The following is a 70,394-nucleotide window of genomic DNA, read 5'->3' on the forward strand; positions in this document are numbered from 1 at the left end:
GCTCAGCTTGGCCGTTTCTGTCCATTTAGCAAGATCTGCTTGCAGGGTAGGCAGAAGTCTTGAGGTCCAGCTGATGGGGGACCACATTTATTATTGATAAAAGTAAACGAAAAATGGCTTGTGTCTGGGTAACACCTGGCCCAACAGGTTTACTGTTTACGTAGTGGATATTTGTGATTTACCTCTAGCTGCACGTGCTACCATTTCCTTGCGGATTACCCATTTCCGTCTAATTCACTCTCTCTTTTTTGATAAGGATGATTCCTTCTGTGTTGAATGAAATACAAATTATTAAAAGAAAACATTCCACTATATTAATGTATTTTAAAAGGGACCCTGAAAAAAACATATTCTGGCATGAATAATATTTTTTAAAAAGTAGACGAAAGTGATACGTCAGTGAAAATTATGCATACACTAGTATATATAGATACACATGTGTATTAATCACTCAGATACATGTTGTTACCATGGTGACTTATGAGGAGAGGAAATAGAGTTATGGAGAGAGTTATGGGAAAGAATATTACTTTTCACTCTCCCGTTTTGTACCTCCTAGATTTGACACCCTGTACATATACACACAAGGCTTCTCAGGTGGCTCAATGATAAAGAATCCGCCCGCCAATGCAGGAGACGCAGGATACATGGGTTTGATCCCTGGTTTGGGAAGATCCCCTGGAGAAGGAAATGGCAACCCACTCCAGTATTCTTGCCTGGAGAATCCCATGGACAGAGGAGCCTGGTGGGCTATAGTCCATGGGGTCGCAAAGAGCCAGACGCAACTGAGCACGCATGAAGGCCCGCACATATACACACAAACCCACTCAAAAGAAAACAATACTTTTATTTATTCTAAGAATATGTATGGGGGTGACAAAGGAAAGTGATTATTATTAGAGTTTGTTACTAAGTTTTTCTCTAGATTTCATATTTATCCCATAAACATATTTAAAATTTTTTATCAGGAAAAATAAACAAACAAAAAAAAAACATGTGCCCTTTTGTAACGAATACATCCATAGATGACACAGTTCCAGTTTACAGTTGAAAGTAGATTCACCTCCAGTTCTGGTTTCCAAGTTCAATTCCGCACAGAAAACCAGTGTCTTTAGGTAAATATTTATGTGAAAATAACAGTGTTCTTGTTTTTGTTTTCAGAACATGGGTATGGAGAGTCAACTTGGGAAATATGGTGATTTGACGTACATTTGAAAAGGGGTATACGTGTGTGGGGAGGTGGGGGTGAGACTCTAAATACTTAAAGGTAGTTCAGACCTGCAGCTTTGCACGCGTTGGGCAGCCCGGCCCTCACCACTGATACACCTCCATGCTCACCTCCCCAGGGGATCAACCTGGACCCCAGGACCAAGACCAGCTGAGCCAGTCGCCGGAGAACGGAGGGCGGGTGCAAGGGCTTCCCTGGAGGCTCAGCTGCTAGAGAATTCGCCTGCAGTACAGGAGACCCCGGTTTGATTCCTGGATCAGGAAGATCCCCTGGAGAAAGGATAGGCTACCCACTCCTGTATTCGTGGACTTCCCTGGTGGCTCAGCTGGTAAAGAATCTGCCTGCAATGCGGGAGACCTGGGTTCAATCCCTGAGTTGGGAAGGTTCCCTGGAGAAGGGAAAGGCTACCCACTGCAGTATTCTGGCCTGGAGAACTCCATGGACTGTATGTATCGTCCATGGGATCTCAAAGGGTCGGACACGACTGATCGACTTTCACTTGTGGCCATGAGAGGGTTTGCCTGGAAGGGAACCCAGAATAGGGAACAGCCCCCACTGTCTTCCTTCTGTTTTTTTTTTTTTTTTCCTTCCCCCTCTATAAACAAGTGATTAATGCCTTGCAAAAAAGCCCAGACACACCTTCCCTGCTGCAAGCGAGCCCCTGCCAGATTCCCCAGCCTTAATTCTGCTGTTAACACTCATCAGGGGGAGGGGTAAAGAGTAAATCCCCTCCTTCAAGAAGCAGACCTGGGGGCAATGTGGTTTGTTTAAAGTCTCCTGTGTGCTCTGATGGCGTGAGGACTTTGACATGAAAAATGAAAGCAGAAACAATGCACTTTTCCCTAAAGCAGCTTCCAGTTTGTAAACCTTCTCTGCTCAGGATTCTCCCAAACCGACCTTCCCTTCTCCCAGCGCTGGTGAAAAGTAGGGGGAGATGGGGGGTGGGGGGAGGGTCCCACGGATCGATCAACATTTTCAGAGAGCTTCACAGGCTCCTTTTTCATTTTGTTTGCAAGAGGCAAATTGAATTTCCTGACTGAATGCAGAAATAAATTCCTTACACCTGAAACGAACACAGCATTGTAAATCAACCGTATTCCAATAAAAATTTTTAAAAGGGAAAGAAAAGAAATTCCCGACAAAGTTGCCCACAGCCCCCGGATTAGGAATGGACTGACCACTGACTGCAGGAAGAAATTCTAGGCACATTTGTTTTCAAAGGTTATCTCTTTTAATTTCCAGTTGAGTGCAGTTCAGTGATATAACATATGTCAAATTCAGTCGAAGAGGTTTATCACTGAAAAGCGTGAAAATGTAGATAGTGGACGATGTCTGCTCAAACCTTAGCGTTTAGTGATGTGGTGTCCTCTTGAGAAATTTGGGAGTATTTCACATAATGAAGATGAAATGAAAGACACGAAATATCACTGTTGTGCAAACCCTTAAAGAAATGATGGATCCACGCCGAAAATGGTCTTCAGCAGCTGCTCACAAACCAAGAAGAAATACAAGCAATTTTGTGAGTCTTTTGGTAGAAGTACACACCACCAGGAGTGCCCTGGCTGTCCAGCGGTTAGGGCTCTGCACGTCCACGGAGGAGGGCACAGTTCAGTCCCTGGTCAGGGAGATCCTGCAAGCCACGCACCCTGGCCAAAAATAAATAAATAGTAAAAGCAGAAGTACATACTGTCATCCATGAAGCAGATTTGCCAAAAGATTCAACTCTGAAGCTCACCAAACATCTCTTTCTACCCACTGCTGCTAAGTAGCTTCAGTCGTGTCCGACTCTGTGCAACCCACTAGTCTATAGGAAATACAGGGGACAGAGAAATGTAAGAATGAGTCTATGGGTGGACAAACGGTAGGAGCCAGAATGAGTCCATTATTTCCATTTACAATTTTTTTCAGGGGAAAAAATGGGAAGTGGATGTAAGAGGTATAAAATCAAAATCAGTGTAGACCCAACTGGAACCCAACGGCAACCATCCAACTGCGATAAAATAAGGAGAATGGAGATGGTCGGGCAACACTGAGTACTAACAGGTTATTTCACAATAACCTGTCAGTGATTGCTTATGGGGTCCGTGTGTGATAACAGTCTTGTGGCCGTTTTTAAAATTTTTTTATTCTTGTGTTTTGGAGCTGCATACTGAAGTATTTAGAAATGAAATGATATACTGTCTGCATTTGCATTAAAACAATCCAGGGAGAGTATATCAATGAAACAAGACGGGCCATGAGTTGATCATTATTGAACTGGTGGTGGGTATTTGGGAATTCCTGCTGTAGTCTCTCTATTCTTTTATGTTGGAAAATTTTCATTAAAAATATTTGGATGCATGTGTATGGGATCTAGAAAGATACTGATGAATCTATTTGCAGGGCAGCAAAGGAGACACAGACAATAGGGAACAGACTTCTGGACACAGCGAGGGAAGGAGAAGGCGGGACACACTGAGAGAGTAGCATGGAAACATATACGTTACCGTATATAAAATAGATAGCCAGTGGAAATTTGCTATATGACACAGGAAGCTCAAACCCGGTGCTCTGTGACAAGCTAGCGAGGTGAGATGGGGTGGGAGATGCGAGGGAGGTTCCAGAGGTGGGGGATATGTGTATCCCTGTGACTGATTCACGTTGCTGTATGACAGAAACCAGCGCAATACTGTAAAGCAATTATCCTCCAATAAAAATTTTAAATATATATATATAAGTTTAGAGATCACTAACTCAGACCACAAAAACAGGTAGATATTTGACCCTCTACTCTGGACCAAATGGTGCCAAGGATCAGGTTGGTTGAGAAAGAGTGAAAAAATCTAATACTTATTGCTTATCAATTCTGTGCCAAGTATTAGGATAAATTATCTCTCCTGAGGGATCTTGTCTTTCTTGTTGATCAACTGCAGGTGATTGATCTATTTGGCTCCATTTTACAGATAAGTAAACTGAGGCCCAGACCGCCAAAGTGACTTGCCATATGATCCCAAGAAAAGAACAGGTGCTGATGAGCCAAGTCATGTAGCTATTGGGATTTTTTTTTTTTTCCTCTGTGACCTTGGACAATTACTTGTCTTGTCTGGGCCTCAGTTTCCCCAGTCTTAGAAAACAGAGCTGAGGACTCACAGGGTCAAGTTTACTCATTGGTCTTCTGCCACTCCTCCATGACCTTCCTGTTTCTTCCTTTCTTCTGTCTTCCCGGGAATGTGTCTGAGGCAGCCTGAGATAGAAGAAAGAGCAATTGAGTCCTGGGTTCAAATTCTAACTCTGCAATAGGCAGGCCTTCGTGAGTCACTTAACCTCTCTGAGCCTCACCTTCCCCAACAATAAAACAGGGATGAAAATAAGAAAGACCTAGAATGATGGAGATGACGGATAGAGGGTGCCCGGCTCAGAATCCAGGATACACCAGGTGTTCAGTTAAAGCTGGGTCTCCCACACCTGTCTTCTCTCTCATACTTCCTTTAAAATGAAGCCCCCAGGACTTTTCCTGGTGGTCCAGTGATTAGGACTCTGAACTTCCACTGCAGGGAGGCACAGATTTGATCCCTGTTCAAGGAACTAAGATCCCGCATGCCTCGTATTGCAGCCAAAAAAAGAAAAGTAAATAAAAAGTAAAATGTGGTTAATTCACGTTGATGTATGGCAGAAACCATCACAATATTGTAACTATCCTCCAATTAAGAATAAAATAAAATTTTAAAAAAGAAGTAAAATATAATAAGGACTTTCCCTGACAGTGGTTAAGACTCTGCACTTCCAATGCAGGGCCATGGGTTTGATCCCTGGTTGGAGAATTAAGATCTCATTTTCCACATGCTGCATGTCATGGATAATTTTTTTTTTTTTAATAAATAACTAAAATAAAAATGAAGCCCCCATCCCCCACTCACAACTCCTTTTTCTGATTTTTTGTTTGTTTTTCATTTGATTTCTCACTACCAGACATTTATTTTCCCTGTTTTTGTTTCTCATTATTTGCTGTCCTGTTAGAAGGTCCTCAGGGACAATTTTATGTGCTTGGCTGCTGCTATATCCTTAGCCTGAGACACATACATAGTGGACCCTTGGTAAATATTTGCTAACTGAAGGAATGAGTTGAATGAATGAATATTAGACCTGGTAATGAGACCTTCAGGTAACACAAGCCAAGAACAGAACACAGGTCTTGCGCAGAGTAGCTGGTCCATAAATGCTTTTGTTCTCCTTTTGCTGGGACCCCAGGATCTGCTGAGGTTACATTGTTCAGTGTTAAGCTACACTCAATTTACGTGAGGGTGTTTTGACGGTTTCCAGCATTCCGGTTTGTGGTTATCCCCTAACAGGCCTCCAAGTACTTGTCCGAGAAACTCTGAGTTCTTTAAACTGTATTTCGCCAAGGACGGTAACAAGTACCGTCCTGGGGCCATTTGCAACTTCCCTTCCCTGATCACAGAGGTTTGACTAAGTGCTTTGTCTAAAGGCAGAAAATGCACCAGTCCTGTGTCTTAACATTTATGAAGGGGTTACCCGATGTTAAGGTCAGACCTGTCCACAAATCCTTTGGGGCAAGGTAGCTGTGCGGGTATTACAGTGTTGGTGGAGGGGGAAAGGCAGCGATCCGTTAAGTAGGTAGGAAAGCAGACGTTTTGAAGGTTACAGAGTTGCCCAGAACATCACCCCAGAGGCGGAGCGTGGGTGTGTTACGATGGGGACACTGACAGTGGCCTCTTTGGGGAGAAAATTCCCCTCTCTGAGACAAACCGTCCCAAGCCAGACCTCTCTCTCGCCTCTGGGCCTATTGAGAAATATTCCTTGAAATGTTGTTGATAATGCCTTTCCTTTCTGCCCGAGCTTGTGGTATCTGGCGATTGCATCAGCTCTCAAAGCTGGCCTGTTTCCCATGAGAACCTCCTTCTGTCCCTCACAGAGACCAAGAGCCCAATTTATTCCCTCTGCACTTCAGGGGTTCTCCAATGAACTCTTCCAGGGGTATCCCTAGAGAGAATTCCAGGATCTGTGAACTTGGATGACTTACTGAAATTAGTATTTTCTTCCATTGTGAATCCAGGTGACCACCCCCAGGAGGACTCGCACTGGCTGTGATATGGTCCAATAGCAATCACAGGTATTTTCATAACCATATTACAGGCATGACTGAGACCCCCAAATATTCTTTTGCTCATCCTGATTTCAAATACACAGTATCAGGACCATGGCTAGATTGTCTGATTTAATGAATTTGGTACACATATATTACTATGTTTTTCTTTTTGGATGTACTGTGTCTTAGTTGGAGCACATGGGATCTTATGCAGTTTCTTTAATTGCAGCATGTGGGACTTCAGTTGCAGCATGCAAACTCTTGCTTTCGGCTTGTGGGATCTAATTCCCTGACCAGGGATCAAACCCAAACCCCCTGCACTGGAAGTGTGGAGTCTTAGCCACTGGACCGCCAGGGAAGTCCTGATACTTTTATATTTTTAATATTTCTTTTCTTCAAAATTGTTATCCCATCTCTTGTAAAAAAAAAAAAAAGAATTCTGAGGCAGTATCCATAGGCTTCACAAGATTGCCCAAGGAGTCCATGGCCCAGAAAGGTGGTGAAGCCGTTAGTGGTGATGGAGAAAACGAAGGGAGGGCTTGAACCATGATCCTGAGGCTCATGGAACGGCAGAATCAGAAACCCCAAATCAGAGCAGAAGACTGCTTTGGCTTTCGGTGCCATTAAAAAGTGCTAGGAGAGCGCACAGAGTGGTCATCTCCAAAATGTCAAAAGGGTACAAGGGAGGGTGCTGAAAGTGGCATTAAATGGGACTAAATGTCCCAGAAGAAGAGCCAGTCCCCTTTCAATTCCTTTGTTTTATTTTTTCAGCTGTGCCTTGTGGCACGCAAGATCCTAGTTCCCCTACCAGGGATCGAACCCGTGCCCCTTGAAGTCGAAGTGAAAATTCTTAGCCATTGGATCAGCAGGGAGGTCCCTCCCCACTGCCCCACTTCAGTTCTTTTTTGGACCTTCAGACTAAGTCCAGCCCCAAATGAGCACCCACCTACCTGTCTCGATCACCCTTCTAACAATTAGCCCTGCTCGGAGCCTTGTCATATTGTTTTCTTTCCACAACTCACCACTTTCATTCTACTCCTGGGAAGTGAGACTTGAGTTTGATTTACGGTACCCAGATAAAGGTTTCAATTTCGACAAGATAGGTGTTTCAAAAAAGTCAGCAGATGGAGATTTCCCTGGTGGTTGGGTGGTTTCAGACTCTAAGCTTTCACAGCAGAGGGTCTGGGATCAATCCTTGGTTGGGGAACTGAGATTTCTCCAGCCACACAGTATGGCCCCCCCCAAAAAAAGTGAGAAGATGCCTGAAATATATGTTAAGGAAATCATTGTGAAAGTGAGACCAGGATATATAAACATGAAGATGCTCTCACATCTCCCTCCTCCACCCCTCCCAGTTTTGCCAGTGAGGGACTCAAGGCTGGGTACTTGCCCAGTGCCTGCTACTTCTCAGGCAAAGTGCTGGACTTCCCCACCCCTCCGCCCAGCGCTGCCCGCCCCCCACCCCGATGGCCTGTGATCTGCCCCCCTCTCGGCCTCCTAGACCTCTTCAGGGCCAGGGCCAGCCAGAGAAAGTCGGGGACTGGACTCAAAGTTCCCAGCATGGGTGTCAAACATGTCTTCTGAGTGCCCTGGCTCCAGGGTCCACCGTCCTGAAGGGCCCGGCTGAGTGGGCCTTTCAGCGGCCTCTGAGAGGTGGCAACAAGTGTCACGGCTGAATGCCTGCTGCCCACTGCCCCCACTTCTGCAGACCAGGCCGAGCAGCACTGGGAGGACTGCAAGCGGGATTCCAGAGGCGTCTGGATATTATCAGTCAGTCGCTCAAACTGTCTGGCCGGTGGGCTGGGGTGGGGCTGGTGGCAGAGGGCAGAAACTGGCTGGAAGGTAGAGTCAGGAATCCCCACCCCACCCCCCTGCGCAGATTCCTGGGGCCAGACCCAGCTCCTTGTGGGGAAGCAGGGGGCTGGCCACGATGAGCTGGCTGCAAGCTCTGCACCCTGCCCCGCCCTCGTTAGACGGTAGCACCAAGGGATCAGAAAGTCAAATGATGATATGTGTCTGACAGAGGAAACTGAGAAAGCAGGGGAGGGGTGAGGGGGCTGGTGGGCAGGAGGGGAAGGGGCAGCACTTGAAGACAGCAACAGGGAAGATGGGCTGGGAGGGGCTGGGCAGAGCTTTACCCTCTGGTCCACTTGAAGACTCCTGCTTCAAAACTAACCCTGATGGCTTCCAGACAAGTCGGCACCAAGGGTCATTTCTGGAGGCTGTAAGTGTTGTCGATGGCAGCTGTAAGGACAGGTGTAAATCTGTCCAGGCATTCCTTGCCACTCCCCTCTCCCAGCTTTCTGCACCTGAAACAGGTCCCCTTTATAACTACAAGCCCACTCAGGAGGCCTAAGCACACACACACACAGTCACACACACCCAAGCAGTTAACACTTGGCCTGCCCTAGGGGTACAATTTTTTTTTTTAAGTGCTCCTTTAAAGCAAACTCTATAAGCTGTTTGTTAAAGCAAAACAAACAAGCCTTGCAAGGAGAGGAGGTGGAAGCACTGGGAGGAAGAGGAATAAAAAGGAAATCTTTTTATTTGCTACCTTTGAAAATACCTTTCTCAGCACACTGGGAGACCAGTGAGGAAGACCCATGGGGTGAGAGGGAAGATGAGCCCTACTTTATTTGATCAACTAGTTGGAGTGATGAGACGCAGAAGTAGGGAGACTTTGCCTTAAACCAGGCTTTTCTCCAGTATCTAACCCTTCTCCTTGTCTCTCACCGCTCCCCCCTCCCCCCACCTGGTTGAATGAAAGTCTGCTTTCCCAGGTGTCGCTGGGGACATTCTCCATCACCACTCCATCCATCCCTCTCCAGAGGGAGCAGCTAAGAAACTGCGTGCACAGCCCCTCTCCATCTCGCCCAATGCACTCTGGGAATCTGGAGGACTCCGGCAGAATGTTTCGTCTTCTTGGCCAACTTTGGACCCTACGGGCCCAACCTTCCTTGTGGGTTTGGGTGGCTGTGCACTGGGGGAGGAGAGAGGCTTCCAGGCAAATCCGATGGCCGAGAGAGAAATGCGGTGTCTTTTCCTGCATGGACAGAGGCTCTTAGCCACACACTCCCCCACCCCCACCCCAAAGGCCTTTAAGGGGGCCCCTGGAAACCCCTAGTGAATGATAATTTATCTCCTAAATTGCTGGTATCTGATGCTTCGAGGGGTTTTGAAAACCATATTCCCCTAGGGCTGGAGGCTACTTGGGGAATTGTTCGGTTGGAGGAGTTCAATCATGATTTAATGGAGGCATTTATACTGTACTAGATAATCTCCTGGCAAGTTAAATAACATGTCGGGAGGGCGGGCCGGGGGTGTGGCTGGGCTGCCGGAGGCCTCCCTGGGCTGTCATTTCCCTACCAGCTCGCTTCTGTCTCCTTTGGGACATTCCTTCCCAAGCTCCTTCCTTCTTTTGTCCCCTCTCTGCGCCTCTTAGTTGCTTCTCTGTCTCTTGAGTTTCTCTCTCTCTCTCTGCCTCTCCCAGTCTCTCCAGGTATGAAGTGTTTCTGTCCATCTCCGGGTGGGTGTCTGTCTCCCTCTGTTTTCTCCTTCCTCCCTGCTCCCCAAGCGTCCCTTCTCTCTCTTGCTCTCACTCACTTCTCCCCACACTCCCAGTCATCCTCCTTTTCCATCTTACCATCTCTCCTTTCTCATCTCTCTCTTCCCGACCACGCCATTCACTCTCAGGCTGAAAAGAAGCGGTCTCAGTATGTCCTAGAGGACCGAGGAAGGGGACTGTGGTCTCCTGCTGATGATCAGCAATCGGGCAGCTGCAGTCTGGGCCTGAGAGTAGAGTCAGCCACACACAGCTGTGCTGAGAGCCAGGAGGCATCAAGGAACCCTCGCAGGGGCCCAGCACCCCTTCCATCCCAGGTCACACATAGGCATCTCCTCATTTACAGAGCTCTCGGCCCTGGGGTCTCTGCCCAAGGATGCTCCAGGCACCCAACCATATTCTTTTATTTTCCACAAGTGCTTTTCCCTCAATAGATCCCAAGAGATAGATAGAGACACTTTTTTCTCCTGTCAGGAGATGGAGATGGTTGGGGCTGAAAAGGCATTGGAACCTGGTCTCCAAGCCCCTCTGGGGCCTGAACTCCCGTGCAAGGACAAGAAGGGAACACACTTTCTGGAGTCACTTGCAGTTCTGAGATCCTGGGATTCCAGAAAGTAGCCTGCAGTGGCATGAAGCCTAGAGTGGGAGGCTTGATCACTACAGGATCAACTTGGGTGAGGACAAGGAATGGGGCTTCAGGCTGAGATGTAAACAGAACTAGGTAAGAGGGACTTCCCTGGCAGTCCAGTGGTTAAGACTCCACACTCCCAAAGCAGGAAGCACGGATTGGACCCCTGATGGAGGAACTAAGGTTATGCATGCCATGTCGTGTAGCCAAAAAAAAAAAAATTTTTTTTAAAGAACTGGGTAAAGCAATGCTAATAGAGAAAGGGCCTAATATATGCTCGGTAGTGGTCTAAGAAAAGAAGAATATCTCTTAAAGATACTCTAGACATACATAGCATATATTTTTAGTGTATATGTGATATACTGGGCTTCCCTGGTGGCTCAGTAGTAAAGAATCTGCCTGCAACGCAGGAGACAGGGGTTCGATCCCTGGGTTGGGAAGATTCTGAGAAGGAGCGCATGGCAATGCACTCCAGTACCCTTGCAGGAAAAATCCCAAGGACAGAGGAGCCTGACAGGCTACACTCCATGGAGTGGCAAAGAGCCGGACAGGACTGAAGTGACTGAGCACACACCCACGTTATATGCTAAGTATGCACTGAGTCTATACATTTAGTAAATGCATATATACTAAGTAGATACTAAGTGTATCTATTTTATCAAAATAGCTATATGATATATAGAGACAGAGAGATTAGGGTGCCCAAACAGCTAATGCTTAATGAGCACTTACTATGTGCCAGGGGTTAGACTGAGTGATGTACACAAGAGGTCTCATTTACTCCTTGCCTTCGTCCTCCGCAGCAGGACCTATCGTCCCCATTTTTCAGAGGAGGCAACTGAGGCTCAGAAGAGTTAGGGGACTCTTCCAAAGTTCCAAGGCTCTAATAGGCCCCCTTTTAAAGCTCAGTAGGAGGTGTGTGCCAACACTTTGATGGAACGAGGCTTGACCGAGGCCGCCTATGTACCCAAGGCCACCAGTCATGACTGTGGAGCCGGCAACTGCAGGGAACCAGCCCTGCCCGCACCTGCTGGCTCGCCCTCGCCTTGAGGTAGCCAGCATCCCTACGCCGCCAACCGAGCTCCACCAGGCTGCTGGTGATACTTGAGGGAGACTGGGGTCGTGGAGGTGGGTAATAGTCCGCGGAGAGGAGGAACAGGGAAGGCGCGGCGGCCGTGATTCCAGGCTTAACTCCACTCCACACACAGAAACTGCGGTGCCCGCCACCACCCAATCCGCTGGCCATGCCTCCAGTCCCAGCCGTTTCGTCTCGCGCTTGTATGATCCGAAAGGGGCGGGGAAACTGAGGCCCAAAGCAGTGTGCGCCAAACGCGCGCGCCAAGCTCGCCAAGCCCCTGCGCGCGCGCCTGGCAGGGACTTGGCGAGCGGAAACCGCAGTCCCCGGCTTGCCTCGAGAGGCAGGAAGCAAAGCCAAGCGCGGCGCAGGCACCTCGGGGCCTTGAGCGAAGCCAAAGTCGGTCAATAGCAAGCAAAGGAAGAAAGAAAAAAACGCGGTTCGGGGCTCCTGTGTGGAACTGAGGCGTTCATCGAATCATCCGCTGGGGTCTCTCCTAGGACCGGGTGGATGCGGCTTGGGGAGGGCCTGGGGATGGGGGCCGGGCGGCAGAGACGCAAGGGCATGGAATTTAATCGAGTCTGCGAGTCTGCATCTGTGGCTCCGATCCTGGCGGTTCGCGGCAGATGGGTGTCAACCCCGCTCCAAGCCGCGAGATGTGAGCAACTACCTAGATATTTGGAAGAAAGTGGGAGAGATTCTGACCTCAGCCCTGTGCATTCGAAGGCAGGTCGAGGGGGAGAGAGAAAGACTGGTGGGTGGGAGACTAAAGTAGAGACTGAGCTCGAAAGACAAAGACAGACCGGAAAGAAATGCAGAATTGGAGAGAGATTCGGGCCTTAGCTCCAAGCTGGAGGAGGCAAGGTGATTCTAGCGAACCTCTTCCTGTACATAAATGTTCGGAGCCGAGGTCAGGCCAGCAGGACCTTTGAGGATCCCTGAGCTCTTTGCGTTCTCAAAGGGCAGCACCGAGTCAAGGCACCGAACGCGTGTTTGAGGGTGAAAGTCTCAGCCTTGCCTCCCCTTTGCTGTGTGACTCCAGGAGGATCAGTCCACATCTCTGAGCCCCCAGTTCCGTCCCTTTAGTTCAGGAGAGACCGCTGGTACATGGCACAAAAAGACCTTGAAATAACTGAGTTTAACGATTTGTGTCTCCCCTTCCTCCTCTCCAGCAGAGCTGCTTTGATGGAAAACACCCGGGATCTTGGCTGCCTGGGTTACCCAGAGTGACTGGAGGAGGAGTGGAGGAACAAAGTAAGGAAAACACACTGCTGGAGCTCAACAGCTGCTTATGTGTGGCAGGTGTGCCTCAATTCTAAGTCCTCATCGCCTGGGGACACGGGTCATGGGTTATAAAACCCTTTCAAAGCCCTGCATTATCTCAGAGGGTTCTCCTAACCAGAGCCGGGGACCTGGATCCTAGGTTGAAGGATGAAGACTGTGTACCTAGGAACACACAGCAGGCCTCAGGGCTCCAAAGCCAGGGCTCATTTCCACCCTGTGTCCCCTAAGTTCGGGTTTCTCCACATCCCAGGCACCATTCCCTGACCACCCAGCCCCAGATGTGCTAGGCGGAGGCAGGGGCTTTAGAGGAAGATGCCCCAAAACGGAGAGCTTGGAGCCAGACGCAGCAGGGAGACGGGATGGAAAACCGCGAGCAAAGTTCTGGGAGAAGGGGCTACGGCAAAGACGAAGGAAAAGGAGAGGCGGACGGAGGGAGTCAGGAAAAAGGAAACAGATGATGAAAGCGAGAGCCCGAGGGAGCGCGGGAGCCTGCTCTGGGGCGCGGGGTACAAGGCGCCGGGCGCGGGGCAGCCAGAGGCGCCCAAGCCTAGTTCCCCGCTGCGCCCCACCCGACCCAAAGGGGAGCGCCCCACCGACCGATTTGACTTGCACAAAACCCGCGCCCCAGGGGCCTTTGCCAGGCCGCTGGGGCTTGATTCATTTCTTGACTAATTAACTGGAAGCTACGTTGCCCCTTCTTTCAGGGCCCAATTAATTCGCCGCGGGCGGTGGGGCGGGGGCCGTGCGGCCGAGGCGCCCGCCTGGAGTCCCTTTGTGAAGGGCTGTCTGGCCCATATTGATTCTACATACACACACGTACCCCTCCTTCCTTCGTACAAAAAAAAAAAAAAAAAAAAATGTCTTGAAAGCTCTGGATTTCCGAGTTTAAGAAGATTTGTCAGACTCGAACATTCCCCCCCACCCACCACCACCACCACTGCATTTGTTTCCAGAAGGAAGAGACCTACGGATCAAAGCAATTTAGAGATGTGCTTGGGAAAGGGTTCCATGGAATGTGTGCTCCCTAAAGGGCAAAGAAAAAGATCGCCCTTGTGTACCTACTGTGTGTGTGTATGTGTGCACGCGAAGGCGGCACCTGTGACCTTGTTGAAAGCCAGATGAGGAGTTAGACCCTCCCTAGGGTGAATCTCAGCTCCAGGAGGGGCTCACCAGCTGTCCAAGCTCGGTCAAGTCTCTATCTCTCTGCATGCCTCAGTTTCTCATCTGGGAAACAGTGATCCATGAAAGACGCCCGCCTCCTCAGAGTGTTGTATTCGGTGAGCCAAAGTATGGGAAAGGTCTTAGAACATAATCATCCTCCAAGGGGATTTCACAGACATTCTCTTCAATAAACAGTATTTCGTAACAAACCCATTTCGCAGATGAGGAACCGAGGGCTAAGGACAGCCGACCCACTGGGAAAAGTTGGAGGGTGTCTGATTCCAAGGCTGGGAAGCTCCGGAACGAAATTTACCAGACTTTGCTGAGAGCGTGGCCGGCTGCCTGGGAGCAGAGATTCTCCCGACCCGCAGTTCCCAGAGACTCCCTCAGGTGAGGCTGGAGGCTTCTTCCTGCCCACCTACCCCCATCCTCCTTCCAGTGCGGTAACTTCAGCACGGGAGTAAGAAATCTGAAATCCCGAAAGCTTTTGGGTGGAACCCAGCACGCAGCCACTGGAGCGGTTTCTGAGAGGTCGTCCATGGAGGACTGCATCGATTGTATTGACCTCACGGTGGGTCAGCTTGTCTCCTCCATCGATCACCCCAACGAAGTCTAGGACGAAAATATAGACTGAAGGAAATCACAACCGTCTTTGTAAAGCTGGTGGAAAGTGACCTTACCGCTGCCAGGGCTCACCGGTGACCCAAGGCTGTCCCACCGCCAGGCAGCCAGTCAGGGGAATGAGCTTCTCAATCCACTCCCTTTTATTCGATCACTGATCCATTTTTTTGGTTTGTGCAATTTTTAAAACAAAGGAACCAAATAAGAACTAAGTTTATTCAATCAACCAACACTTGATGAACCCACCGCAGGTGCCCCGACCGCACAGGGCATTGGGGTACTAATGAGGAGAGGGGTTTGGACAGACTCCTAAAACCCTGGCAGGGAGGGGTCGTCGTAAAGTCTTCTTTACTGTCATTCTTTAGCCAGGCGACCTTGGACGAGACTCCCTAGCTTTCTGTCCCACAAATTCTGGTCTGTAAAAAGCAGCAGAGCTGCTCCGTCCTAGGCTAGGTGAACGCGCTAAACGGGGAAACGATGGATGGGAGGTTCGGAGGTTAGATCCCTCATCATAGTCCCAAGGTTGAAGGTGGGACAAGCAGAGCTGGGGTGGTCTTTGCAACCTCATCAGGGTATAAACTTCTGTCGTCCCCCCAAGCCAGCCCGAGGTGACTTGTCAGCACCGCTGGGGTTCCCAGGGCCCCCACACTCCCCAGGAGCAAAAATCATCCAGCCTTCTGCCTCCCTAGAGCACAGAAGAGCTGAGGCCAACTTTAGTTCAGCCTTCCTGCTTTAAGACCTTGAGTTCTCTCCCGACACTATCTCTCCTCGGCCTCAACTTTCCTGATCTTTAAAATGGGAATGATCTCTATTTTTTTTTTAAACCATAGTGACCAAAACTCAGGACCATAAGCATCAAGCTGGTGAAGACCCATGTTTTCACCCGTGTCTCCTGTGCTTGGCAGAGAAGTCTCAGTCAGTATTTTGTGGAATGACCAAGTGGATGTTTCTATCCATTACACCCAATTTCTCTTCCCACTACCATCTTTTCACTCTCATGTCAGGATCTGTTTGGGGGAACAGCTTACAAATTCGATGCTTTTTTTTAAAGTGCTCTTTGAAGTGATCACTTATTTTTCATATGCACAGAAAATCACCTTTAGTTTGACTTCTTTCCTTTCCTTCATTCATTTTCGTCCCTGTATTGAAAGATGATTTATTGAGCACCCCCCAAACAGAGCTAGAGACGTGAGGAGTCTTATCTCTCTAGGAGCTTTCAAGGTGGAGAACTGATATTAGACACTCTTACCCAGAGTGATTGGGCTTCCCTGGTGGCTCAGAGGGTGAAGAAGCTGCATGCAATGCAGGAGACCCACGTTCAATCCCTGGGTCGGGAAGATCCCCTGGAGAAGGGAATGGCAACCCATTCCAGTATTCTTGCCTGGAGAACTCCGTGAACAAAAGGGGGTCGAAAAGAGTCAGACACGACTGAGTGACTCACACACAAACACACACCCGGAGTGATTAACTTCTTTGGTTAAGGTGTTTTTTTTTTCTAGCTCTGTAAGTAACTTTTGACAAGATCGCAGCATCTAACGCAGTACCTGGTGCATAGTAAGTGCTTAGTAAGTTCGACATGAATTTATTCTTCTCCAAATTGTAGCCCGCAGTTCCTCCTTTGGCTGCGGAACAGCCAGCCTGAGGTCGTAAGTGCCTTTAGACAGACACTCCCAAATGAGGACTCAGGTCAGTCTGACAACGTGCCAGCCCCCAGGGAGCCTGAGATCGGAGTGCACCCCAGCCCTGAGATTCTCAATCCCAGATACAATTCCAGCCGGGAAGGCCTGCCACTCCAATTAGACAGAGCATACCTGGGTAGGGGGACAGGGGGTTGTGGCAGGGGGAGGGGGACCATTAGATTGGCCTTTGCAAAATGTGACACTGGACAATGAGGTTCTGCAAAGCCTGTACCCTTTGCAAATCTCCATACCTATCTAGCTGACCTCCTGTCCAGACCATTCCCCCGTCTACACACACACCTTTCTAGGTAAACAGGTGACACCCAAGAAATGAGGCACTAGTTTGCCCTGAGAACCATCTTTTCACACACCCCCATTCTTGCCCATACTCTCTTTGTCCAGCTTCCAGACCTGGTGGGACTCTGGGTGACCCTCTCCCACCCCCGACTCCAAAAACAGCTCCCGCCTCCTGGTGCATCAGGACTGTCACTGCTCTGGCTCAAAACCACGGTCCCAACCCCACGCATTGGCGGAAATTTGCTCAGGCCTTGCGGGGGCACAGGAGGACGAGTGCCTGCCAGCCTGTCTCCCCTCAGCGCCATCCAGCGGCGAGACGGCAAGGGCACCCTGGGCAGAGGTTCCTGGCGAGTCCCTCCAGCCGCAAGGATCGAGGTTTCTAAGCTGGAGTCGGTCCCTTCCTCCATCCACCCCCTCTCACTCCAAATTAGGACATGTCTATCTTCTACCCTCCTCACACACACCCCGATTGCTTAAGGCTGATTCAGGTTCACCCAGCGTTCAATAATCACCACCACCCCCACCACCCCCTCTTTATTTATGCCCAACATATGCACTGGACAGGGAAGTTCTTTCAAGGAGGGGAAAAAAAAAAAAAAAAGAAAGGAAAGAGGAGGCGAAAAATAGTGTTTGTTCCACCACTGCTTAGAAACTTTTCCTGTGCCGGCTCAGGGGTTTCACCCCAGGCTGAGTTGATGCTTTCTCTCTTTTTGTTGCGGACATGTTAAGTCCTGCCTTCCTAATTCTACACCTATGACCTTATACTGGCTGGAGTCAGGCGCCTTGATTCCCTGCCTTTGCATGCAACCTGGGCTGGAAAGCCTCCTACTTCTAGATCCTCGGGGGTGTCAGTCCCCAGGGAATAGGTCTCCAGAGTGGCAACTCAGCCACAGACTGAGTCCCACTTGCAGAGGGAGAAAAAACATCACTCTTTATACAGCTGGAATGTTATCGCTAATTTTTTGGAAAAGTGCCTGTGTACACACACATTACATATATTATTGAGCGGGTTAGTGCAAGACTGAAAACACTGAACAACAGTTGGGGTGGGGGACACATTCTCCAATTTCCCGGTAATTTGTAACAGACTATTGCTCCAAGAGAAAAGGAGTAACTGCGTAGCAGCAAAACAAATTTAACTCTGTCTATATTGATCAAATGGGAGTCTGCCTGTGAGGTGTGATTGCAAAGCATCTTTAAATCTGAGATTTCCTTTCCTATCTGGGGCTACTATCTGGGGCTACACATTTCCTATGTGGGGCTACCCACTATACACACTTGTACCCACACAGAACGTCCTAGAAGCACACACACACGTTCTATTATGTTTAAATAATGCAATGGAGTGTAGCCTTGAAGTTGGGCCCATACATCATTTAACTAGCTCTCCAATCGCTGTTGTTGTTTAGTCCCTAAGTCATGTCCAACTCTTTTGGACACCATGGACTCTACCCCACCAGGCTCCTCTGTTCATGGGATTTCCCAGGCAAGAGTACTGGAGTGGGTTGCCATTTCCTTCTCCAAATATTAGGAAGATCTAAACTGAAGCTCTAGGAGGCATCTGGCTCTGCTGTCTGAAAGACCACCTCTTCCCCAGATGCAGCTTGGGGCAGGCAGTATTCTGATATGCCAACTAAAGGCAATTTCCTTTTTTTTTTTTTTTTTCTTATCCTCTCTCACTCAAATTTCTACAACTAAAAAAAAAATCTGTAAAATAATCCAACTCTAATATCTTATATAAAAATCTGTTCCATTCCTTTAAAAAAAAGAAAGAATTCATAACCCACTCTCAAAAGGCCTTTCATTGACTCCAACAGTTCTCAATTCTAGACAGAGAAATGAAATAGAGGAGCCTGTCCTGGTTATCCACGGCATTAATACAGGGACATAAAAGTGAGTGCAACATCATATTTTAACTTGTCTAATAGAAAAATCCTAACTCTGCTACTCTCTCTCCCCCTCTCCCCTAAAAGAACTAGAGTCCAGCCATGGGTGGGTAGGGTGGAAGGGGGGTGGGTTTTGAAATGAAGTCGCTTGGAATGCCAAAAAAAGCAAGGCATTATTTACACCTGCAAACTTTGGATGGTTGTATTCTGCCCCAATTGGCTTAATTGTAAATCTTTTCCGCATGGCCCCAAGTTCTGGACGGAGCGTCTGGGTTTAATAATACGCAGGGGCACCCCAGCAGGACCGGACTGAAAAGACAGAATCCCCCGCCCCACCCCCCGCTCAGCTCAAAGGTAATTAGAACAGCCTCCCTTCCTTTCCCTCCCCAAATTTTGCTTGAGGTACCAGAAGACCAGACTCAGACATGCTGGGAACTCATATTTTACCCTCTGAAGACAAGAGAAGCTATTTCAAAAGCAGATATACCCTCCAAGTCAGAAGTGGAAGGTGGTGCCCCTCCCCCGGCCCGGACTCCCACCCGCATCTCCTGCGCGTTTGACTTGCAGAGGGGGAGAGGGGGAAAGAGAGGCGTCTACACTGGCAGCCAGAGATCCCTGGCAGCATAGGGCTGACCTGTTTATAGAACTTGCTGCTGAGAAAACATGTAAAAACACACCCCAGCGGTGGGAGAGGAGATGGCTCCCTCCACTCCACCCTCCCTTTGCGCGCAGAAAATCTCACCAGGCTCAGCCTGGTTCTCTCCGAGCCCGGTTTTTCTCCCAGGAGGCTCTCTCCCTTGCAATGGTTTTTCCACCCCTTTGAGAGACAGAGAGTGCTACGCGACTCTTTCCTTGTTACTGCCCCCTCCCAAGGTCATTACTATTCCCGCCCCCCCACCCCATTAATCCTTTTCTACGGGAGTGGGGCGGGAGTTAGGAATCCAGGCTGCAAAAAGACACATCGGACGTTGGGGGGCGGGGGGCGGGGGCGGTGCGCGGTGAGGGGTTCCTAACTGAATCCCCGCGATCTTAGTTTTGGGGAGAATTTGTGAGTTCCGCGGGGTAGGCAGGCCGCCCTCCCACCCGGGAAGCCGACTCGCCCCGCCCCGGCCGCCGCAGAGGAAAGTCAGGTAACCCGCGCGGGGAGCCAGTGCCTGGCAGGACCTTGTCGCCACCGAGGCCCGGGGCGGACCAGCCTCGTCCGGGACCCCTGTGCTTCCCCGCCTGCCGCTGCGGGTGTTGGGGGGCCCCAGATCGCAGCCCCGGGCCCCCTCCACCCGTAATCCAAGGCCGCGAGCGTCTTCAGGTACCGCGCTAGGCGAGGCCTGGAGCCGCAGCGAAGCACGTCCAGCTTCCGTATTTGGAACCGGGGTAAGGGGAAGGGGAAGGGGCGGCGGTAGGTGAAAACCCCCCGCTTGGGGGGAAGGGGAGGGGAAACCATCGCCCAAAAGCACCTTACAGGGGGAACCCTAGGTTGTCACTCTCTCCCCCTCCGTCCTGGGGCCCGAAGTTTTCCTTTCCCAAGCGCAAGGAGGACAGGGCGTCAGGAGGAAACGTGGGGGACAGGTTGGTTCCTAGATCGGGAAGGCCGCTCCTGTCTGCCCTCCCAAGCGCCCGCCAGAAGGATTTTTAGTATTTGGCTTGGAGATGAAACGTACCGAGGCCTGGGCGCCAGCAAAAGCAACTCTTAAGGAAAGCTCTCTCATAATTCCAAACATTCCCTCTTTCTATGTCTGTGTGTGTCCCTGCTCCCTTGCTCTCTCTTCTTCCCCTAAAACAGAAATACAAATTTAAAAAGAAAGAGAATGCCTCTGTATAGCTGAGTCCCGTTGTTGTTCACCGGAGACTGTCACAGGAGTATTCATCAGCTCTTGTTGTTTAGTTGCTCAGTCGTGTCCGATTCTTTGCTACCCCATGGACTGTAGCACACCAGGCTTCCCAGTCCTTCACACCTCATCGGCTCTACCCCAATACAAAATTAAAAGTTCAAAAACAAAAAGAAAAGAAAGAAAATCCAAAAAGAGAATAACAGTGAGTTAAAAAATTGCTTTTACAAACTTGACAGCTATTTCTCATCACATTTGCATTAGTTCTTATATGTCCTAATAAAGGACAGTAAGATAATTTGCAAGTTAAAAAGAGAGAGAGAGAGAAACTTCTGGAACCCTTCTGTATTCCAAGGCCAAGCTGGAGAGTTTTAAAGGCTCTTCGCATCTCTAAGGCCAAAACTGTCACCCAAGCCTTCAGCTCTGGTTGAGAGCCAGAGAACTGTCGCTCTGGCTCCTACTGGTTCATTCCCTGGATATGCTAAAAACTCGGGCAGGATTTATGTCTTATTTGGGGGCCAGGATGACTAGGTCAGGAGCAAGACATCTCTGACTTAAAATGAGGTCCCATTGTTGAGGTCTCTAGTCATTACTGACATGGAGGAAAAGGTTCCCCAGACTGTCAGGTAATTAAGACACAGAGGTGCAGCTAGTGGCCAGTTATCTGAGTGGCCCTGGTAGAGGGTCAGTGATCAGAGAACACAGACGCAGAAAAGGAGCTGGTGCTTGATTCCAAATTCTGAGAGGTGTGTTCGGTGGGAGAGTGAGAGCCGGGCTAAGGCCTAGAGTTGGGACCCTGCATCCACAACCCAAATCCTGGCTTTGGAAGCTGGGGTAGCAAGCCCCCTACCTGCCAGGCATACCAGAGAAGCAGGTGAAACCAGCTGCTAAACACCCTGTGTCTTAGAACCGCAAAAGGGTAGGTTGCCCATAAGACTGTACAAGGAAGGAGGGATTTGATCAGTTTCCAATATGACAGAAAAGGCTGGAACCTTCAGTGCCTATATCCCTCCCATATCTGAAACCCCATGCCTACACAGGCAAGGCAAAGTCCTTCCCAAAGGCACTCCACACACACAACTATATCTTTTGCGGGCTTCCCTGGAGACAAAAGATTCTGTCGGTGTTACCTCCTTTTCTGTCTCTTCACCTACTCGATTTGGGAGACAGGAAGGCATTACCTTTAGGAACACAGGCAGATTGGCTGGCTGTCGAGGAGCAGTGGAGAGGCTCCAAGAAAGAAATGGAAAGAAAAGAGGAAAAACACACACAGACACACACACTTGGGTGCTCACTGGTCCCTTCCTCTCCTGCCTTCCCTCTCCCCGCTCTCACCCTTTTTAATTGAAACCCAGTATGGGAAATAGTAATGGATATTGTGCTCAAATTGAGGAAACGTGTCTGAGGCTACTAGGGGACACTTAGTTCAGCAGCTTTAGAGGAGCTGATCTTTCTTTGCCCTGTCAACTTCCCACACAGTAGTAGCAGTTATCTGATTTGCCATGCCCTCTCACTTACGCAGTCTCTTGTTCCCTCCGCCTTGTCTGCCCTCGAAGGGCAAGACCCCACTACCCCCCACCCCGGGGCACCTAACAACAACACCAGAAATAATGGACAGTAGCAAAAGCAGAAAGTCACAGAATTAAGGGCTCCTGTTCAGTCAGTGGACACCCCTAGTCTGCAGTTGGGGACTGGAGAATACATCGGTCTATTTCCCTTCACCCTTTGAAATATTCTGTCCCCGAGATTCCCACCACTCCCTGAGGCTACATTCTTAGGACATATTGCTGAAGTGCCATTGACACCCTTACCTGTCTCGACTGAGACATCTGGAAAGAGGATGTTGAAAGAAGAAAGATTTTGGGTGGTCAACAGTGCCCCGTGCCTGAGGCCGAAGTCAGCTCTGGCTCTGCGCCTTGCAGATGCTGGATCAGATAAGATGAGAGGAAAAATTCCCAGCCTCTTCCCAGTGAACTCATTTCGACTGGACTATGAAATATCCATTGCATTATCTCGCGTTTCTTTCTTTTTTTTTTTTTAAGTAATGGGGTAAAACACACAAAGAGAGTATTGAAGATGTAGATTGGTTTGAAATTAGGAAACCACAATTAGTTCCTTTTCCTGACAGAGAGAGAGGGGAAAAACCTTTCACAGATGTATAAGAAGCACGCTCCCCAGACACACACACACTACTTCCTTCATCCTTCCCTCCTTGCTTCCCTTCCAACTTCTCTAAATCATTGGCCGTTTACAAATTTGCCATTTTGTAGAGCGATCTGCTTTGATGAAAGGTGGGTGCTAATAAGAATAATGCAGAGGGTGAAATCTTTTCATTCTGCCTCTGCCAAAAACATATTTACATTAAAGGGAGGTATGATAAGCATGGATTAAGTATATAACGAATGATGCTCTAGAAACAGCATAAACCAACTGGCGCCAAAGTGAACCTCTGTACTAAAAATACTGCTTCCCCAAGCTAGACAACTTTGACAATCCTCTCTCTCTCTCTCTCTCTCACTCACACACACACACACACACACAAACACATGCTTCAGGCTCTTGCACTGAATCGCCCTGATCAATAATTTAGAGGGCTGTCAGAGGACAGGGAAATGTGCCTTACAGGAAAGACCTGTGTTGCTGGGGCCAGACAGAGGCTAGGAACTGGGGCTTTAGAACCTGCCATGGTGCCCTTCACCCTGGGCTCTTGCCTTGGAAAGGAGGGGGAGAGAGAAAGGATGGGAGATCGGAGCATTGGAACAGAGGTGAGAGGCCAGCCCTGGGCGAAGGGTGGTTTGGGGAATACTAAACGCAGAAAGCGAGACTTCAAATCTACACAAATGGGCCCAACATTCTTCTATCTTGGAGGACACCTTATCATCCAGGCCAGGAATATGAGGGGAAGGTGTCTGCTTGAACCCCAGGGAGAGGTTAACTCCAGCCTGTCTTGATTTCTGGAAAAGAGGAAGAGTTGGGGGTGGATACAGAGGCAATACAGAAACATAGAAAGGCAGAAGAGAATCCAGAGAGGACCAGGAAAGCCAGAGAAAATAGGAAGGGAAGAGAAGAAGAACGAACAGAAAAGGTAGTTAATAAAATTTTTAAAAAAATAATGAGAGAAGTGAAGGCTGGGAGGTAGAGGCTGAGGAGTTAAAGAAGCCGAGAACAAGATAGACGCCAGGAAGAGAAGAGAAAGTAGAAGAAAACAGAATAAAAAACACAGATCTGCAGTCATGGAATCTTGAAAGACATGGACAGAGAGAGAGGACAGCCCAAGCAGAAGAAAGAGAAACAGAAACAGAAATGGGTGTCCTGTCTGGTCCAACCAAGACTCTTGTGCCTACCTCTGGAGGGAAAGAAAGATGGGGAAACTGACTCTCCATCAAAAAGACTGATCCTGAAGCCTCCAGACCTGAGAGGCACTAGGTTCTTAAAGCAAATTTGCAGGGGGAAGGCGGGGAAAGATACGAAACTCCAGGAGGAAAACCAAGCCTCCCAGGTCCGTGAAGTCCTCCTTTGACTTCAGAGCTGCGTGTGAAAGAGTCAGGGTTTGGGGTAGCACAGGGGTGCTAATGTGGAAAGGAGGGTGCTGGCTGCTATCTGCTAGAGGAACTTAACCTAGGCCCTCACCTTGGGGGAGCTGCCTCCCTGAGGTGCCCGCTAAAAAAAATCACCTCCAGGGTTTGGGGAATTGAACGCAAAGGACTATGGGAGTCCTGAAGCAGACACCTAGTCAGTTTCAACGTCTGTCAATATCAAAAGAGCCTGGGATCCCATGGGCAGGGGCACTGGCCAGAAACAGGGAGCTGTCTCTACCCAGAAAGCCCCTCCCCAGAGAAAGTTTACGTTTTGACCGACCTCCTTAGTAAACTTCTTAATTAGGCCCCAGACCCTCCCGGAGAAACCCCTGGATGTCCTTATGTCAACAGAGTTCCCAGTTCAGCGACACCTCGGATTGAAAAACAGCTCCGCGCAGCAAACGGTGGGCGAAAGTTTAAGGGGGAATAAGCGTGTAATAGTCCCTCGCCAGACCTCACACATGCTGAAAAGAATATTTACAGCAAACTTGCCAAAGTAAACGACCCCGCCTATCCACCATCCTTTCTCCTTCCACCCCACCGCACCCCTCCCCCGGGTTTTGTAAACTCCAGATAAACACCATTCGGTCACAAAAGGGTCGATCGGCCCCCCTTTAGAGTGGGAGGCAGACGATGCCCTAGGGAAAAGTGGGAGCTGCAAAGGCTTCCTGGGGGGGATTCTTCGGCAAAGGGGGCTTCTCTGCCTCTTGCGTGGCCTGACCTGGGGATAGAAGATTTGGTTGCGTGCGCGTGCGTGTGTGCGCGCGTGTGCACATATAACATTTATTCTGAGGCTCCTCCTCGCCCCTTGCCCACTTTAAAATCCTCATTCATACTATTCTTCACCTTAAACACTTCAGACATCCCAGATTTGGAGAGAATTAAAAAAAAAAAAAAAATCAGGCCTACAATTAGGTGAATACTCTTTGCAATATAGATGGAGGAATATTGTAGGGACACCAGAAGTTCGGCGCCTCCTCTTGGATTCAAATTTTGGCCCCCTTTTCCCGCTCTTTTAAAGCACCGTTTCTCAGGCTCTGCCCAGGGTCAGGCTAGGCTGCTCCAGTATTTCTCCGTCTGTCTTTTGTTGAACGTGAGGCGGGGAGAGAGACCGAGAAGATCGAAGGGGTCTGCATGGAGGAGGGGAAAAATAACCATGGTAGAGCCCTCGGCTACAGCCTAAAAGCCCGGACCCGTGGCGCGCTGGTCTGCGAGTTGTCCCAGCCGCCAGGCATGGCACAAGTCTTCGGAACGCGCTAGCCAATGTTTAACCCGAATGCAGTGACCACCAGGCCGCTTTTGTTTGTTCGCAAATTAATCACCCAGCGCACGGCCGGCGCCAGAGTGGGTTTATCACCCACCGGGAGGGGGGCGCGGCGGCCCCGCAGAGACAAAGAGGAGTTCGCACCTTCCCGCTTTTGATCCCCAGTTACTGCGGCCTCCCTGCATAATACGAGCCTCCTGGGGCCGAGTCTGGGAGGTCAGTCATAATTGGCGGAAGTTTGCAGACCATTAGCAAGATGTCGACATTTTCGGTTCAGAACCCCACAAACTTTCCTCTCCCGCCTTCCTCTCTGGAGCGCTGGAGTGGCAATGGGGGGTCAGGAGTGGCAACTGGGGTGACCCCAGGGTTAAGGTGGAGCTATGGGCAAAAACAGGCACGTGAGAGAAGGGGCCGAAATCGTGGTTAAGTCCACCTCCACCGTTGAGGCCAAAGGCAAGTTGAGATATTTACAAGTGAAATCAGCAAGCTCCCCTCCCACAGTCCAAAACCGAAGCGAGGCCAGCATGCGGACGACCGAGTAAAATGTCTCTCTTCCTGGGCATCTGGACGCTTAGAACACCGATTGGGTGGATGTGGATGTGTGTTGGGGGTCATCTCGTGCTTGCAGAATTACTTTCCTTCTCTTCGGTGCGTTGGAGCAGAGATTGGCCGGCGAGTGCAGGCAAAACCAGACCCCGGGTTTGGGGCCGCTGCTGGAAGCACAGCGGTGCGGCCCCAGGCTCCGGCGGCCAGCAGAGTGGGGGAAGGGCGGGTTTCAGCCTCCGGAGACTGGTGAAAACCCTGAGGTGACCTCGGTGGTCGGTGTCAGAAGGGGAAAGGCCTGGGCTTCTCGCACCCTCTGGGGTCGGGCCGCCAGAGACGCGGGAGGGGGCATCTTGAGCCGACACCCTGACCCCCGCCGCTCTTGCTCCACCACCGCAGAGAGAGACCGAGAGACCGGCCAGGAGAAAGACAGACCTAAAGGGAGAGAAAGGGGCGAGATGGCAAGCCAGATGGAGTTCGCAGAACCACTCTTATTCTCTCTGGTGACTTCAGGGAATTCTTAGCGCTGGCGCCAAGCGCTCTTAACCATGTGCGTCAAAAATGCGAGGCTGGAAAAATCTCGTCGCCTCAAAAGTTCCGCCCCTATCTCCGCGCGGTTGGCCCACAATGGAACTGCATTTTTCCCCACCCCCCACCCCCACTTGCTCCTACTTCGGAGTCTGGAAGCTGAGGGTTTAGGGGGTACACGAGGCAAAATGTAAGAGAGGGCTCTGCTGGTTACCTACACACAGTCACACACACAGAACAACCCGAGCCTGGGAGTTCTTAACCCCCTAGGCCCCGCAATTCGTCCTTTCTTGGTTCCATTGGAGAAAGTTCCCAGCTTAGGAAGGGTAATAGAATACTGTCCCCAAGACGTCCCTCCATCTAAGCAGCGATGGCCCCTAGAATTGGGAAATGTGGGTCTGACCCGGACAGGGACCTGCGGTAACAGTTACCAATTCGGCGACACGTCTGATGGATAAGATCCTGTTGCGTCCCTCCCCTTCACCCTTGCTGAGCACCCCCCACCCCCACACACACACCTGAACTGGAGCCAGTCACCTCGCCTCTGGGGTGGGGGCGTTTCACGATTTGTTTTACAAATTCACCCCCGACTTCTGGCGAGATAAGTCTCTGGGTGGAGAAAAGAACTGAGGCACCAAGAGATAATTGCGAAGCCTGGAGAAGATAACGGGCCTGGAGCACCTCCGCCCACCAGCTCGCCCACCCCATTCCAGCAGCTCCTCACCCTGCCTACCGCCGAGGGGAGGGCGACGGCTGGACGCGGACAGGCCCAGAACCTAGTCCCTCGCTGTGCTCACTTTGTTCAGATACCCTCTCTGCTCTCACACACATTCAGGTGGAAAACCGGGAGCCCGAGTCCAAATGGAAGACGAGATCTATCTAAAAGGGCTGGTAAATCCATTTGAAAAAAGCCCGAATCCGCCTCCGGAGTGAGTTGAGCGCAGACCCGGGGCTACAGCGCAGGCTGGGTCAGTGTTTGCGTGTATATGGTTTCCGCGGGTGGCTGAGTCCTAGTGGACTGCCGCGTGTTCGCGTACAAATGTGCTGGGGGTGTTTGGGTCTCCGCGCATAGTTTCGGGTGGGGCGCGGTGGGGAGAGAGCCCCCTCGCGTGGGCTGAGATCTGGCCGCACCCGCGTGCTCGGGAGCCCGCGCGCGAGCCCTGCTGCCCGGCAACGAGAAATACCCGAGCTCGGGAGCCCTTGAGCGGCGGCCGGGAAGAGCTTGGCTCCACGTGGGGCTGGAGAGCGCGCACAAGCCTGGAGACGGCGGCGTTCGCCTCTCCGCGGCGCCCGGCGGCCGGATGGCAGCTCACGGGAGCCGGGGCCGTCCGCTCCGCTCGCCCGGAGCCGAGTTAAAAGGGTGAGCGGGAGAGAGAAACGCCCGCGGCGGCCGGAGAAGCGAGCCGAGCGCGCGAGAGGCGAGCGCCCCTGCCCGGCGCCCGGCGCGCTCTCCGCCTTCCTGGCCAAGCTCGCTAGCTCCCGCCTCCCTCCCTCGTGTTCCCTCCTGCCCAGCCTCCTCCCTCGATCCCGGGCTGGATGACTGAGGCATTTCAGACATGGACTGAGCCAGAGCGAGCGAGCAAGAGAGCGAGCTCCGGGGCTGCTGCGATCTCTCGATAAGCCACCTAGAGGCGACTCGGTGCGCGCGCTCCCCAGTGGCTCCCCGCCCTCCCTCTGATCATGTTGACATATTCACAGGACAGGCAGTAGTACCGTTGCGGCGCTGCGACGTTACAGTTTCCGACACCTTCTTTTTATAACTCGGCTCTATCCCCCAGCACTCGACCTGTGAAAACCACGCCTATGCAGCAACACAATTGGTCCGAAAGCGTCAAAGAGCCAATCAAGAGGCCTCCGGCTCCCCGCAGCCCACAGCAGAGCCCGACCTTCTAGACCGCCGAGCAGACGCCCGGGGAATTCTAGAGGCGGAGGAGGGTGGCGAGGAGCTCTAGCTGGCTTTCTTTCGCTCCCTCCCTCTCCTGGCGCTCCTTCTCCCACTCCGGTCTCTCTCTCTCTCTCTCTCTCTCTCTCTCTCCCTTCTTTTCATTCCCCTCCTCCTTCCCCCCCTAAATCCTCCCAGCCCTGCGCGTCTGGACGCTGATTTAGGAAGGGAATTCGCTCACGTTTTAGGACAAGGAAGAGAGGCGCGGGAGCAGAGCACACACAGCAAGATTCGGATTGAAAACCAGACACCCTCCGGAGGCTCGGAGCGGAGGAAGGCGGAGGAGAAGGGCGAACGGAAGCCCGCGTGCAGTTCAAGTTTTGATAGCGCTGGTAGAAGAGGGCTTCCATCAGAGATTTTTTTTTTTTTTTTTTAAGGAGAGAGACTTCTTTTTTTTTTCCTCTCTCTTCGCTCGCAGTTCCAGTCGGTCTAGCGCAACTGCAGACGCCTCCCTCGAGCCAAAGGGAAAGGCTAGAGACGGGGGGGCGGGGGAAGAAGAAGGAGAAGAAAAGGTAAAAAAAAAAAAAAGTCTCCTAGGAGAGCCGTCCGCATTGGCAACAAAGAACTGGGGGCTGGGGAGCGATCGCCGGGACCCAGGGCAGGCGTGTCTATTTCGAGCCAAGCAGCAGGGCTCCGGCGCGAGTCCAGACCCTGCTCGCTCCCCTCGCCTCGGAAACCGACTTCCAGGAGCGGCTTTTTGGAAACGCCAGACACCGGGACAGTCACCCAAGCGACTATGTCTCCTGATTTCTCGCCTTGCCCTCTTTAAAAGCGGCCTTCCCCTGCCCCAAAGACACTTCCCACTCTTCACTTTGAGGTGCTTTCGTTGTGATCCTCCCACCGCCTTTTTTCTTTCGCTTTTTTCCCCCCTCCAAACTATGCGCTGCTGTTAAAAAAAAAAAAAACTAAACTAAACAGCAGCTGCGGACTTGTCCCCGGCTGGAGCCCAGCGCCCCGCCTGGAGTGGATGAGCCTCTCCATGAGAGATCCGGTCATTCCTGGGACAAGCATGGCCTACCATCCGTTCCTACCTCACCGGGCGCCGGACTTCGCCATGAGCGCGGTGCTGGGTCATCAGCCGCCTTTCTTCCCCGCTCTGACGCTGCCTCCCAACGGCGCGGCGGCGCTCTCGCTGCCCGGCGCCCTGGCCAAGCCGATCATGGATCAATTGGTGGGGGCGGCCGAGACCGGCATCCCATTCTCGTCCCTGGGACCTCAGACCCATCTGAGGCCCCTGAAGACCATGGAACCCGAAGAAGAAGTAGAAGATGACCCCAAGGTACACCTGGAGGCCAAAGAACTTTGGGATCAATTCCACAAGCGGGGCACGGAGATGGTCATTACCAAGTCGGGAAGGTAAGCAAGCCACGCACCCTCCCCGCCCCCACAACTCCCCTAAGCGACTGGAGGTTTCTTTTCTCCTTATATTTATCTTCTCCCAGAACAGTCGGTTTACCAGTTATTTGACTTAGAGGAAAACTTAGTCCCCCCCGCCCAGAACTGTGTACAGAAACCTCCCCGGCCTTGCCCCAGTGATAGGAAATTTCAGCTTACCTGGGCGTCTGCAGTGGGTGGTTTTTCCTACTTGGTCTGCATACCGGATTCTCTATGGGATAGGTAGAATTTTTCAGTGGTACGCAGATACCTTCTGCAGGAAGAAAGAAAAGTACCCCCATTGCAGGAAAACTCACTGTGCAAACCTTTCTGGACCATCCCTGTGTCTTTGTAGATGTTGTATTTTTGTCTGTTTCATTTACACTGAACAGCTCTTTTTGTTTGTGTGGTAGTGGGAGGCCTGGCTGAAACTGCCCTGCCCTTTCAACCCTCCAGCCTAGCTTCTGGATCTGGAGGGGGCCTGAGCCTGCCCCCTGCCAGGTTTAGAGAGAAAGCGAAGGGGATTTGGGGCTTGTCCATGCTGCTTCGTGTGTCTGTAATCAAAGGGAGAGTTCAACAGGCAACTCTGGATGATTCAGATTGTGTTTGCAGACCCAAGGAGCCAGAAGGGAGACACGTACTGCTGTTTCATATGTGACTATATTTTACATACTGTTTAGAGGTCCTGGCCTGACCAAAGCGTGCCTGTCATTTAAAGTCACTGATTTTTTTTTTTTTAATGACATTGAAGTCTATCAAGGCATACAGTTGAAGGCATAAAAGGAAAATCTCCTCTTGTCTTTAGCTCTCTGTGTCTTTCCAAGCTGAACGAGGCCAAAGTTTGCCACTTATCCTCCAGCCCAGAAGACAGTTTCATAGTGATGCATTCCCTGCTCCCTTTTAAGTCAAAAGTACAGAATGCTAACACTTCAGGGAAATAAAGACCAGTTTGGTGGTGGAGTCTTGTAGTTTGGGTCTGGTCCCGAGCAGTGGGGGTAATGTGGTTAGCAGCGCGATAGGCAGGCTGGTGATCAGGCCTCTGAGTCCACCCCAGTCTACAGAATTCCTTTCGAGAGCTCACCGAAGTAGTTTCATTTCGCCAGCATCAGGATTACTGTTCCACAGCCGAGAGGGGTCCCGACTTGACATTTCTTTGCTTGATCCGTTTAACATTTTCTCATCCATGGGTGGTGGAAAATTCTAGCCTTGATTAACCAAAGTCGACTAAAATCCTGCCCCAAGCTGTTTAGAACTAGACACCGGCAGGAAAAGGCATAAGCAAAAATTTACCTCTAAGGAGGGCAACCTAAAAAGTCACACAGGGGACCAAAAAATTACAAGGAAATTATTAGACAATGTAGAGAAACCCAGTGCCCCTTATTTACTTGTTTTGAATCTTGGGCCGTTTAAAATAGAGACATTGAAGCGTATTTAATTCTTCTGTTTCTGAAGGAAGCAATTTTGCACCCAGTTGTCATACTCTGAACCAGTGCAAGATCATCCTTTGTAACAGAAAGTTTTAAATTTAATTGAAGTATTTTAGCATAGAGGATCAAACCCAAGATTCTGAGTGATTTTTTTTTTTTTCCCGTTTCTTTTCTTCCTTCTTTTCTCCCTTGTAGGCGAATGTTTCCTCCATTTAAAGTAAGGTGTTCCGGGCTGGATAAAAAAGCCAAATATATTTTGCTGATGGACATTATCGCTGCGGATGACTGTCGCTATAAATTTCACAATTCCCGGTGGATGGTAGCAGGAAAGGCTGATCCTGAAATGCCGAAGAGAATGTACATCCACCCGGACAGCCCTGCTACTGGGGAACAGTGGATGTCCAAAGTTGTCACTTTCCACAAACTGAAACTCACCAACAACATTTCGGACAAGCACGGATTTGTAAGTTTCACTGCTTGCCTTCCTAAAATTTCCTGTCTTCTCCCTAGCAAAGGCAGTGCTTTCCGCTTCCAGGTAAAATCAGTTTCTCCCTCGCTCTCAGTTACAAAGCATAGCAAACTTGTTCGATCCACAGAGAATTCCGGGGTGTTTCTCTTCGGATAATACAAGGCCTGGCGTTCTAAAATAAGTGAGGGGCGAGAGAACTTTATCGGCTCCTGTTCCGTGGCAAGGCCAGGTCTTGGTAACTGCTTGACCTGACAGGAAAGTTAAAAACCCATCGTGAAGATGGAAAATTAAAGTTAGGTGTTCGTAAAGGATTTGTTTTACGATATCATACTTCTACTTTGAAACCGGTCATAGTATTGTTTGGGAGGGTTTTAAGGTTTGAAACCTCGACTCCGTTGGTGAGACGGTGTGGGTACAGATTTTGAAAGATTTTCTTCCCTTGGACTAAAAAAGAATCTGGCTCAGGTGAAGGTCAGGTTTACCAGAAATGAGACCTAGATCTCCCGGTACAAAAATTGTATGTGTGTTTCAAGTATATATATGGATTCAGTGCGGGAGTCCCTAGAAACTTTCCAGAGACTTAGATTGCTTGTAAAAGTCAAGCAAGGGACCTTTTGCCCCCTGCCCCTACGCCTCCCCTACGCCTCCCCAACATTTCAATAAAATAAACAGTGATAAGTGAGGAATAAGCAGAAAGATTAGGCCCAGGAAACATGAATGGCATGGACATATCTTCAGCAAGCAGGAATTGCATTTGAAGCCCTTGATTTGATTAAGGCATAAATATTCCTCTCTAGAGTTCAGCCTTTCAGGGCTTTAAGTGGATTGGGCTCATCAATTAGTGGGCGCTTAAAGGACTGAATCATTTTGTAAATTAAAATGCATGTTTTTCTCTATCTTTTAAGACTTTGGCCTTCCCAAGTGATCAAGCAACGTGGCAGGGGAATTATAGTTTTGGTACTCAGGTAGGCTAGGGTTCAACAAAGCAAACTTAGATGGTGAGGGTGGTGGGGGGAGGGCACCCTTTGGAAACTGAGGAGCAATTTGGATTCTCCAGAATGTAACATGTGGGGAGCTGAAGATTCCCACCGAGGTACTCCGAGAAGGTGGGCTCCCTGGTGCCGTTGGTGGGGTAGACGTCAGCCTGGCAGGGGTCCTAGGAACCCATTGGTCTTCCGATAAATCCTCTTGTGATGTGTTTCTCTCCTCTTCCGGCCCCTGCAGACTATACTGAACTCCATGCATAAATACCAGCCCCGGTTCCACATCGTGAGGGCCAATGACATCTTAAAACTTCCTTATAGTACTTTTCGGACATACTTGTTCCCCGAAACCGAATTCATCGCTGTGACTGCATACCAGAATGATAAGGTAACCAAAGTTGCTTTCCTTTTTAATGGTGATATTAACACCTCCCCACCCCCACTCTCATCCCTTAAACTGCTTTGGGGCGAGGATGAGAAAGTTATAAGAGCATTGCAATGGGAGTCTGATTTTTCTTTTGTGATTTGACTTTCAGTGGAGCTTGGGGGGAAGGGGGCAGTGGCACATAGCAGAGGCAGAAAGAAAACTAAAAAAACTTAACCAGCTAGGGATCCAATGCTGAGTGGAAGAAAAAAAAAAAAAAAGCCAAACTAACACTGCCAGTGAGAAACTCCTGTAACCACCTTAAGGTTGCCTGCCCCACCCCCACCCCGAGCTTTCCCCTGTCTGTTTCAAGGTTCCTCCTCTTTTCATTCAGGAAGAAGGATCCAGAAATCTGGTTAGAAAGGAACCAGCTAAAAATTGAAGGCAAAAGCCGGTAGGGATCTTGGGAGGGGAGTCTCAGCGGAGACCAGATTTTCTCCCCTAGCCAGAAATCCCGAGTAGCTGGTCTGGTTTTTATTACCTTTTATGCTGCTGTGTTTTTTATGGTGTGTGTGTGTGTATGTGTGTGTTTGGAAAAAAACTACTCTGATCACAGGGTCATGCTAATTGAGTTGTCTGAGGCTTTTGAGATGAGATGACCAAAGTTACCACTTCATTTGAAGGTTTTTTTTTTTTCCCCCTCCCTGGGCCTGAGGCCGGGGATTAGGAGTACCCCCAAATGGAAGAGCAGACAGCACCTGGTATGTAAGCTATAGTGGCCTGAAGGTCATGGGTGTGTGCACAGAGCAACACAGAGAAAGTGCTACGAGGCCACCAGTCTCCAGCATGGCTGTTAGCAGGCAGTTACTGGGGGTAGGGGTGAGGGTAGGGGGGCGGGGTGGGGGGGGGCACCTGAGGACCCCTGCTCTTCAACTTCTGAACCCTGGTCCTCAGTGCCAATCCAGCTCACCAAACAACGCCGCCCTACATTTTGATTTCACTCTCACTATGGGTGGGTCCTCTGTGGCCCACTGATGGGGTGTTGCAGTTATGTTTCCTTCATCTGAAGACTAAAGACATCAAGGTCTCCTCTCCCTGAAAGAAGTACAAACAGGAATTGACTCCAAGAACAAGAATCCATCCAGGGGCCCTTTTTCCACCTCCAGCGAACTCTGTGTACATCATCCCCTTCCTCTGCCTCTATCCCAGGAAAGGGATTTGAGAGACGACATCCGACTTTTTCCTTAGCGTGTAAAATGCACACTCCTTCTGGACCCAGTACCCTGTGAATCTAAGTTGTTAATGGAATAATAAAATATAGCATTTTTGATCAAAGCAGCCACGGGCCTTCTCCACCTAATGGCAGTGGCAGGGGCATATAAATGAAAACAAATGTTTCCAGCAGTCATTCGGTCCTTTTAAATCTGTAATTGTCAATATTGTAATTCCTCAAACACGTCCCCCCCACCCCCAACACCCAGCAAAAAAAAAATCAAACCCAGTCCAGCACAAAGGTAGTGAAATCCCATAAATCATTTTATTAGATGTACAGAAAAAGTTGGAAGGTGTGCTGTGTGAATGTATGTGCATGTGTTTGGGCAGGAAATATACCATAACATATTTTATGATCAATTGCCCTATATATAAAAAAAATCAAAATGAAGGCATAATTTTAAGATCCACAGGTTACCCTTTTGACAACTTTTCCATTTCTAAGCCCATGTGGTTGGCTGCCCAGGCAGGATCATTGCAGCCCAGAATCCCTGGTTTGCCCTCCTATAGGCAACGCCACGGAGAAGGCAATGGCACCCCACTCCAGTACTCTTGCCTGGAAAATCCCATGGACGGAGGAGCCTGGAAGGCTGCAGTCCATGGGGTCGATGAGGGTCGAACATGACTGAGCGACTTCACTTTCACTTTTCACTTTCATGCATTGGAGAAGGAAATGGCAACCCACTCCAGTGTTCTTGCCTGGAGAATCCCAGGGACGGGGAAGCCTGGTGGGCTGCCGTCTATGGGGTCGCACAGGACACGACTGAAGTGACTTAGCAGCAGCAATAGGCAATGCCAGCCATCGCACAGGTTCCTTTGGTTTTCCTCCCGGGCCCCCTCAAACTTCTGCTGTGTTCTCCTCTCTCTCTTTAACCTGGCATATCCAAATGACTTCTCCGGTTGGAAGTCAGGTTTCGCATGGATCATTTGAGTTGGGGGGCAACCTCTGGGAACATTCTAGAAAATGAAGCCAATATCTCTTTCTTGCTTGTGTCTCCTCCTCTAGATAACTCAGTTAAAAATAGACAACAACCCTTTTGCAAAAGGTTTCCGGGACACTGGAAATGGCAGGAGAGAAAAAAGGTGAGCTGTGGCAGTCATTTCTCACACAATTTAGAAAATCACTTTTCTGAGACCTAGGACTCAGCTGTTAGAAGTGGGATGCAGGCCCTTTTCTTGAGAAGGGTGGTGGAAGGGTAGAAAACAATTTACTCCCCCTTGATCAAGAGTCTACAGATTTCACTACACTACTTTTTCTTCTTCCTCCATATTACCTTAAAGAAGGTCAGCTAGGCCACCCCCATAGATGTCTCTGGAAGAAAAGTATCAGGAATAACAGATTATATACAGACCCCTATTAATTCCTAATTAATTTAAGTTCATTCTGGGCAAGTCCCAGGAAAGGACTAAGCCATTCACAAAACGCTGTGGAATTTTTGCAATCTTGTCTTACAAATACTCTCAGACAGAACCTAGGCCCCTGGAGACATATATGGCTCCCTCCTTCTGTGGGGACATGTATCATTTTGCATTAAGCTGACAGCTGGATGGTATATAAAAGAAGCTCTCCCCTCCCCCACTCACTTTCAAAGAATTTTGAAAATCTAGAAAATCAGCACCAAGTTTTAACCTATCCCCTGGGGGAATGGGTGGGCATTAAAAAATAATTTCTCACCTAGATTCTTTTTCAGTCCGATTAATGTGTTGGTGAAACGATTAGTACACCATGAAATAACCACTTCCTCCCAATCTTAGCAACCAGTCCAGAGCTGGTCTGCTGTTTGTGTTCACTACTTTGAGTCCTCTGTTCTCGTTGGTCTGTGAGGCTGGCTGCTCAGCCGATCTGGCCAGCTCCCATCTCCCCTCTTGCTCTTGGCTTTTAAAGAGCAAGCCCCAGCCAGTGCCCCTTTCCTAGGGAAACCGTCTGGTCTTGAATACAAGCCTTCTTCCTCCCTCCCTCCCTCTGGGCTACAGTCTTCAGCCCAGTCCCAGGGTCCCGAACAATGCTTGGATCCTTGTGGCCGCCCCCCGGGGCACAGAGATTTCTGGGAATTGGTGTCATCCTGGGTGCAGGCCGGGCGAGGTGTGTGTGCCCAAACCTTTTGGAGAGGGTGAGGCTTTGGAGAGGGGGGAACATCCTCTATAATGCCGGGTGTCGGCTTCTGCCACAGAAAGCAACTCACCCTGCAGTCCATGAGGGTGTTTGATGACAGACACAAAAAGGAGAATGGCACCTCAGACGAGTCCTCCAGCGAACAGGCCGCCTTCAACTGCTTCGCCCAGTCCTCCTCCCCGGCCGTGTCCACAGTAGGAACATCCAACCTCAAAGGTGAGCCTGGCCACCTCTGACTTCTCAGATTTCTCCAGGTCTTGGAGGTTTGAATGAAGAGTTGGGACCTGGGAGCATCCACCAGGGAACCTGCCCCTCCAAAGCTTTAGATCCTTCTAGAAGTTTGTAAAACGGAAGCCAAATCTCACCAAGGGTGATCAGGGGTGTCCCCAGCCCCTCAAAGTTAGTCTGAGCTCTCAGATTCCTTTCTCCCAGACGTTGGTCTGGCAGGGATGAGGGGGTGGTCTCTCTGTTCCTGTGTCCCCTCTGGGAGTAGGGGGCTGGAGCAGCCCTCTCTTTTGTAACTCCAACCAAGTAACAACTGATTTTTTTTTTTTTTAATATCTTTGAACTCTAGCTTAAAACATGTTGAGCTGGCGGGGGGTGGGGGGGAGCACGGGAGATTCTCTGCCACTTGGAACAGGGAAGGGGGCTGAGAAAAATTCAGCTCTAGAGTCACCCTAGACCTATGATAGGAGATGGAGCCCTGAGAGTGGGAGCTGGGGAGGGCAGGGGTGGAAGGGGAGGAGCTGCTCGGATCCTCAGTTGATTTCCTGTGTTTAAAGAGCAAGAACTATTTATTTGGAAAGACACACATGCTCCCAAGGGGAAGAAACCTGTTTTTTAAGTGAAATAAAATGAAAGTCCTTTATGTCTTCAATCTGTTTAAGCTTTAAACACAAAATGGGATCGCTTTTTCTTTTTTTCTTTTTTTTCTGGTAGGACACCCACAGAGGGTGTGGTGAGAGCAAAAGAAAATCTATGATTGTCTCCAGGCAGTGAGCCCCCCGCCCTCCCTCAGCCATCACCCATCTCTGTCTGCAGAGACAGGCAAACAGAGAAGGCTCCGGGGAGTGTGTGTGTTGGGGGATGGGTGTTCAAGTCTGCCACTGCCGATTCAGACGTCAGGGTTCTCTCCAAACAAATCTTCCTGAAAGAGTCCACAAATCTGTGGAAGGGACTGAAATCAATCATTCAGGGAACAAAGCGGGTAACTAGAAAGTGTTCCTGCCCTGAATTTTAGTGTAAATCAGTTTTTATTTTTTTTAAAGTGAATTTGCAATCCAGTGGAGGGGAAAGGCCAGTAAAGGCTTTGTCTGACCTAGTAGGAGATCAGTCCACATGTATAAAATAGTAAAATTCACTACTGCAGGGAGGATTGCGGCTCTAGCTAGAGACTTGAAATACATGACTAGCTGGTGGAACCCTTCCTCCGAAGTCTGAGGTATTGTCACACTCCCACTTTGCAGATGAGAAAACTGAGGTGCAGAGGGGTTAAGAGGCTTTCCCCGGGTTGCACAGCTGGGAAGTGGCCGAGCTGGGGATTCCAAGTGGGGCACTGGAGTTGTGCTGGCCCAGGTTTTAGAACTAACGCCCTTCCGCCTGGCTTGTGTTCCCCCTCCCGCGGTAGATCTGTGTCCCAGCGAGGGGGAGAGCGACGCGGAGGCTGACAGCAAAGAGGAGCACGGCCCTGAGGCCTGTGACACGGCCAAGATATCCACCACCACGTCGGAGGATCCGTGCAGGGACAAGGGCAGCCCGGCCGTCAAGGCCCACCTCTTCGCCGCCGAGCCCGGCGGCCGAGCCCGGGACAGCGGGCGGCTTGACAAGGCGTCGCCCGACTCGCGCCACAGCCCGGCCACCATCTCGTCCAGCACCCGCGGCCTGGGCGCCGAGGAGCGCCGGAGCCCGGGCCGCGACAGCGCGGCCACGTCCAAGGCCGCCGAGGAGGCGCGCGTGCTGCCGGGCAAGGAGGCCTTCGCGCCGCTCACCGTGCAGACGGACCCAGCCGCCGCGCACCTGGGCCAGGGCCCCTTGCCTGGCCTCGGCTTCGCCCCTGGCCTGGCCGGCCAGCAGTTCTTCAACGGGCACCCGCTCTTCCTGCACCCCGGCCAGTTCGCCATGGGGGGCGCCTTCTCCAGCATGGCGGCAGGCATGGGGCCCCTGCTGGCCACCGTGTCCGGGGCCTCCACAGGCGTCTCGGGCCTGGATTCCACGGCCATGGCCTCGGCTGCCGCGGCGCAGGGACTGTCGGGGGCGTCGGCCACCCTGCCCTTCCATCTTCAGCAGCACGTTCTGGCCTCTCAGGTATTTATCAGCTGCCTCTGTAGCCCCTCCTTCCATGCACTCTCCTTTGCCTGCCTTTTAGAACCAGACCCTCACCAAGTCTCCCTGCCTAATAATAACTTATTATTATTACTAGGGGCAAGGCTTATTTCACTGATTCATCATAACCTCACACCCACCCCCTCAAAACTTAAGAAAACAATTTTCCCCCTAAGTTAAGGGCTGTGTCTAGCAGAGTAACTAGGTGGTATAATAGATAATAACTCTCCACAGCATTTCCTTTGTGCCAGGCATGCTCTTCTCAGTGCTTGATCTATTCTGTTTTTCGGTGATCCTATGATCACCTCCACCTTCTAAATCAAAGAGCAGAGCTCAGAAATGTTGAGTAACTTAACCAAGATCACACAGCTGGTAGGTAGGTGGTGGACATGAGTCTCTAGCCCTAGGCACTCAGACTCTGGGGGCCTTTTCCGGGGGCTGTGATTTTAGCTTCAGAGTTGAAATGTCTCTTAAATGTTTTACAGCCAGCCCTCCCCCAAGACTAGGGAGAGATCATGGCTTGGGGATGGGAACTGACTCCCTGCAGATGAGTTGAGTCTGTACCCTCCAATATGAAGCTACTTCTCTGCCCCCTCCCATCCCTCACTGCAAGCAGGCCAAGCTGCTTCCCAAAGGGTTAATAGTTTGTGCACACGTGGGAAATGTCAGAGGACAGACTGGGGCTATGGCAGGCCTAGCAGCCTGTGTAAGGCTGAGACAGCTGTGTAGGGACTCCGGGCAGCTGTGGGGAGACATTTCAGGCGGCTGGAAGTGCTCTGAACCTGGGCAAAAAGATTCTATGAGGTTTTCTGCACGCCCTTGCCTTTTGCCTCCTCCCCTCCAGGGAGGAGGGAACCAGAAAAGGGCTGGCTTCTGCCCTTCTGCCATCCCTCCCATCTCTTGATCTAGCCCTTTCTGGAGCCATCACTGGTAGGTAGGTGACAGGTGGGTGAGGGGCTTCCTGGCTCAACAAGTAGTAACAGTACTACTGAGGCAATGGGTCCAAGCCAGGGCCCCAGGATTTGAATTCTGCTTCTGCCACTTGCTAGCTGAGTGACTTCCTATACTGGGGCCTACCTCAGTTTCTCCACTTTTAATAGCTGGGGCTCCACCAGCATATCTGGGGCTAGATGATTTCTCCATCTCTGTTCATAGCAAATACCCTTTACTCTCTCCCCTTCCAACTTGCCCTCACCCCTTTGCCTTTTGCTTAAGGATCTTCCCCAGATTTATTTATTTTTTTAGAAACTTCTAGAATGGAGTGGAAGGGCTGTGAGGTGGGGCAACAAGAATTGGCGGGGTGGGGGGGGGTGGAAATATATGTCCAATAGTTTATGCCCTCTGGTTTTCAGCCAGCTACTTTTGTGGGGTAGACTGTAGCCCCATTTAACAGGTGGAACAACTGACTGATGGGAGAATTTCCAGCAGTCTTGATGGCCAAGCACCTTATGTGAAGCATATTGCAGGCGGCAGCAGTTCATTTCATACCCACAGAGTCCCCCGAAAGAATACGAGTTGTTGAACTTTTCCGTTTTTGCCATACAAGAAAGCTGAGGCCTAGGGAGTACTTTGGCTTAGAGTAACACAGCTCAGATTTGGGTCTAGACGCAGAAGTTGGAGCGTCCTGCTCCCCATCCCCCCGCCCCATCCCAGGGAGTGAGGTTAAGGACTCATCCGAGGGGATGGTAGGGGGTGGAGGAGGGGTGGTGGATGAGGTCGGCTCCTCCCCACCGCGCAGGCCCCGCTTGCTCACTCTGTCCTGTTGTTCTCCTCCTTGCCCAGGGCCTGGCCATGTCGCCTTTCGGAAGCCTGTTTCCTTATCCCTACACGTACATGGCCGCAGCGGCGGCCGCCTCCTCGGCGGCAGCCTCCAGCTCCGTGCACCGCCACCCTTTCCTGAACCTGAACACCATGCGCCCGCGGCTGCGCTACAGCCCGTACTCCATCCCCCTGCCGGTGCCGGACAGCAGCGGCCTGCTCACCACCGCCCTGCCGTCCATGGCCGCCGCCGCCGCCACAGCGGGCCCCCTCGACGGCAAGGCCGCCGCCCTGGCCGCCAGCCCGGCCTCGGTGGCCGTGGACTCGGGCTCGGAACTCAACAGCCGCTCCTCCACGCTCTCCTCCAGCTCCGTGTCCTTGTCGCCCAAACTCTGCCCGGAGAAGGAGGCGGCCACCAGCGAACTGCAGAACATCCAGCGGTTGGTCAGCGGCCTGGAAGCCAAGCCCGACAGGTCCCGCAGCGCCTCCCCGTAAACCCCTCCCCAGAAAAGTCTCTTCATTCCAGTCCAATCCAGTCTGCAGTGCACTTTGTGGGATGTCACATAAACCCCGGGCGTGCAGTGAGGTCAGCCCTTTTTTGTGCAGCCTTGTCTGGGAAAGGGGTGCTGGACTCCCTGGAGAGAATGTGCTAGAAACAGGCCCTGTCTTCTTGGCTGTGGTTTATACATCCGGGATCTGGCTCAGAAACGTCCCAGTTGCATTGAGCTGTTGGGGGTAGGAGTTAAAGCCTTGGCGGCCAGAGCAACTCCTTGGGGGCTGGTCTGGAAGCTGTGGGAAGATCCGAGGTAGCCAGGCCCCAGGAGGGGAGGTGTTGAAAAGTTTCTCCCCCAGTGAAGATATATATATATATATATATTTTTTTTTTTTTTTTCCTTCACCGTCCCAAGTGGAAACACAAAATTGAAAAAAAAAAAAAAATACTGGGGACAAATGGATACATTAACATGATTCTGTTCGTGAAGATTAAAAACTTTCTAGTGACGTGCATATCAGTTCTAAATAAATTACTGGGCAGCATTGTTTGGGGAGGGAAGTCTCTGCCATTCTTGTTTAGTCTCTATTAAGGAAATCTGTGTCTTTTTAATAATTCTTGTGATGTTTTAAGAGCTCTAGGTCTCTTGCATGTTCCACAGTAATGTATTTGTGGGTTTTATTTTTGAATGCTTGCTTTTAGAGAGAAAATATGACCCCTTATCTTTTCCTAGATCATTGACAACCTTAAGGGGGATGGCTTAAAAGGAAGGGATGGGGATGATACCAAAAATGAATTTATTTTATCTAAGTTCTGTAGCAGGATTCATGTTGTCCCTCTGGCAGTTCTTTTCTGTTTCCTGTATATGCAATAACAAGGTTTTTAAAAAAAAAAAATAAAGAAGAAGCGAGACTATTAGACAAAGTATTTATGTAATTATTTGATAACTCTTGTAAATAGGTGGAATATGAATGCTCAGAAAATTAAACTTTAATTTATTGACATTGTATATAGCTCTATGTAAATAGGATTGCAGCTGTCAGGTTTTGTGGTTTTGTTTTCCTATAGTCAGTTTTATTTCAAGGTCACAGGATCGCTTTTAAAAGTAGAAAACACACTTTCTGCACCGACACCAACATAGTTTTCAAAAGAGTCATCTGCAAAGAAAATTTCTTTTCTAATGTCCAAAACTGGGGGAAAGTGCTATTTGCCATTTTACCGAAAACTGGGGAGGTGGTGCCACTTCCTAGCCCCACCTGAAATTCCTAAGAGTGTTTTTGAGATTGCTTGGGGCGGGTGGGGGGATGGAGAGTGCAGAGGCTGTGGTTTGACTTTCTAATTTTTCTTTCCTATTTGTATTTGCTAGTCTCTGATTTCTTCAAAACAAAGTGGAATTGACTACTTACTGTCCTCAGTGTTGATGTTTTGATTTGGTGCCTCTAGAGACATATATTCACAGTTAAAAAGTCAGGTGCTGAGAGATGGTTTAAAGACAAAAATTCATGAAGGTATATTTTGTGTTATAATTGTTGATGAGTTCTTTGGTTTTCTGTATCTCCCCCCACCCCTTTAAAAATCTCATTGAAATTTCAATAAATTTTTATTGAAATGTCTTTGGGCCTCCTGTTAAGTGTTTGGTTTTTTTTTTTTAGGGACCTTTCCTGAAAGTGGAGTCAAGTCTTTCTTCCCTAGCTTCCTTTTTAGCCCCTTCTCTTTGCCTTTAAATAATTAAGACCGCCCCCACTGAACCCAAAAGAGATGTCAGTCAAGTTACAAAGCTAAAAACAAAAGTCCCTTACTCGGCCGGCGGAAGGGAGCCGCTTCAATCTGAAATTACTTTTCCTTGAAATTAGGAAGCAAAACGAGAGGCGGAAGGGGGGCTGATTAGAATTGGATAGAATCGCAATTGCAGATACTTAAGTTTTAATGGAAAAAGAATGTTCGCTCCTTAAGTCAGTGTTTCCCAGCCGAATCCGATCAAAAATGAGTGCGAGGACCGCGAACGTTTTCGTTTGGGGTTCGCTCTTTCTCTGCGCTTCAATCTGAGCCATCCAAGTCAATTTTTTCTTGCCCCAGTGTGCAGAAAAGAAAAAATAAAAAAATCTAGCAGACTCTCCCCGCGGCTAGCCCCGGCCTGGCAAGGGAGCAACCCTCCAGGCCGCCCGAGAAAGGGATAAACTCGAACGTCCCCTGGAGTCTCCGGTGTCTCAAATTGGACTAGGCTGACCCAAGGTACCCCCTCCGAGTCCTCAGCCCGGACTGTGCGTGCGACGCGCGGCCAGCTCTGCGCAAACTTTGTGTCCCGCGAGGGAGGAGGGCAGTTTCCAAAAGGTAATTCCAGGGCACATATTTGACCCCCCTCTGAGGGAAAAGTCACCAGGAGGCTGACACCCTCCTCCAGTTCTTCCCTCCAACCAGCCTCCGGGGCTGTTTGGGGAGTTGCCTTTTGAAGTTCGATTTATCTTTGAAACATTCAATAAAAAATGGTGAGGCCGTGACAGTCTTTGGTCTCCTGGCCTCCCCACCCCCAGCCTCGCCTCGGAGGTGTGTGTGTGTGTGTGTGTGTGTGTGTGTGTGCTGGGGCGGGCGGGGGGTAGGGTGGGGGTCGCAGGGGTTGGAGGACGGAAAGGTCCTCCAGGCCGTCTCTTGCCCCGGGGGGCCTTGACGTGAGGACGCAGCCGGAGCCTGCCAGGCGGCTGCCTTTCCATTCCCGCCCCCGCCCCCCACCTCCCTGGAGCCCGCCAGCCCGGCCCCAAGTCCCTGTCACCTTCGGGGCCTCTTGAATGGCCGGCGAGGAGGAACCGCCACCCCCCCCACCCCATCCTGTACTTGGAAGGAGATCGAGGTCGAGACCTTTTGGAGAGGGGGCATAGCCCCTTCCATCTCCAACCAGGCACGTGGGGAGCCCACAGCCTCTCCAGCACTGTCTCCCAGGGTGGGAGGGAAAACCACCGGGGTCGGAGATGGGTGCGTGGGGGAGCTTTGCGGGGCCTGGGGGCCTTTGGGGCGCTAGCTCTCCGAAGGGCCCGAAGATCTCCAGGGCGCGCGCCCTACGCGCAGAAGCTGCAGCTGACCGGGGCTGTTTATTGGCCCAACGATTAAGCGCAGTGCCTGCGCCCCGGGAAAGTGGCAGTCGGTTGGGGGTGCCCGGGAGGCGCTGTCCCTAACCCGGGTGGGGAGAGGCAGAAAACAGCCTCGGCCTCAAGGAGGGAACGAATGCTTTCCTTTCTCGGTCCCGATTTGCTCACCTCCTCCTCACCCCACCCCCAAATTCTCGGACGGTGCTCAGACGTGTGGTCAGCCTCTCTACCCCAGTGCTTCCTTTTTTTTTTTTTTTTAATTTAATCTCCCGTGTATCTTATTTGTATATAGTGATGTTAATGAGTAACTCTTGTGGCGCTGATGGACGGGGGGTGAGCGGCTCGCAATCTCTCTGGATTTCGTTGCCTATTACTCACCTGGCGCCGGTCGCAATCTCGCCGCGGGCTTTATGGTGGCGGCGGCCGCTGCGGAGGCCACTCGGGGCCGGCGCCTTCGCCTTTTTTTTTTTTTTCCCGGGCTTCGAGTGCCACCTATCTGTCTGGCCCACGAATGCGCCCCGGTGACGGCCGCTTCCTCGACTCCCCGGAGCCTCCCGGGTTCCGGAGCTGGGGTGTTTCATCTTTGCCCCTTCTCATCCTCTCCACCCCCAGCCCGGGCTCTCCTCCTTCTCCGGGCCCCACCCCAGCACACCCCCCACCCCCCCAGCATCGGAAGAAGCCGCCTTCATCTCTTTCCTGAATATCACTTTAACTCCTGTTTGGGCCTCAGATGAGAAAAACAGTCCTTCCCGACTCTGGGTTTCCAAGAGCCTTCGGAAATTCAGTGAAGGGGACACCCTCTCATTATTTTCTCACCAAATACCTTGCTGATCCGTGTAGAAACCTCCACTAGTTCCTCCGACCCTGTAGGGCTGGGCATAACCCGAGTTCCTTATCAGTAGATAAAGAGAGAAAGGATCCCCGCTCCCCAGTCTACACCACTCAGAATCTCCCCTGGATGCAACTCCCTTGTGCCTGGTGCAGTATCTCTTCCTTATTTTACAACGCTGGATTTTTTTTTTTTTTTTTTTTTCTGGTTTCTACCCTGGTCGCTTCTACGGGGACGAAAGGCACCCGGCTCGTGGGAGCAGCAGTCCGTAAAGGGCCTGGGCTGGGGTCAGCTACCGCAGCCTGCTGGGCCGAGCGATTTCGTGATTTGTAGATTTAAGGTGACAAATGCCGGTGCCAGCCTGAGCCCTTCGGCCCCCGCCCCTTGGGAAGATCGGCTCCAAGCCTGGCTGCGCCCGGGCGTCTGAGACCGGCGGCGGGGGAGGGGGCAGGCTCTTTTTTTTTTTTTTTTTTCTCCCTTCTTTTTTTTTCTTTTTTTGCTGTGCTCTGAAGGCGTCCGAGTTCCTGCTGACCTCCCGGCGCTAATTGCAGGGGCCGAAGGGCGCGCTCTAGCAGAGGCCGGGGTCACGACCCTGCGCTCCTTCCTCCCGGGTCCCACCAAGCTCGAGGGAGCCGCGTGTGCGCTCACGGGCGTGCGTGTGCTAGTGTGTGTGTCTGTGTGTAGAGCCTCCCTCTGAATCTGAGCTGTCCTAGAACCCACCCTTCTTTTGTGGGGCAAGTTCCCGGCGGGTAGGCCCTTCCAAAAATTCCATCCAAGAAGGAAAACCCTGGTGCTGACCTTTCCCATAAGCCAGCAGACAGGCAGCCGCCTTTGGGCTCTGCGAGAAGCTTGAAACGCTTCGCGTCCGTGCGCTTTTCTGCCTCGCTGGTTTCCAATTTTGACCTCACGGCAGCCAGCCAAAAGAGTGGCTGTTGGGGTGCAGATGCCAGGCCTCGATCGCGACCTGGCTCTTAGATACAGAACTCTAGAAAGTTCGTACCTATGGGTAATTCTTTGGGCATTCTGGAGCCAGGAGCTACAGGTGTTAGAAGTAGATGCGTGTGCGTCCGCGTGGACTTGTACGTGCCCTACCAGGAGACGTCTCTTCCAATTTGTATTTCGAAGTTGCTGCGCAAGACAGTTCCGGATGTAGATGCCTCTGGTTGTTTTATAATCAAGATGCGTATAATCAAGATGTATATGTTGCAGATGTCGGCGTTCAAAGTACACGAAACAACAATAATAAAATGAGCTGGCAGACCGGGGCACGTGCAAGAGACAGGCACTGGGTTCAGCGCCCCACAAAAGAGATCGCCTTTAACGCCGCCTCACAATTAACCCTATGGTGTGCGCGGACGACCTTTAAGCCTTGTTTTACGAAGTAGGGGGAACGGAGGCTCAGAACCGTGAAAGCACTGACCCGGGAGCGCCCGGGGAAACTGTGAGCCGGCATTTGAGACCAAGTGGGCCCCGGAATCCACTTGAACCACTCAGTCTATCTAGTTCAGGTGGAGGTGTGCTTATATCCCGGATGTAGAGAAATCTATGGGCGGGTGTGTCGGATTTTAGTGTGTGTCTCACCGGGTTTTCAGACGAGAGACCGTTTTACATTTGTTCTGGCGTCTGTCCGGCAGGGCGAAAGTGCAGTTTCTATCTCGGGGTCTCATTCTCTGGCCCTGTCTCCCGGGTCAAGGGAGGAGACCCCACGCTTGGGGCCATGGTTCCCAGGCGGATGCAGCGAAGGTGGAATGGGGACAAACCCCCACTTACAAACGCACGCGGCGGGGCACGCAAGTAGATACCGTGCTCTGGTCCGGATCCAGAGGGGCAGCGCGTTACCATCGCGCGGTCATGCGCCGGGGTGACCACGCTAACTCGTTTCCCTCTCCCGCCGGGTGGGAGGGCGAGACTCCGGCTTTTCTCCGCCGCCCTCGGGTCCTCACCTGCGTCCCTAGCCCTCGCGGTGCTCCATCTGCCCAGGCGCGGAAGCCGGGGACCGCAGGTGGGGACACTCCCTGCGCAGGCATCGTTTTTTCTTTTCTGGTTCGATCCTGAGCAGCTTCCAGGAACTTAAGCAAATTTACTTTCTCTCGTTCTCTGAACTCATTGGTCCCAGGTGGGAGCCGAGGGCTTGGCAGGTGGGGAGATAGATCCTCCGAGAGGCGGGAGAGGGGGCTACCGAGGACGCCGTCCCGCTCAGGAAAGGGGGTGTCTGCTTAGGGAACTGTGTGGCCCAGGCTCCCCAGCCTGGGCATCTGGAGGCCCCAAACACCCGGGGGACCTAGGCCGGGGTCTGGATGGAACCTAGGCGAGGACGTGGCGGGGAGCGGGGGTGACGGGTGAACACAGCACCCCCACCTTGGGCTTGGGTAGGGAATAAGGGCCCCTCGTCCGTGCGCCCCAGGTGCAAGGCGCTTTCTGCCCACGCGGCTGGGATGAAGTCTGGCGGCCTGTGTCCCTCGGATCCTGCAACTTCGAGCCAGTCCTGGGTTAGGGTGAGGGTGAGAGTGTGGGGTACGGGGGAGACTTAGAGAAGGGACATTGGCCCTGTCCAAGCCGTCCGGCTCTCGACACCTCCTCGCCCTCCCCAGTCCAACGATCCGAGTCAGTCAGTCTATTTGAGCTTTTGAAATGCGATCCCCCGCGCCACTTCGGTTTCCCGCTAATGACCCGGGCTCTGGTTTCGGGTTGGCGAATGGCACCCGGAGCTGAGGGCTGCTTCTCCGGGCCCGCGCCAGCCCACCCCCCGTCTAGGCTCTCTTCCCGCCGGCGCCGCGGGCCCAGGCTGGGGCGCCCCCTGGCCCCTTTCAAGGTCCCCGAAGTGTCAAGGACACCCAGGCACGGAACTGACGCTCGGGGCACTGACTTCCTCCCGCTTTTGCGCTTTGCCGCCCACCCTAGTCCCCAGCACCGGCATATTCGATGTCACTCCCCACCCCCTTTCTTTTTGTGCCGGAACCAGGCACCCCTCTCTCAGGAGCTCCTGAGGAGCGCCAGTTGTCGCGGGCCGTTATTTTAGTCGCTCCTACGCCCCAGTCCAGGGTAGGAGCCGGTTTGTCGTGTGGCTGCCAGTGGTGTGCCCCAATCAACACCAGGCCTTGCCCCGGCGCCCCTTCTCCAGAAAGCGCACATCATTTAGCTACTGGGCATTCTTTAGGGTGAGGGCTCTTAACTGGAGGCCTGGACTCCTGACTTCAGCAGATCCCCAGAAATCATATACAAAAATTTCGTACTTTGTATATATATATACAGATTTAAGGGAGGAAACCCTACAGTTTCCTCAGCTTCTCAGAGGTATATGAACCCAAGCAAATTAAGGTGCACTCGGTGCTTGAGGGACAAAAAGAAATAGGGGGTGGGTTTGGGGAGGAAAACCTCCAGAGTTTAGAGACTCTGGTTTTGTTCGGAGAGTTTGGTTTTGGTCATGTGGAATGTAGCTTTGGGGACCAGCTCCATCTCTCTGTGTATTCATCTTGCTCCCCTTCGGCAAGGACACTGTATCCTGGCTTATTTTGAAGCTGAGCCTCCAGACCCGGAAGGCTTCAGGCAGCGTCTAATTAGCTGACTAATTAATGATATTAACTTATCAACCCAATGATTATGAACAGTCATTATCACTCCCAATGAATTCTGTGTTAATTTCCTGTTGCTAAGGTCACCCCCCATTCGACTATCACAGGTAATAAAAGGAAACCACTTTTCATAAAACAAAATTGCTTTTTACTGCACACCCTCCTCCCACCTTAAAATCCAGGGCAAGGGGAGCCGCAGAGGAGTCTCCTTTGGGGAGAGAACACTGGGGTCCAGGTTAGGGGTCCCCCTGCATCTACACCCCCTTAGAGCCACCTCCATGTACATCGTGGGGAGTTGGCAGATTTCATCTTTATTTAGATCTTGCTAAGGGCTTAGTTTTTCATGTTTTTTTTTTTTTTTTTAAATTAAAACCACACTTGGTGGAATCAGGGACCTAAACTGTGGAAGATAGATGTGTATGTGTTGACCAGGGTGGGGATCTGAGTGTTTAGGATCTGAGGATCACTGGAGCTTGCCTGCCCCCCCCCCCACCCCCCCTGGGTGAAATAAAGGACAAGGGGAAGGCTGGGACCTCTTTTCACTGCAGAAAATTCCCTTTATCTTTACTGCCCAGCAGAGCCTAGAACAAAGTAGGCACCTACCCAAATTGTGTGTGAGGCCAGCCTAAACATGCTCAGGAACCCCATTAACTTAGAAGGCAGAGGTTATAGTGGAAACATTTTAAAACGTTGCCTGCATTTTTCTCTGTCATGCTTCCCTCTTTTGTTTTATTTAGGCAAACACATCAAGCACACATGAAAATTCACAAGCACTTAAAAGAAACTTCCTAGACAGGGCAAAATGTGCCGGGAGAGAGGGGAGGGTTCTCCTGTTTCCTCCTCTCTGATAAAATAGGGCCCCAGGGGAACCCCCCATCCCCACTCCCAAGTTTTGCCTAAAAAAACCACACCTTTTGGTGGTACTTGGCCACTTAGAGATGGATTTCCTCCCGGCATCAAGACAAGATGGATTTCATGATATAAGCAAGGGCTCCTTACTTCTCTCCACGGATGCCTTCTCAGCCCTCCTGAATCAACAACCCCCAGCCCTCTCCCCAACTTCACTCCAAACTTGCCTCCAAGACTTTCCCGAAGGGAAATCACAAGAAAAGTGTGCATGGTGTGACCAGCGTTTGGCAAAAGCCTGGACCTGACTCAGGGAGATGAAGACTCAGCGTTTTTGTTTTTGTTTTCTATTTGTTAATAAACAGGCCATTTCTGCTCTGGGTTTATTTGACATAAAATCCTCTCTAGTGTTATTTCCTTAGATTTCTTGATACATCTTGGTTTCTGAGTTAGAGCAGGGGAGGTGAGAAAGTTCAAACAGGAAGGGAGGACTGTACAGTCAATCAACACTAACTCTTGGTTTTTCCTTCGGGCGGGGGGAAAAAAAATTCGAGCTACCTGTTTTGCAGAGCTCAGGGGAGGAAGAATGAGAAATAAAAGCGGCTCACGGCCACCACTCTAGCGCCTTTGCTTGGCTGTTCCTTTGCCGCCATCTGCTGGTCCATTGTGGGAAGTGCAGGGCGCTTTTTCAAGACTTTCAAGGGGAGAGTCATTCATTTATCCATTTATTTATTAAGCAAATAGCTGTGTCTGAGATACGATCTCTGTTCTCATCAGATTTGCATCCCAGTAAATCTAGCTTCGTGGCCACCCCTTGTAAGTAAGATACAGATGTCAGAAGAAAGAACCAGGTCCTGTGACCCACCTGTGTTTCATGTGGCCTGTAAGCTAGAAATGGTTTTTGCACTTTTAAATAGTTGGGAGTGGGGGAATTAAAGGAAGAATACTTCGTGTGCCGATGACTTGATATTCAAATTTTAGTATTCAGAAATCAAGTTTCATTGGAATCCAGCCGCACCCATTCAGTTACACATTCTGTATGGCTGCCAGATTGAATTGTTTTGACAAGAGACCCTGTGACTTGTAGAGTCAAAAATTTTCTTTCTGTGGCCTCTTGCAGAAAAAGTTTGCTGGCCTCATGTCTAAAGAAAAGGTTGGCGACTACCCCCTGATTTTTCAAAATGGAAAACAGCGCTACAAATCCGGAGAAAGTCTGGAGGCCTTTGAAGTGAAGTGAAATGAAAGTCGCTCAGTTGTGTCTGACTCTTTGCAACCCCGTGGACGATACAATCCGTTGAATTCTCCAGGCCAGAATACTAGAGTGGGTAGCCTTTCCCTTCTCCAGGGGATCTTCCTAATCCAGGGATCATACCCAGGTCTCCCACATTACAGGAAGATTCTTTACCAGCTGAGCCACCAGGGAAGCCCAAGAATACTGGAGTGGGTAGCCTATCCCTTCTCCAGTGGATCTTCCCAACCCAGGAGTTTAACCAGGGTCTCCTACACTGCAGGTGGATTCTTTACCAACAGAGCTATCAGGGAAGCTCTTTCTTTTTAAGTGAAAGTTGCTCAGCTGTGTCTGACTCTTTGCGACCCCATGGACTATACAGTCCATGGAATTCTCCAGGCAAGAATACTGGAGTGGGTAGCCTTTCCCTTCTCCAGGGGATCTTCCCAGTCCTGGAAGATCTGGATCTAACCTTCCCAGACCTGGATCGAACTCAAGTCTCCCGAATTGCTTTGGGGAAACCAAAAAAAAAAAAAAAATGCCTCCCGGCCTGGGTTGGACTCAAAATGTGTTACATGAAGCTCAGGGTAATTATTTCAAAGTTGCTTTGAAATAGAAATGAACTGCAGCAGGAGGAGACACCCAACACATAGTAGGTTCTCAATAAGGTTACCTCCTCAGGGCAGGGGCACAGGTCCTGGAGAAAAGGCACCAGTTGCAAGATGTAGTTTTTGTTGTTGTTTTTTTCTTAATTTGCGTGTGTGTGTGTTATTTATTTTTAATTGAAGGATGATTGCTTTACATTGGTTTGATTTCTTCCATACAGCAGCATGAATTAGCCATGCTGTGTCTGACTCTGTGCGACCCCTTGGACCGTAGCCCTCCAGGCTCCTCTGTCCATGGGATTCTCTAGGCAAGAATACTGGAGTGGGTAGCCATGCCCTCCTTCAGGGGATCTTCCCAACCCAGGGATGGAGCCTGGGTCTCCTGCATTGCAAGCAGATTCTTTACTATCTGAGCCACCTCGGAAGCCCGAATCAGCCATAAGTATACATATGTCCCCTCCTTCTTGAACCTCCCTCCCACCTCCCACCCTTTTCCATCCCTCTAGGTTGTTACAGAGCCCCAGTTTGAGTTCCCCGAGTCATTCAGCAAATTTCCATTGGCTATCTATTTTACATATGGTAGTGTATAGACATTCCATGCTACTCTCCCCATGCATCTCACCCTCTCCTTCCTCCCCCATGCGAAAGTCAGTTCTCTATGTCTGAGTCTCTATTCCTGACCTGCAAATAGGATCATCAGTACCATCCTTCTAGATTCCATATATTGGCGTTAGTATACGATATTTGAGTGAGTTCTAATGAGGTGGTTGAACCTAGAGCCTATTACACAAAGTGAAGTTAGACGGTTTTGGTTTTAAAAATCTCCGACAAAGTTTAAAAATAACAGACCATCAGAGTCTAAGGGAAGAGAATGGTGCGGGCTTGTGTAGACTCAAGGTGAATCAGCTTTGTTTTAGATCTCACACTCGGGGAAGAGAAGAGCAGGAGGCCTGCGGGAGGGGAGACAAAGGCTGAGGCCTGCCTTGAGTGACTTTTTTTGTGGTTTGCTTTGCTTTGGTATGAATGGGGGTGCCATAAGGTCATGTTTATTCCTCTCCACAGCTTGTAATGATTCAAAACACAAAAGAGGCTACAACCATTTCTGTCTCTCTCTCTCCTTCCCTCCCTAGCTCCTTCCCTCCCTGGCTCCTTCCCTCCCATTCTTCCTTCCTTCCACCTTATTCCAGATAGCAGCCTTCATTCTGAAGGTCAGGGGAGAAAACAGAGGCTCCAAGAACTTCAGTGTTGAGCCCAAGGTTTTGCATCCAAAGGGTGACTTCATCACAAAGTTTGGGGGCTCCTCCTCTGTGTTCTTCCTACCATGAGGACTTACCTCCCTCTCTTTCAGCTTTGGCTTCAGGCAGAGCCTCCTTATTTATCATTTGGAAGCCCCAGGATTTACAGAATCCAAATCCAAGCTGAAAATGGAGGCAATTACCCAGATAATTTAGGTAAACGTCGGGGTTGTATGGTGAGTGTTTTAACATCCCGGTCTGAATTATTGGCGTAATTGTTTCCACTTCTCCTTCTCATTGTGCCCTTGAAGAGGCAATTCTCCCGACAGCCCCTGTTTGTTTTGTCCCGGGTTGAACAGGGCCCCGGTAGCTAAGGAGAGCAGGCTAGAAGCCGGGCAAACTCTAGAGGGCCAAGCCAATTTGTGTTTGAGGTCAATAACCTTTGTGTTTCCATCAAAACCCCAACCCGGAGGCACACTCCACCCCCCAGCAATTTGACAGTGGAAACGCTCCCCACGTAGAAAACATCAAAGCCACAAGAGCGTTGCACACCTCCGTGTGTGTGTGTGTGTGTGTGTGTGTACGCGCGCCCGTTAGAGAAGAAAACGAGGCACAAAAAGGAGGATTTTTTATTTCTCTTTTATGCTTTTTGTTTGCCAGACTAGTTTCCTTGACATCTTTAGACAGGGGAGTTTTGGCTTTGAGAAATTCGAATCAATAATCATGTGGATTTGTCCAAAGGAAATGGTAGAGGAGTTTTTAAAAACTGAAAATAAACCTTCTCTAATTTCTGAGAAGAAGAGAATGAATTGTGGAGTCATTTTGTACCCTCCTCCATCCTTACCCTCCACCCCCACCCTCCCAACCCCCCCACTCCCTCCTTTCCCTCCCATCCCCCCACCTCACCCCTTTTCCAGTTTCCTTAGGAGGAAAAAAAAAGCTTCAGCTGCAGGAACCTTCATTTCTCTGCTCTTAAAACAGGGTTGATAGTAATCCTTGCTTTATGGGGTTGTTGGGAGATAATATAGATACAACAGAGAGTCCGGGACTGACATAGATTAAGTCCAATGCCCGCCTGCCATTATTATCAGGGATGGAGTCTAAGAGACTGTCTGCTCCAGTGGACGTAAGCCCGTGCATTTCCAGAAACCAGCCAACAACTCCCAGACCTCCCAGTCAGTTCCTTCTCCTGGTCGGTTAGTGTACACACAGTGAAACAGAAAGTCTGTGCCTCACGGACACCCCAACAATGGGAAATCCCTGCATTAAAGTTTTATAGACGGCGGTCGTTTACTTCAAAAGAAAACAGAGTCTGGAGTAAGGCAAGCTGGGGTCCGGTGACAACAAGTAGAACCAGGAGCCCCCGAGGACATAAGCTTCTTGCCTCTTTTCTTATTTATTTATCGCTGCTGCTCACGCCACTCGGGGAAGCAGGAGGTTGGCAGGCTTACCCCTCACTTAGAGATAAGCAAAGGAAGGGCCGGGAAGGTCAAGGTTTTATGTCAGGACCTGAAGCCATTTCAGGGCCAGAGAACACAGTGTTCAGTAAAAAACAAGACCAACTCAGCAAGCGTAAAGGAAGATACGAATGTTGAGTGTGGATCAAAACAGGGACAGAGACGATGAAAATTCACCAGGTGTATTATCTCTGATGACTTCGCGTCTATGACAACCTCTCATTTAGAGCAGCTGTCCTCCCCACAAACACACGTCAGATTTGTATTCAGCCTCAGACTGGTGGAATCAGAGTTTTGGGGACAGGCCCTGGCCTTGGTATTGGTTTTTTTTTTTTTTTTTAGTTTCCTTGAGTAATTCCAAAGAAAACCTGAACCATTTAGAGGTATTGATAATCCCTCCAGGGGACTCAAATCTCATTCATAAGTCATGTTTAGCAGTGAAAAAAAAAAGACCACTAATATTTTCTTCTTTTTGAGTCAAAAGAGGCTTTGAAAAGAACAGGAAGGAAGGCATTGAATCCCAGCTCTAATATTTGGATGATTAGGTTTCTTCCCCCCGGCCTCTGGTTTATTGGATCTATGACCCCCTGGCATCGTAGGCAAAGGTGGCGGGTGATTGCGCAGAGGGGCATTTTTCGAGGTCCAGGGTTTTCGTCAAATTCTCAGACTGAGCACCCCTGCCCTTCTTCCCAAACGTGTAAAAGTCCCTGCTCCAAGATTAAGTCAAACTAAGTATATTCCTGGAAAGGAATTGCTGAGGGATCAGCCTCCATCTCTTGGCACTAAATCCACTGCTGCCACGTTCGGCACCGGACTAAAGCTGCTCGAGGACATGGCCTTGTCTTCTGTCCTCCTGGCTCCACTGATCCTGGTGACCATGCCTTCTCCACGCCTCTTTCTCCCTTCAGTTCCCATGACCCCCAGGCCCTCTGGTTCTCCCCCGGCATCTCTGGCCATCTTCCCATCAGCGTACTCGTAGGTTCCTGCTCTTTGCCGTCTGTACATGACACAGCTTCTCAGTTGGCCCCCTGGTCCTCCCCTCCCCTCTGTGTATGCCTCTTCCTTATTCTCTGTCCATCACCACGTTGCCAGTTTCAAAATCTGTCCTTCTCCAGGCAGACAACCAGTCTTCTGTTTTCCTACTTAGCGTGCCAAGTCGCTTCAATGGTGCCTGACTCTTTTGTGATCCTATGGTCACCCCGCTAGGCTCCTCTGTCCATGAGATTCTCCAGCCAAGAATACTGGAGTGGGTTGCTATGCCCTCCTCCAGGAGATCTTCCGACCCAGGGATCAAACCCTTGTCTCCGGCATCTCCTGTACTGGCAGGCAGCTTCTTTACCATTAGCGCCACCTGGGAAGCCCTCCTACTTAGAAAAGAGAAATGCTATGCCCCTCTCAGGGCTTCCCAGGTGGCTAAAGTGGTAAAGAAACCTCCTGGGATGCAGGACACACGGGTTTGATCCCTGGGTGGGGAAGAGCCCCTGGAGGAGGAAATGGAAACCCACTTCAGTATTCTTGCCTGGGAAATTCCATGGACAGAGGAGCCTGGTGGGCTCCAGTCCCTGGGGTTGCAAAGAGTCAGATGCAACTTAGTGACTAAAATACAATCCCCCACTCTCAGGGTCACCAGGAAGATTAAGGCAGACATCATACAACAAGTGAGCTCAACACTGAGGGTCTTTGTTTTGCTTGGGCTGCTGTAAGACAGGACCACAGACTGGGGAGCTTCAACAGCACAAACGTATTATCTTACAGCTTTGCGGGCTGGAAGTCCAAGATCAAGGAGTGGGCAGGGATAGTTTCTCCTGAGGCCTCTTTCCTTGGCTTGCAGATGGCCACCCACCAGATGGAGTGAAGTTATGAAGTGAATTCAATTCCCAGAGGTTTTCTCAGCATCTCTGAGTGTCACCAAAGAGCAGATTTCTCTACTTGTTCCACAAAGATGTGACATACAATGGAAAGCTTTGGGTAGAAGAAGCCTGTTGTGGGGGACTTCCCTGGTGGTCCAGTGGCTAAGACTCCATGCTCCCAAAGCAGGGGGACATGGGTTTAATCCCTGATCAGGGAGCTGATGATGCCACATGCTGCAACTAAGACTTTGCATACTGAAACAAATTCCACAGGCTGCTTAAGATTCTGCATGCTGAAAAGATCAAAGATCCCAAGTGTTGCAGCTAAGACCTGGTGCAGCCAAATAAAGAAATAAACATTTGAAAAGAAGAAGCCTATTGTGGAAACAGTCGTACATGAGGCACCTAGGGTCTACCAGGAGTTGAGGTCCGGGAAGGAGCTTCAGGTAAGTTCCTTCTTTTCCTCCCGACCTCCACGTTCATCGCTGTGAAATGGGTACACTGGGCCAGTGGAATTCCCGAGGCCCTCAGCCACCTCACACAGTTAAGATTCCAGGCTGAATTTCAGTTAGCTTCTGTTTCCTAAAAGATTCCTCGTGTTTCACATCAAAGTCCCCTGGCACCCACGGAGATGCTGTTTCACTGGCTGAAGGCCATGAGACCTCAGAGAAAATAGGGCGGGCACACATTGGTAACCAAGGACAGACTTCAAAACTAGCCCCCTCTGACCCCCACTCCCACCCTCCCTGTTCCATTTCCTTTCTGTCCCGTCCTGTTTTTTTACGAGCTCAGAAGGGACTGCAAACGTTCCCCCCGTCCTCATCAGGAATGCCAGCTTTGTTCGCTCGAACGTCGGAATGGGCGCCTGCGGATGAGGGCGTCTTTGGCAAGACGTTTAATGAGTTTTCCATCTTCGGGGTGGTGGATGGTGGGTGCTTCCTATTCCACACCCGCTCCCTCTCCCAGGCAGGGACCATGGGCCCTGCCGCCGGGCAGTCCCAGAGAACAATCCCATTCTTTCTGGAGCTGACATCAGTTCACAGGAGTGGGGAGGAAGTGGCTGAGAGCAGGGGGCCGGTGGGGGGAGATCCTACTGGAACTGCGGAGGCACAAAAGCTGGCCTCACCATGTCAGCCCCTCCAATAAGAGCCTTGTTTGTGGTCCCTCGTCTCAGGGTCAGAGAGAGCCGGGCTGAGCGGAAATCAAGCAAGAATGCAGCCTTATTGTGCATGGCCGGCCGGGAGGCTCAAGTGGGTCCCCAGTGAGGCACCCCGCCACCCCAGAGGCTCTTGAAGACCACTTCAGACAGACCCCTGAGTCTCCAGGGATTAGTGGAAGGCAAGGGGTGGGGGGTTTGCACGATCCCCCTTGGGGCTCCTGAGGACTTAAGGCCATGAGGTTTTGACTCAGAATCAAAAAGCATCCACACTGTTCATTCTTTTGTTTTTAAAAAAAATGTCCACTTTGTTTTTGGAAAACCTCCCTGCTCCTTGATTCTATCCATGAAATTTCAAAACATGAGATTGAGATGCTGAGGTCAAGGAATGGACTCAGCAATAATAAATGGCTGGTGTGTGTGTGTGTGCATGCACGTGTGTGTGCACGGTCAGTTGTGTCCGACTCTGTGCAACCCCATGGACTGTAGCCCTCTAGGCTCCTCTGTCCATGGGATGCTCTAGGCAACAATACTGGTAATGGGTTGCCATTTCCTTCTCCAGGGCTATCTTCCCAACCCAGGGATTGAACCCATGTCTACCTGCATCTCCTGCATTGGCAGGCAGATTCTTTACCACTGAGCCACCTGGGAAGCCCAAATAGCTGGTATTAGGGACCAAATACTATTTCTGGATGAAAATGGCTTAATGTGTATTCGAGATGGGAACTTTAGATGACTCGGATCTGCATTTTGGAGGGGAGCATGGCAACCACAATACCCACCCCCTCCAGCTCCCCTCAAGCCAGGCTAATAACATGAAGGAGGGCAGTGAGCCCCTGGCTGAGGAAGGCAATATAGAGCAAACATTCTCAAGGAGGGTTAAGACTGACTCTGGGTGGGGCCAAAAATCTTACTCTGTGTAAGAAAGTATACACATACAGTACATATACAGATGTGCAGTGTTTAATATTACAGTATCTGTAATATTAACGTTTCCCTTTAATGTCACAGTATCTGTAATATTAACGTTTCCTGGGGCTCGGGGTCATTAGGAAAAAAATGTCTAAAAAATTTCCTTAAGAGGTACAATACTAAAAAGTCTGAAAAACACTGGCCTAGAGAATATAATTCTTTCGGAGGATCTGCATTTAAAACCCAGCTTTTTAGCTTTCTTGCTGTGTGTCCTTGAGCCAGTCACTCACCTCTCTGAATCCATCATTTTCACACACCATGCTATAACCCTGAGTACAGACTTGGAGTTTTAATACATCTAAAGTGGCTAGACCAGCATCTGGCATCTAGCCTTTGTCACTGTTCTTTTTATTATTAGGAATTCACAGAATCAGCTTTTTCAGGTTTTGTCTTCTGCATGTAAGAGTATGCCAGCTAGATCCACTCACCTAGAATCCTCAATTTCCAGACTTCAGCTGAGAAATTCAATTGTTTGCCAACTGATCGATTCAGATTTAAATGGCAGATAAGGTTTGCTGCAGGCACTCAGCAGGGCTTGCCCTCAAGGGCTACAGCCTACCATTCTGACAGATCACATTTCCTGTATACGTATTAAAAATGCGATCTTGGGACTTTCCTGGTGGTCCGGAGGTTAAGATTCCACTCTTCCATTGCAGGGGGCACAGGTTCGATCCCTGGTCAGGGAAAAAGAGCCTGCCTGCCCCATGATGTGCCCAAAAACAAAACAAAACACAAATGCAGTCCTGGAGAGGTCACCCTGGGAACGTGCAGTTCTGTTATCAATTTCCTGTCATTGCCATCACCTTAGAAAACGGTGCCATGTTTCCAATTCAGATTCTAGCAAAGTTCTTGGGCAGCATTTTGTTCTAACAAGAATCTGACAGCACCTTCCTTTTTACCAAGAGCAGAGTATGAGCTGAGTCCTTTGGAAACTTTCCTCTAGAAACTTCACTCCTTTCCATCAGGCGTAAACCTCACTTTGCACATTAGAAAATGGGCTTGGAGAAGTCACATGACACCGCCACAATCACAGAGCAAGTCAAGGCAAATGAAATCCAACCATTTTTATACACTCATCTAGTCGCTCACTCATTCATTCACTTCCTAATTCACTCATTCGTTTACTATTTTACTCACTAAGCCATTCATTCGTTCATTCACTCACTCCTTCACTAAGTCATGTGCTGACCTGCTCGTTTACTCAACCACCTAACCATTTTTGCAGATATTCATTCACTCATTCACTTACTCATTTATTGACTCACCTAACAGTCATTCCACAGAAGGCAATGGCACCCTACTCCAGTACTCTTGCCTGGAAAATCCCATGGATGGAGGAGCCTGGTGGGCTGCAGTCCATGGGGTTGCAAAGAGTAGGACACAACCGAGGGACTTCACTTTCACTTTTCACTTTGATGCATTGGAGAAGGAAATGGCAACCCACTCCAGTGTTCTTGCCTGGAGAATCCCAGGGACGGGGGAGCCTGGTGGGCTGCCGTCTATGAGGTCGCACAGAGTCGGACATGACTGAAGCGACTTAGCAGCAGCAGTGGCAGCAGCAACAGTCATTCACTCGTTCATTTACTCCCTCCTTCATTCTTCATTCATTCACTCGTACACTCAGCCATTCATACAGTCCTTGTCTGATTTGTTCCTTCTACAATATTTAATACATTGCTCCTCATACTTTGTGCATTATATATAGTTTCTTGGGCCTTGTAGCCATGAACGGTCAAGGTCACAGCTTAAATTCTAAAGGGGCCAGGGAGATTGAAAATCAAGTAAAAATGTACCTGATAACTACAGATTGTGATAAGTGCTCTGAAGACTGAACAGACTGATGTGTGAGAGGGGCCGCTTAGGCAGAGGGGGACCAGAAGACCCTCCAGGAGATGACATTAGAGGCAAAAATCTAAAAACTGTAGACAACCAGGGTAAGTTCAGTTCAGTTCAGTCACCCAGTCATGTCCGACTCTTTGTGACCCCATGGACTGCAGCATGCCAGGCTTCCCTGTCCATAATGGCACCAACTCCCGGAGCTTGCTCAAACTCATGTTCATGGAGTCGGTGATGCCATCCAACCATCTCATCCTCTGTTGTCCCCTTCTCCTCCCGCCTTCATTCTTTCCCAGCATCAGGGTCTTTTCCAAAGAATCACTTCTTTGCATCAGGTGGCCAAAGTATTGCAGTTTTAGCTTCAGCATCAGTCTTTCCAATGAATATTCAGGACTGATCTCCGTTAGAATTGACTGGTTTGATCTCCTTGCAGTCCAAGGGACTCTCACGAGTCTTCTCCAACACCACAGTTCAAAAGCATCAGTTCAACCAGGGTAAGAGCCTGCATCAAAATCAGAACTTTTTCTGACACTTCTTTCCCAATCACTCTGTCCTTTTGTTATTAAATGTAGACAGGGCTCACTGTTTTTTTCCTAAAAAAAAGAAATCTAAAGATAAAAGATTTTTTGGAAGAATGCACCCCTGAGGTGCTTAGCACAACCCTGGTGTATTTTGTCTTTAGTGAAAATATCATTGTTTTGTGGGGCTTCCCTGGGGGTTCAGTGGGTATGACTGCACTTCCACTGTAGGAGTCACGGATTTGATCCTTGGTGGGGGAACTAAGATCCCACATGATGCATGGTTTGGCTTCCCCTCAAAAAAATAGTGTTCTGTTTTGTAATTGAATTTATTTCTTTAGAATAGGAAAAAGATTTTTCCAAGTCCCTACCCACAATGCCCTTCTCCCTCCCTCATTTCAATACTTGTGAAATCTGGAAAATGTATTTTAGGGCTATATCACCATTCTATCCAAGTGATAGTATTTCACTGTGATGTTGGTTTGTTTTTTTTTTGCCTTTTAACCTTTGTAACATTCACTTTAGCATTCCCATCTCAGAGATTTCCCCAGGAGAAATTCCAAGATTTGGAAAGTCAGGAGGGAAGATAAGCATATTCTGAAGGTTTATGATCCCTTTCACCAAACTGACCTTCACAAATTCATACTTGCACCAACTCAGAGGGGAAACATCCAAAGAGACCTTTTTCCTTTCCTCGTCAATCCCAGCTGGCCTGCTGGGGACTGAATTGGGGATAAAGATCTCATGTCATTGTGAGGACAGCTGATGCCACTGGGTTGCCAGGAGAGGTGGGGGCAGCTCCCAGCCTGGGAAGAAAGATACTGGGTTGGCATCAAAATGCAACCACCTCTCTTTGAAAACAAGGGTGGGATGGCTTTGTGCCGATTGGAGACCATAGCACCAGAGTCTTAGAAAAACCCCTCCCAAGATTTCCTAATATATTCATCTATGACCTCGTGCCTTCGGGAATTTTAAAAGCAGAAAACATATATTTGGGCTTTGTTGGTGTTTTTTTCTTTTCTTTTATTGAAATACAATTGCTTTAAAATGTCGTGTTAGTTTCTAGCTTCACAATGAAGTGAATCAGCCAAGCGGGCAATGGCGTGGGAAGGGGGGATCTTGCCAAATCAAAATGAATAAATGCGTAAATGTGGACACAGTGTAATTTTATGTCAGTTTGCCAAAGCAGAACTCATGGAACTGCACAAAATTGTCTTTATTATGAAATATGGGTGAATTTTAAGATATGAGGTGAGGACTCCCCAAAAGTCAGAATGCTGAAAAGGTCCCTGCCCAAGTTATGATAATTCTTGAAACTGAAAGAGAAGCACAAGAGAGTTCATTATATTTGGATATGTTCCAGGAAACAAATATTTGTTTATCCAATCTTCTGTCTCCTGAGAGCTCAAGCCACCTTTTAAGGGCTAGTGATCTGAGGAATGAACTCAATGAAATATTTCAAACTTTACTAAGCAGAAGTTGTCTGAGAATCATGACTTGGCAATGAACTGGAATTCAAAGGGTGAGGGCCTTTTTACTGAAGTGTTTTGAAAAATCTGAAATATGTCCAAATATCCAAATATAATGCACTCTCTTGTGCTCATCTAGTTTCAACAATTATCATTACTTGGGGCATAACGTCTCACATTCTGACTTTTGGGGGCCTTCACCCCATATCTTAGAATGTACAGACATTACGTAATAAATACAATTTTGTATGCCTTGGCAAGTTCACATAAAATTACACTTTGTTGACATTTAAGCATTTATTCATTTTATCTTTTTAAAATAATTTTATTTATTTGTTTACAGCTGTGCTGGTTCTTCGCTGCTGCATGGGTTTTTCCCTAGTTGCAGTGAGTGGAGGCTGCTCTCTAGCTGTGGCTTGCAGGTTTCTCTTTTCGGTGGCTTCTCTTGTTACGGAGCATGGGCTCCAGGGCCCATGGGCTTCGGTAGTTGTGTTTCCCGGGCCCTAGAGCACAGGCTCAGTGGTTGTGGAGCACGGATGTAGTGGCTCCTCGGCACGTGGGATCTTCCTGGACCAGGGGTCAAACCCACGTCTCTTGCTTTGGCAGGTGGATTCTCTACCAGTGAGCCACCAGAGAAGCCCAGGCATTCATTTTAACTTGGCAAGATCCACCCCGCTCTACTCTCTTGGGGTCATCTGAGAAAGGGTGTCCACTATGCCCAGTGGTTAGACAGGCCCTGCTTTAGATGTGCAAAATGATACCTGGATCAAGAAAAAAGAATAATTTCACTCATTAAAAACTACTTACGACAATTCTTATGACAGTAAGGGTTTGGTTCAGGGGGTCTAGAAGAAGAATTGTCAAAATTCAACCCAAACTTTCCATACCAATGGGGGGGAAGAATATCAAAGGGGTGAGATTTACCACCTTACCTAAAAAAATTTTTTTTTCATTTATTAATTTCTTTTTTTGTTTTCCTGCCTTGAGCATTCTCTATGTGTTCCAGATTGGGGAAATTTCTTGCCATGAACATTTTATCATCATAAAACATCATAGACTACTGGGTATTAATACTGTCCCTATTGTTCTGCTGTTTTTATTAATGAGTCAATGTTACTCCTGTCTCTGGTTTTCTTTTCTTCTTTTTTTTTTTTTCAAAAACCAGTTTAATGTTTATTAGCTATCAGCAAATCATTGGAAAATGAAATTAAAATCTGACACAGAAACATCAAAAACTAGAATATCATTTAAAAGGAATTTAACAAAAGATATGCAACACTTCCACATTAAAAGTACACAACATATAAGAAAACATACCATGATTATAAATTGGCAGATTCAATACTGTTAAGATGTAAATTCTTCCTAAAATGGTCTATAGATTCAGAAAATTCCATTTAAAATTGTCAGGAGAATTTCGTGGGGTTTGTTTGTTTTTAAGATTCTTTTCCCATACAGACCATCACAGAGCACAGAGTTCCCTGTCCTATACAGCAGTGTCTTATTAGTTATCTATTTAATATACAGTATTATATATATGTTAGTCCCAATCTTCTAACTTGTCCCTCCCCACCCCCCTTATCCCCTGGCAATCATATTTTGTTTTCTACATCCATGATGTCACCGGTTTTCATAAGGAAACACAGGCTCAGAGAGTTAAAGAAACTTGCCTAAGGTAACACAGAACCTGCTGGGGTCTGAATTCAAGCTCTGGCCTTATCCAGTAACCGATAAGATCGCTTGTGATCTCTGCCGTCTAAAACAAGCCCCTGGGTGCAGAATTTTGTCTCCTCTACATGCAGATAAATCTGTCATCCATTCCACCTTCTCCAACTTTTAATGTACCTTTTTGTTGCACAGAGATAATAGTAGTATCTACTTACCCTGTGGCCACAAGCCTACATCAAGGAATATGTTAGAAAGTCCTTTATAATCAGCAAAGTATCCCTTAGATGTGAGCTACCCCTCTATCTCTCCTGCTATTTTCACAGGGAAAGGTCAGAAGCAGATAAAAAGGGGGTTAATGATCCCCTGTGAATGCCATGAGGTGACACTTTAATGTCTCAAGACAGGGTCCATCTGGTGCATAATAGGTGCTCAATCAATATTTACTGGAAAATAAAAAGGGATAGATTTCTAAATGAAAACATGGATTCCTAAGCTGTGAACCACAGAGGCTCAAGGGGGTGGATTGTGGGAACAGCTATGAGCTCCCATGAAGAGAAAGCCACCTACCTTCTGGGTTCTGGGTGTGTGTGTTTCCCTGCACTGAGAGTAACAGGCATTCCTGGGATCTTCAAAGGGTCTATGATTCACAAAAATGTGAGATCAAGCCCTCACAGCAGTATTTGCCCGCAGAATTTGCCTCCTGGTAAAGTTTTCCTCAGAGGAGAAAGTGATAAGAACAGGGTTTGGGAGATAGAAAAACAAATACACAAATGTAATTTATATATATATGCGTATATACATTTATCTCTATATATTTGTATAGAGACGTAATTAAATAACTATAGATGCAATTATATGTGATTAAATAGCTATAGCTATGTGAAAGTGAAGCTGTTAGTCTCTCAGTTGTGTCTGACTCTTTGCAACCCCATGGACTGTAACCCATGGAGTCCTTCGGTCCATGGAGTTCTCCAGGCAAGAGTACTGGAGAAGGTTGCCATTCCCTTCTCCAGGGGATCTTCCCGACCCAGAGACTGAACCCAGGTCTTCTGCATTGCAGGCAGATTCTTTACAAATCTGAGCCACCAGGGAAGCCCAAAGTGAGGACACCAGGGGGCATCCGGATTGAGCTGGGGATACACGTGTGTCTATATGTATGTATGTTTGCTTCTCAAACCCTATTCAATTGTTCTTGTATAGTTATATATAAATATTATAAATAAAAATTTCATTTCTGGAAAAATTCATTATGTAACAGCAACCAAAGACATAATGCTGCTGCTGCTGCTGCTGCTGCTAAGTCGCTTCAGTTGTGTCCAACTCTTCGCGACCCCATGGACTGCAGCCTACCAGGCTCCTCTGTCCAAGGGATTTTCCAGGCAAGAGTACTGGAGTGGGTTGCCATTGCCTTCTCCGAAAGACATAATGGACCATGCACAATTCCACCAAAAATTGAGGGTTTATTTTTCCACTTTCTCTTTTCATCCTTGCATTCAGGAATTTGAATGTTGACTTAGAGTAGACAGTATTTTGAAATTTATTTGTTGCTTATTTTTTTTTTAGCCACACCTCAGGACTTGTGGGATCTTAGTTCCTCAACCAGGGGTTGAATCTAGGCCCAGAGCAGTGAAAGTGCGGATTCCTAATCACTGGTCTGCCAGGGAATTCCCAAAATTTTTCTTGTTATTTTGATTGTTATTACTACTTAATATAATGTGTCTCCTATGTTGCTAGATAGATTTCCTATAATCATTTTAATCATTACGTAATGTATTAGTAACTTGTTTATGGAGAAGGCAATGGCACCCCACTCCAGTACTCTTGCCTGGAAAATCCCATGGACAGAGGAGCCTGGTAGGCTGCAGTCCATGGGGTCGCTAAGAGTCAGACATGACTGAACGACTTCGATTTCATTTTTCACTTTCAGGCGTTGGAGAAGGAAATGGCAAGCCACTCCAGTGTTCTTGCCTGGAGAATCCCAGGGACGGGGGAGCCTGGTGGGCTGCCGTCTATGGGGTCGCACAGAGTTGGGCACGACTGCAGAGCAGCAGCAGTAACTCATTTAAGAGGTATGTTATCGGGAGAATTGAGTGAATGTAAGAAATGATCTTGGAACTGGGATTGGCACATATAAACCACTCAACATGATAACATCATTTTCATTTCATCCTCATAACAAGTTTATGAGGTAGGCTCAGAGAGGTTAGGTAAGTTTTCCTGAGTCACACATCTGGTCAGGAATGGAGCCCAAGAAATAAGTGAGTTAACCATTTCTGAACTCCTGGATCTTCCATCTGCCCCACCTCCCACCTTGGGGCAGGATTACTTACATACAGTACAGGGACCCAAGCCTTTGATGTGCTAATTCCATTTGTTTGCCTGGAGATCAGAAAGGGATACTTGGATTTATTTATGGGGTTTCTGACTCCAAAAGGCCTCTTGCGATTAGAGAGATGAGCTATTTAGTTGTATTGCTAGGTTGGATGATTACCCCCCACGGTCAAGACTTTCCTGCTCACCTTGCTGGTTTTATGGCCTCGGGCAATACATTTCAATTTTCGATTTAAATATCTGTTTGTTTGTTTTTTCACCTTTAAAACTCTCTTCACAGAGGGGCTGCACTGGCACCAGCAGGATGCAGTCTCCCAGACTTTGGAGGGCTGCTCCCTCTCACTCCACCTATCCAGATCCCACTCCTGTTTCTCTCCTCCCCCCACTCCCTCCTTTGCTGAGGAACCCACAGTGGCTTCTCAGAATCTCCAGGAGCAAATCCATTTTTCCTCATCTCTAAATAAAGAGAATAAGACTGTTCAGGTCAGAAGTCTTTTTATGAGGATTCAGATAAAATACATTTATTTATTTTTTTAAATTGGAGTATAGTTGATTTACAATGCTGTGTTAATTTCTGCTGTAAACAGCAAAATGACTCAGTTATACATATATATTCTTTTCCACATTCTCTTCCATTATCACAGAATATCGGATATAGTTCTCTGTGCTATACAGTGCTGTGCTTAATCGCTCAGTCGTGTTCAACTCTTTGAGACCCCATGGACTGTAACCCGCCAGGCTCCTCTGTCCATGGGGATTTCTAGGCAAGAATACTGGAGTGGGTGGTTATGCCCTCCTCCAGGGAATCTTCCCAACCCAGGGATTGAACCCAGGTCTCCTGCGTGGCAGGCAGATCCTTTACCAACTGAGCCACGAGGGAAGCAGTAGGACCTCGTTGTTTATCTGTCTTATATATACTAGTGGCAAGCATGCATGCTCAAGTCACTTTAGTCATGTCTGACTCTTTGCCACCCCATGGACTGTAGCCCACCAGGCTCCTCTGTCCATGGGATTCTCCAGGCAAGAATACTGGAGTGGGTTGCCAGGCCCTCCTCCAAGGGATCTTCCCGACCCAGGGGTTGAACCTGGGTCTCCTGCTTTGGTAGGTGGGTTCTTTACCACTAGTACCACCTGGGAAGCCCATATACTAGCTAGCATCTGCTAATCCCAAACTCCCAATTTATCCCTCCCCACTGCTTCCCCTTGGGTAAGATGTTTGTTTCCTGTGTCTGTGGGCTGCCTCAGTTTCCAACGCGCCATCCATAGCGACTCCTCCTTATTACCATCCCTTATTTTTGTTGTCATGACAGTAAGTGACTTACTCAGCTAGTTGGATACTAGTACTCACTGCATTGGTCTGTGCCAACCTCCAACACCGCCGACCCACACAGTATTTACCTCCAATTCCATTCTGGATTTCATTTCTCTTCCTCTGAGAAGGAAAAAGCCAGTGGCAAGGAAGACAAACAAATCACCCAAAAAGTCTGATTCTAAAGGAGGCCACAAGATGGCTCTCCCAAGAGGCCTGACTTGAGTCAAGAAAGCCCAGCGTGGTTCATGAACACCTTTCTTTCTTTCTTTAAAATTTGTTTATTTTATATTGGAGTGTAGCCAATTAACAATGTGTGATAATTTCAGGGGGACAGCAAAGGGACTTGGTCGTGCATATACAGGTATCCACTCTCCTCCAAGCTCCCTCCCATCCAGGCTGCCACGTATCACTGAGCAGAGTTCCCTGTGCAAATACAATAGGACATGAACACCTCGCCTTGACTGAGAAATAGCATCCTGTTTGGGATTCTGGGACCTTAACCTCTCAACGGCTCTGCCCCTCAGGACTGGGACCCTCCGGGGAAACGTTCTCTTTTTTGGCTGCACCAGGTCTTAGTTCTGGCATATGGGATCTAGTTCCCTGACTAGGGATAGAACCTAGGGTGCCCTGAATTGGGAGCACAGAGTCTTAGCCACCAGACCAACGAGGAAGTCCCCCACGTCCACTTTCTTTGTTTCGCTCAGCTTCTTCTCGGGTCACATCTTCTGCGTACTGCCATTGAATATGACTGGCATTGTTTCATGTTTTCCTGCCTGTGTACGTAGGCAAGGAGAGAGCTGCAGATAGCAAATCATGCCCCTTACCAACCGTTTCAAAGACAAATCAAGAGAGAATCCAAAGAATGAAGAGAAAGAAAGAAGGGGAAAAAGAGATAAAAAGATTTAAGAAAGAAAATAAAAAGATAAAAAACAAATTTAAAAAATAGAAACATTTTAAAGAAAAACTATGGGAAAAAAAAATGAGCGAGAGAGAATCCAGGAATCATCGAGTCATTTCAAACCTCCAAAGCCGGTTCAGCTATGCTAGTGAAGACAAGTCTCCACAAGCTTTATTTTGGGTGTTCCCAGCACTTCAGCTGATAAGGAGTAGCCTCTGAGAAGCCTCTATGCCTGCCCAGGAGGCAAAGTGGGTGGAAGGTGTCACCACTGATCGCCTCTTACCAGAGCAGGTGCGTGCGTACATGCTAAGTTGCTTCAGTCCTATCTGACTCGTTGCCACCCTATGGACTGTAGCCCGCCATGCTCCTCTGTCCATGGGATTCTCCAGGCAAGAATACTGGAGTGGGTTGCCATGCCCTCCTCCAGGAGATCTTCCCAACCCAGGATCAAACCCATGTCTCTTATGTCTCCTGCATTGGCAGGCGGGTTCTTTACCACTAATGCCCCCCTGGGAAGCCCACAAGAGCAGGCATCAGGCATTTTTCAGAACTCTCTAGCTTCCATGGTTTCTCTATACTTATATAACATCCTGCCAGGGCCGTCAGGCTATCGACCCTTTGAAACAGAAGATACTGAGGTTCAGAGAGGTTAAGTAACACACCCAAGGCCACCTAAGTGGTGGAGCCAGGAAGCACACTCACAACTTGCCACACGACAGGTGAGCTCCAGCTTCTGATGTTTAGTCTTCTGAGTGACAGGGCCTGATCCAATTGTCCCCAGAACCTGATACATTTAAAATCTGCTGAGGGTAAGCATGACTTTCAGGAAAGACTTCTTCATCTTTTGCTGGTTCTGAATCAAACAGGTCTCAAGCTGTTTGTGGATCAGCAGGTCTCTTTGGCCTTGGCCTACTCAAAGACTCTGAGGAGCCTGAGGAGGTCTGAAGAATATAGTCGCTGGCTGTTCATAGGCATCGGTGGTTGGTTTGCACTGGACAAATGCAGCTCCAAAACCACCCGAAAGTAGTTTACGGGGGACGTGCGGAGGCACACTTGCCCTCTCCACCACCACATACGTATCCAACATCAGGAACCTTCAGGTTTTTTTTCTTAAATGGCAACACAGTCAATTTTGCAATGGCCAAAACTTGTATGTGAATGAGCCATGGATTCAGTGTCTGAATCAACTTAGAGATTAATCTGTTTCACTTTTGGTTTCTATTTTCTTTGCAATGTGTTTTATTGTTTTGCTTTGCCATTTAAATATCTTTACCATCACTGGGCGCTTTCCAAATCATATTTTTTAACTGCGAAAATAATACATGCCTTGTTAAAAAAAGGAAAAAAATTAGGGACTTCCCCAGCGGTCCAGTGGAGGAGATTCCACCCTTCCACTGCAGGGACCATGGGTTCCATCCTTGGCAATGAGGATCTTGCATGACACACAGCTCGGCCAAAAAGAAAAAAAAAATTTAAATCCACTCCCCACCCTTATCCAACATCAGGTTCACGCCTCCCATATGCCAGCTGCTCAGGAGTAACTGTTGTGTGTTTAAAGGAATTTTTTTTTTAACTGGTGAATTATCTTGAATATCAAATTTTGCAAATGTTCATACACCTTCAAGGCCTGGAACATACCGAGAGAAGAAAGTCCAGATTTTTCTTTGTAGCATTTGAAGTCTTGCTACATCTCTGCAAACTCCTCCTCATCTCCACTTTTTTTTTTTTTTTCCTCTTTTGGCCCGCACCACCCAGTCTGACAGATCATAGTTTCCCAAAGGGATTGAACCCAAGGCCTCAGCAGTGAGAGCTCGGCGTTCTAATCCCTAGACCACCAGGGAATTACCATGCATGTTTGTTTTTTTAACTACTAACATTTATCAAGAGCTTCTTCAAGTAGTTTACCCTTCTCACTAACCTGTGAAGTAGGTACCACTGTTCTCTATCATTATGTAGAGAAGGAAAGTGAGGCTGGGTGAGATGAAGTGAGTTTTCTCCAGACACCTTAGCTTGCAGGTGGCTGATGTCGGGAGCACCTTTCCAGCCCCAGCCAGAATTTCTCTCTCTGTGCCATTGGTTTTTTGGGTCAGGTGATTCTTGCCTTGGGGTGGTGACCTTCCAGTGCATTGGAGGATGTTTAGCAGCATCTCCGGCCTCCACCCACTGGTTGTCAGCAGTAACACCCTCTCGCCTTTATTCTGACAATAGAAAATGTCTCCAGACATTGCATGATGTCTCAGGAGGAAGGGAGAATGGCCACTGTAGGCTAACATCTCTTTCCCAAGCTGGGATCCACATATTCTTAGCCAGGATGTGCCAATAACTGATTGAATTTTGATCTGGCTTATGAGTGTCTTTTTCAACTCATGTCAAGCTTTTCTTTTTTGTTCCACCTGGAGGCATGCAGGATCCTAGTTCCCTGACCAGGGATTGAACCCATGCCATCTGGATTGGAACCACGGAGTCTTAACCATTGGACCACCAGGGAAGTCTCTCTTGTCAAGCTCTTTACTCCTCCTTTCACCTTCCCATAAACTCTGAATCCACCAATGGATCCCTTCTTCCCTCTCCTATGGCAAAGCATGTTAGTTTTATTTTTATCCTTTCCACACTCACTCCACCTCTCTGGGTTTAAGGTCACGTCATGACTGCATCTAACCCCTCCCAGCCTTGGCTGGACCCAGGGAAGACCTTAAAGCCAAGGACTTTGAGATATTTACCTTCCTTACACATCTTTGATCCCAGCACCAAGTGCAGGGCCTGGCACAG

General features: G+C 49.2%; 1 protein-coding gene and 1 long non-coding RNA gene across 4 annotated transcripts; one reads left to right on the forward strand and one right to left on the reverse strand.

The window, feature by feature from the left end:
- Window positions 1-2,436: 2,436 nt before the first annotated feature.
- On the reverse strand, window positions 2,437-22,322 carry LOC139176748 (uncharacterized). 2 transcript variants are annotated; one of them, XR_011561189.1, is made up of 3 exons: window positions 22,145-22,322; window positions 4,358-4,451; window positions 2,437-2,874 (listed from the first exon to the last, which is right to left on the reverse strand). It is a non-coding gene; the product is annotated as an uncharacterized lncRNA (long non-coding RNA). The 2 variants fall into 2 exon arrangements; XR_011561188.1 differs by lacking the exon at window positions 22,145-22,322 and adding an exon at window positions 20,348-20,587.
- A 4,766-nt stretch (window positions 22,323-27,088) lies between these two features.
- On the forward strand, window positions 27,089-42,376 carry TBX3 (T-box transcription factor 3). Of its 2 annotated transcripts, XM_070769612.1 has the most exons (9): window positions 27,089-27,214; window positions 28,025-29,544; window positions 31,185-31,452; window positions 32,364-32,423; window positions 32,683-32,829; window positions 35,084-35,160; window positions 36,249-36,406; window positions 37,818-38,494; window positions 40,295-42,376. In XM_070769612.1, the coding sequence occupies exons 2-9, from the start codon at window positions 29,156-29,158 to the stop codon at window positions 40,763-40,765; spliced, it is 2,247 nt and encodes a 748-aa protein (XP_070625713.1). In that variant the 5' UTR covers window positions 27,089-27,214; window positions 28,025-29,155; the 3' UTR covers window positions 40,766-42,376. The 2 variants fall into 2 exon arrangements, with proteins under 2 accessions (XP_070625713.1, XP_070625715.1); XM_070769614.1 differs by lacking the exons at window positions 27,089-27,214; window positions 32,364-32,423 and having other exon boundaries at window positions 28,142-29,544.
- The last annotated feature ends 28,018 nt before the right edge of the window (window positions 42,377-70,394 follow it).

Source organism: Bos indicus, chromosome 17 (genome assembly GCF_029378745.1).
Source record: "Bos indicus isolate NIAB-ARS_2022 breed Sahiwal x Tharparkar chromosome 17, NIAB-ARS_B.indTharparkar_mat_pri_1.0, whole genome shotgun sequence".
NCBI classification, from domain to species: Eukaryota; Metazoa; Chordata; class Mammalia; order Artiodactyla; family Bovidae; genus Bos; species Bos indicus.

What these genes read in the sequence shown, in the direction of transcription:
- TBX3 (XM_070769612.1), top strand. Translation starts at nt 29,156, where the DNA reads ATGAGCCTCTCCATGAGAGATCCGGTCATTCCTGGGACAAGCATGGCC. An exon ending in TTTCGGACAAGCACGGATTT is followed by an intron (nt 31,453 to 32,363) that starts GTAAGTTTCACT and finishes CTATCTTTTAAG; the next exon opens with ACTTTGGCCTTCCCAAGTGA. An exon ending in AGCACGTTCTGGCCTCTCAG is followed by an intron (nt 38,495 to 40,294) that starts GTATTTATCAGC and finishes CTCCTTGCCCAG; the next exon opens with GGCCTGGCCATGTCGCCTTT.